This window comes from Bufo bufo, chromosome 3 (genome assembly GCF_905171765.1).
Source record: "Bufo bufo chromosome 3, aBufBuf1.1, whole genome shotgun sequence".
NCBI lineage: Eukaryota > Metazoa > Chordata > Amphibia > Anura > Bufonidae > Bufo > Bufo bufo.
In genome coordinates this window covers 613788243-613852165 of record NC_053391.1, presented here as the reverse complement: position 1 = coordinate 613852165, position 63923 = coordinate 613788243, and the positions used below count along the sequence as shown (strand labels likewise).

Below are 63923 nucleotides of genomic sequence, written 5' to 3'. Positions count from 1 at the left end.
CGAGTAAAAAAAGCTGATTCTGACTCCGCACTAAAATCCGCAGGTGTTCGCAGGGAAATCTGTGTTGGTCAATCCGCAATTGGTGCGTATTTACATGCAGATTTGGTGCGGATTTTCCGCATGTAGATTTTACTCTCCCCATTGAAGTGAATAGAGAAAATCAGGTCAGGAAAAATAAAATAAATTGACATGCTACGGATTTTAAAATCTGCACCGAAAAAATCTGCATTGTGTGCATGAGAATTTCAAATTGTCATAAAATACAATGTACCGCAGCACGGGCACGGCCAGTACACTTTCGTGTGCAAGAGGCCTAATTTTTATTTTGGAGTTGTCTTTGTTTTGTGCCTTATTTCTGATGTATTATTTTCTTGCACCTGAATTTGGCGCATAAGCAGTCTTATTTTTAGGCCTCATGCATATGACTGTTCCATTTCCGCAATTTGCGGAGCGGAACAGGCGGCCCATTGTAGAAATGCCTATTCTTGTCCACAAAACGGAAAAGAATAGGATGTTATATTTTTTTTGTGGGGCCACGGAACGGAGCAACAGATGCGGACAGCACACGGCGTGTTGTCCGCATCTTTTGCGGCCTCGTTGAAGTGAATGGGTCCGCATCCGAGCCGCAAATAACTGCAGCTCGCATGCAGAACAAAACAACGGTCGTGTGCATGAGCTCTTACTCTACTCCTGACCTTTTTTTTCCCTTCTGTTTTGAGGGGGAACTTTTTCCAGTCATTCGCACAATTTTTTCATGAGACAAGTCTTGGTGAATATGAAGATGATGCACACAACCGTTGGGTGTTTTGTGGTCTGCAAATACTGCATCCTCAAAACACGGATACCGGCCATGTGCATTCAGCATTTTGCGGAACGGAAGGGCCGGCCCCTAATAGAACAGTACTATCCTGATCCGTAATGCAGACAATAATAGGACATTTTTTTGTGTGGAACGGCCAGACATATACGGAGTCATTTCTGTTTTTTTTTGCAGCCCCAATGAAGTGAATGTTTCCACATACGCGCCGCAAAAAAAACCAGACACAGGAAAAAACACGTTTGTGTGCATGAGCCCTAAGGAATCATAAATTTCAGGCAATTTAACCCCTTAAGGACTCGGCCCTATTTCACCTTAAGGACTTGGCCATTTTTTGCAAATCTGACCAGTGTCACTTTAAGTGCTGATAACTTTAAAACGCTTTGACTTATCCAGGCCATTCTGAGATTGTTTTTTCGTCACATATTGTACTTCATGACACTGGTAAAATGAAGTAAAAAAAAAAAACATTTTTATTTATAAAAAAATACCAAATTTACCAAAAATTTGTAAAAAATTGCAAATTCCAAGTTTCAATTTCTCTACTTCTATAATACATAGTAATACCTCCAAAAATAGTTATTACTTTACATTCCCCATATGTCTACTTCATGTTTGGATCATTTTTGGAATGATATTTAATTTTTTGGGGATGTTACAAGGCTTAGAAGTTTAGAAGCAAATCTTGAAATTTTCAAAAACCCAATTTTTAGGGACCAGTTCAGGTCTGAAGTCACTTTGCGAGGTTTACATAATAGAAACCACCCAAAAATAACCCCATTCTATAAATTACACCCCTCAAGGTATTCAAAACTGATTTTACAAACTTTGTTAACCCTTTAGGTGTTCCACAAGAATTAATGGAAAATAGAGATACAAATTCAAAATTTCACTTTTTTTGGCAGATTTTCAATTTTAAAGGGCTTCTGTCACCCCCACTAAAGTGATTTTTTTTTTTGGGGCTAGTTAAATTAGTTATATAGCGATATATGAAAATATAATTGTGTTACTTACTTTGATCCAGCAGTTTATTCAAAAAACTAAGTTTTATCATATGCAAATTCGGTCTCTACCAGCAAGTAGGGCGGCTACTTGCTGGTAGCTGCTGCAGAAATCCGCCCCCTCCTCTTGTTGATTGACAGGGCCAGCCGGGATCTCCTCCTCCGGCCAGCCCTGTCGGCATTTCAAAAATCGCGCGCCTGTGTTGATTCGGCGCAGGCGCTCTGAGATGAGGAGGCTCGTCTCCTTAGAACTCCCTCAGTGCGCCTGCGCGATGACCGTCTTCTATTTCGGTGATGTCCATCGGCGCAGGCGCACTGAGGGAGTTCTGAGGAGACGAGCCTCCTCATCTCAGAGCGCCTGCGCCGAATCAACACAGGCGCGCGATTTTTTGAAATGCCGACAGGGCTGGCCGGAGGAGGAGATCCCGGCTGGCCCTGTCAATCAACAAGAGGAGGGGGGCGGATTTCTGCAGCAGCTACCAGCAAGTAGCCGCCCTACTTGCTGGTAGAGACCGAATTTGCATATGATAAAACTTCGTTTTTTTGAATAAACTGCTGGATCAATGTAAGTAACACAATTATATTTTCATATATCGCTATATAACTAATTTAACTAGCCCAAAAAAAAAATCACTTTAGTGGGGTGACAGAAGCCCTTTTAATAATTTTTTTCCAGTTACAAGCAAGGGTTAACAGCCAAACCAAACTCAATATTTATGGCCCTGATTCTGTAGTTTACAGAAACACCCCATATGTGGTCGTAAAACCGCTGTACGGGCACACACGGCAGGGCGCAGAAGGAAAGGAATGCCATACGGTTTTTGGAAGGCAGGTTTTGCTGGACTGGTTTTTTTGACACCATGTCCCATTTGAAGCCCCCCTAGAGTAGAAACTCCATAAAAGTGACCCCATCTAAGAAACTACACCCCTCAAGGTATTCACAGGGGGTATTTTACAAACGTCGTTAACCCTTTAGGTGTTCCACGAGAATTAATGGAAAATAGAGATACAATTTAAAAATTTCACTTTTTTGGCAGATTTTCCATTTTAATATTTTTTTTACTTTTACAAAGCAAGGGTTAACAGCCAAACAAAACAATATTTATGGCCCTGATTCTGTAGTTTACAGAAACACCCCATATGTGGTTGTAAACTACTGTACAGGCACACAGCAGGACGCAGAAGGAAAGGAATGCCATACGGTTTTTGGAAGGCAGATTTTGCTGGACTTGTTTTTTTGACACCATGTCCCATTTGAAGCCCCCCTGATGCACCCCTAGAGTAGAAACTCCAAAAAAGTGGCCTCATTTTAGAAACTACGGGATAGGGTGGCAGTATTGTTGGTACTAGTTTAGGGTACATATGATTTTTGGTTGCTCTATATTACACTTTTTGTGAGGCAAGATAACAAGAAATAGCTGTTTTGGCACCGTTTTTATTTTTTGTTATTTACAACATTTATCTGAGAGGTTAGATCATGTGATATTTTTATAGAGCCGGTCGATACGGACGCGGCGATAACTAATATGTATACTTTTTTTTATTTATGTAAGTTTTACACAATGATTTCATTTGTGAAGCAAAAAAAATCATGTTTTGGTGTTTCCATATTCTGAGAGCCATAGTTTTTTCAGTTTTTGGGCGATTATCTTAGGTAGGGTCTCATTTTTTGCGGGATGAGATGACGGTTTGATGGCACTATTTTGGGGTGCATATGACTTTTTGATCGCTTGCTATTACACTTTTTGTGATGTAAGGTGACAAAAAATGGTTTATTTAGCACAGTTTTTATTTTTTACGGTGTTCATCTCAGGGGTTAGGTCATGTGATATTTTTATAGAGCCGGTCGATACGAACGCGGCGATACCAAATATGTATACTTTTCTTTTATTTATGTAAGTTTTACACAATAACAGCTTTTTTAAAACAAAAAAAATTATGTTTTAGTGTCTCCATATTCTGAGCCATATTTTTTTTTATTTTTTGGGCGATTGTCTCAGGTAGGGGCTCATTTTTTTTCGGAATGAGGTGACGGTTAGATTGGTACTATTTTGGTGGGCAAACGCCTTTTTGATCGCTTGCTGTTGTACTTTTTGTGATGCAAGGTGACAAAAAAACGGTTTATTTAGCACAGTTTTTATTTTTCACGGTGTTCATCTGAGGGGTTAGGTCATGTGATATGTTTATAGAGCCGGTTGATACGGACGCGGCGATACCTAATATGTATACTTTCCCCCCCCCCCTATTTTTAACCAATTTTTTTTAACTTTATTTGGGGAAAATGACGTTTTTGTTTATTTTTACTTGAAACTTTTAATTTTTTGGGGGGGAAAACTTTATTTTTTCAACTTTTATTTTCACTTTTTTTTTGTCCCACTTTGGTACTTGAACTTTTGGGGGTCTAATCCTTTACAATGCATTCCAATACTTCTGTATTGGAATGCATTGGCTGTATGAGTAATACTGTGTATATTACTCATACAGCTTCCGGCCTGTGAGATCCAGGGGGCTGGATCTCACAGGCTCGTCTCTGGAAGGCAGCGCGATGCCTTCCTTAGGCATCGCGCTGCCTTCCATGCCATCGGATCCCCCCTACAGCCGCATGGGGACCCGATGGCACCGCTGCAAACCGCAGGTAAAGCCGCAAACCGCAGGTCTGAATTGACCTGCAATTTGCGGCGATCGCCGACACGGGGGGGTCACGGGACCCCCCCGCGCATTTAGCCAAGGTACCTGCTCAATGATTTGAGCAGGCACCGGGTCCCGATCACCGCCCGCCGGGCGGCGGTAATCGGAAATTCACATGACGTACCGGTACGTCATGGGTCCTTAAGGACTCGGGAACCATGCTGTACCAGGGTTTAAGGCAGGTGTTTAAAATACGCCAGTCTTTTTTTAATCTTAATAAAAGGTGAACTTAATAAATGTGCCCTATTGACTTCAATGGGTCAGTGGTCTGTATTTTGTGGACATATTTTATTTCTTTGCAAAACAGACATACAGATGTGGAAAGACTGAAATCTTTGTAATGGGCAGCACGGTGGGTCAGTGGTTATCACTGGTGCCTTGCAGCGTTGGGGTCCTAGGTACTGAATCTGACCAAGGACAACATCTGCATGGAGTTTGCATGTTTTCCCCGTGTTTGTGTGGGATTCCTCTGGGTACTCCGGTTTCCTCCCATACTCTAAAAACATACTGATAGGGACCTTACATTGTGAGCCCCATTGGGGCAGCGAGTTATAATGTCTGTAAAGCGCTACAGAATATAGCAGTGCTATATGAGTGTATAAAATACATAATGGGTGTCGCTAGAGAATCAGTCTTTAAATTTCCCTCTAGGGATTGGGTATGACAACAGTCCCACATTTGCAGAGACACTCCCACAAAATCAGGCTGTTCTGGGCCAAAAAAAAAAAAAATAGGCAGGGCTTGCATTAGTACTGCCTATAAGTTGGCATTACTAAGGCTGGATTTACACACCCCCAGTTTACTAACTGCAATGTTGGTAAGTATGGGTATAGACAGAATAGGGAGAAATGTAAACTTTATTGATGTATGAAGTGACTTATTCGATGCTGTGATTCAGAGGTTGGTAAACATCTGGGTCGTGGCAACCCTTTTTTTTTCTTTTCTGGAGAAAAAATACTAAATTTCTAAAAAATAAATAAAACCAGCCCTGTACCTCACATGGCTCCAGAGATCTCTCTATTCATTGCTAAGCTGGCAGCTTAGTGGGTGTGCACTTTTTCAGGGGTGTGTCCTTTTTGCTGCAGTTGGTTGCAGTTGAAGGATGGAACTAAGCATATATATCAACCTCAGTGATCAGAACAGAGACATTTATTTACATAGCGCCACCATATTCCGCAGCGCTTTACAAATTCATAGGGTTCATGTCCAAAACAAAAGTAACTGGCTAATATGCAACTGAAACACTAGGAGTCAGGGCCCTGCTCGCAAGAGCTTACAATCTATGAGTAGACAATTTATACATGTTTGATCCTTGCTGTCCTTTCTAGTATATAGGCCATGTGATACGTTATCCTCCCTAGTATATAGGCCATGTGATACATTATCCTCCCTAGTATATAGGCCATGTCCTTCGTTATCCTCCCTAGTATATAGGCCATGTGATACATTATCCTCCCTAGTATATAGGCCATGTCCTACGTTATCCTCCCTAGTATATAGGCCATGTCATACGTTATCCTCCCTAGTATATAGGCCATGTCATATGTTATAATCTGGAGAATTGTATATTTGTCTACATTTTCCTTTCTTGTCTTTTTATTACAAGTTGAAGAGGTCAAGAATCGTTGGCGGAGCTGTAGGGACCAATTTCGAAAAGAAATGAAGCAGCATGGGCGGAGTGGTTCCAGGCCCCCCCAAAAAAGGCCCTATATATTCAAAGAACAGCTGATGTTCCTCCATGACGTCACGGAGCTGCGTCCGTAAGTGAATTCTACACACTGACACTACATGTTTAGCGATGCACACTGTATGTAGACTATGTAGGTACGGTGATTGGTAAGAATAGTTAAATTTTAAATGTCATAGTTGCCGATAGAAACCATTCCGATTACTCCTTTCATGAGCAAAAGTAGGTGAACAACATGACAAGTGGATTATGAATTGTTGCTATGGGCAGCTATGACACTTCTAATTTACCCAATGTTGATAAATGACCCCCATATGTTGTTTGTTTGGGGTTTGTTTGCATTATTTAAATCAACGGGTGGCTTACGCATTCACTCCCGGGTCCCCTACAATATCGTGACTGTGAGTGTGAATGTGTCCCACCCTTAGACCCTCCTAACAGGGTTGGGTGTCTTTTGTATTTATATAATTTTTTATAAGCACCTTAACTAGGGAACTGTGGTTACCCACATTCTTTTTTGGTATCCCCCCAGGGTCTCGTGAGGGCAACATTAGTCCAAATTCGAGGACAGAGAGTCCCCACGATTAGGGGCTGTCCCTGGGCTGAGGAATAGAATAGGGAGAGCAAAGGGACAGATTTCCCACCTCCCTTTTTCCCTGGGTGCTTATTATTGGTCTGTACACATAAGACTGCACTGATAACTGTCTGTTTAAATTTGGGATGTCTATTCCCGTTTTTTAAAGTGATTGAAATAAAGATCATTAGTTTTAAGGGTTATTTTTGTGCTGGAGCATAGCTTTGGATTATTAACCCAGATATACGTGAGTATCTGCTAATTAGCTGGACTTGTTCATATGTAAGATGTAGTTTAGTTCATGTAGTACTATGTGATAAATGTATTTTGCTGATGATAGTAAGATGTGACATTAATATTTTGAATCCTAAAATAGTGTTCATATAGTAATGTAGTATGTTTTTTCTTTTTTTTTAGAATGGAGGACAACCTAGATGAGGAAGGGGAAGAGTCTGCCCCGCAGCTATCCAGTGCATGTGAGGAAGACACTACCTCTGAGGCTGCGCAGAGGGAGAGTTTGCCAGGACCCAGCACCTTAACATCCAGGCCCCCAGAGATCCCCCCCCCCCCCCTTTGCCTCTACCCAGCCGGCCCAAACGACGGGTGATGCCTCCTGCCGAAGGGCACATTAATGCTCAGGTTTTAGATTACTTATCTAGAGCCTGGCAGGAGGATCATCACGATATGTTTGCCCATTATATGCGCCAGCTGCCTCCAGAACTAGTGTTAAGAACAAGAACGGTTCTCAAAATCGTTCTGGAGGCAGCCACTCTCCCCCACGACCCTACAGAAATGTTTTCCGCCCTGGAAAATTTGCGCGTCCATGGGTACATGTTTGGCCCCCGGCCAATGCCCAATATCCAGCCCTCACAGGTCCCCCACAATTTAATCCTCCCAGGGATCAGTATGGCCCACCTATGCACCCATATGGGCCCCAGTATCAGGGGGAAGTGTCATATGACCAGCATGTTCCCTCCTCCTCTCAAGCTAGGCCATCCCAGTACTCTAGCCCCCCTCCCAACAGGGCCAAACAAGCTACCCTGGGCCTCAGTATCAGGTCCCCCCCTCGCCATATGGCCGTTATGTTAATTTATAAAACTTTTATGTTCTACTTATTTTATTGTATTTTATTAACAGGAAAAAAAATACAGTTGAGTTGACTATTTGATATGTTAATAAACATAGTTTTATTTTTATTGTTAGTTCCCTTTATTATATACAGTGCATAACGATCTTTATGTCGCACCAAAACATACACGACATTAATAATGACCCAAATCCAATGACTATTTTTACTTTTTACCTCTATCAATTATACACCTTAATATTAGTGTGGTTTTCACCAATATGCCAAAAATTAAAAACTGTATTTTAAATAAATACTTTTTTTATACATATATACATTACATGTTAGTAATAATATAATGTCCTTTAGGCCTCATGCACACGACCGTATTTTTTTGCGGTCCGCAAAACGGGGTTCCGTTTTCCCGTGATCCGTGACCGTTTTTTCGTCCGTGGGTCTTCCTTGATTTTTGGAGGATCCACGGACATGAAAAAAAAGTCGTTTTGGTGTCCGCCTGGCCGTGCGGAGCCAAACGGATCCGTCCTGAATTACAATGCAAGTCAATGGGGACGGATCCGTTTGACGTTGACACAATATGGTGCCATTTCAAACGGATCCGTCCCCATTGACTTTCAATGTAAAGTCTGGAGTCCCTTTTATACCATCGGATCGGAGTTTTCTCCAATCCGATGGTATATTTTAACTTGAAGCGTCCCCATCACCATGGGAACGCCTCTATGTTAGAATATTCTGTCGGATATGAGTTAGATCGTGAAACCTCATTTCCGACAGTATATTCTAACACAGAGGCGTTCCCATGGTGATGGGGACGCTTCTAGTTAGAATATACTACAAACTGTGTACATGACTGCCCCCTGCTGCCTAGCAGCATCCGATCTCTTACAGGGGGCCGTGATCAGCACAATTAACCCCTCAGGTGCCGCACCTGAAGGGGTTAATTGTACTATCATATCCCCCTGTAAGAGATCAGGGCTGCCAGGCAGCAGGGGGCAGACCCCCCCCCCCTCCCCAGTTTGAATATCATTGGTGGCCAGTGCGGCCCCTCCCCCCCTTTCTCCCTCTATTGTAATAATTCGTTGGTGGCACAGTGTGCGCCCCCCCGCCCCCCCCTTCCTCCCTCTATTGTAATAATTTGTTGGTGGCACAGTGTGCGCCCCCCCCTTCCTCCCTCTATTGTAATAAATCGTTGGTGGCACAGTGTGCCCCCCCCCCCCCCTTCCTCCCTCTATTGTAATAAATCGTTGGTGGCACAGTGTGCGACCCCCCCCCTTCCTCCCTCTATTGTAATAAATCGTTGGTGGCACAGTGTGCGCCCCCCATCGGCCCCCCTCCCTCTATAGCATTAACAACATCCCCCATCTCCCCCCCCCCCCCCCTTGGTGGCAGCGGGTTACTAGCAATAGTACAATAGTAAAAGAATTATACTTACCTGGGAGCTGCGATGTCTGCTTCCGGCCGGGAGCTCCTCCTACTGGTAAGTGACAGTTCATTTAGCAATGCGCCGCACAGACCTGTCACTTACCAGTAGGTGGAGCTCCCGGCCGGACACGAACATCGCAGCAGCCGGTAAGTATGAATCTTCTACTATTGTACTATTGCTAAGTAACCATGGCAACCAGGACTGTAGTAGCGTCCTGGTTGCCATGGTTACCGATCGGAGCCCTAGCGATTAAACTGGGACTCCGATCGGAACTCCGCTGCCACCAATGATGGGGGGGGGGAGATGGGAGGCCGCACACTGGCCACCAATGTTGTTAATGCTATAGAGGGAGGGGGGGCCGATGGGGGGCGCACACTGTGCCACCAACGAATTATTACAATAGAGGGAGGGGGGGGGGGGCGCACACTGTGCCACCAACGAATTACTACAATAGAGGGAGGGGGGGGCCGCACTGGCCACCAACCTATTATTACAATAGAGGGGGGGGGGCCGCACTGGCCACCAATGATATTCAAACTGGGGAGGGGGGGGGGAGGGTCTGCCCCCTGCTGCCTGGCAGCCCTGATCTCTTACAGGGGGCCGTGATCAGCACAATTAACCCCTTCAGGTGCCGCACCTGAAGGGGTTAATTGTGCTGATCACGGCCCCCTGTAAGAGATCGGGTGCTGCCAGGCAGCAGGGGGCAGTCTTGTACACAGTTTGTAGTGTATTCTAACTAGAAGCGTCCCCATCACCATGGGAACGCTTCTGTGTTAGAATATACTGTCGGTTCTGAGTTTTCACGAAGTGAAAACTCAGCTTTGAAAAAGCTTTTATGCAGACGGATCTTCGGATCCGTCTGTATAAAAACTAACCTACGGCCACGGACACGGATGCCAATCTTGTGTGCATCCGTGTTCTTTCACGGACCCATTGACTTGAATGGGTCCGTGAACCAGGTCCTATTTTTTTCACGGCCAGGAAACACGGATGCGGCTGCAAAACGGTGCATTTTCCGATTTTTCCACGGACCCATTGAAAGTCAATGGGTCCGCGAAAAAAACAGAAAACGGCACAACGGCCACGGGTGCACACAACGGTCGTGTGCATGAGGCCTTAAGCACACGATAGTCCAAACATTACAGTTGAAGTGTAAACGCTATGACACATGTAATGATATTTTTTATTATATGAGAATGAAACTTAATTAATGATGATGGGAAAACATGCATATATTTTAGGATACATTTTCCACTTGCAATGAATGAGGTAATAGTACATATTTCACATACTGTGTTATAAACATTATATGTAAGTAAAATATGTAAGCTCGTAACCCACGTCAAGGGTCCTCATTATCTTGTGAGTCCCCAACAAAAAAATAAAATAAAATAACCATCCAGGTTACAAAAAAATACTGGCAAACACAAACTTCCATGAGTCGAGCACTACTGCTGAAAAGGGAAGGAACCGATAGGGGACATAAAATATTCCAAAAATAATTGCCGCACTCTCAGTCCAGCAGATCTAGATCTTCCAAGTTGGAAAGTGTCTCTTCCTGATGGTGGACTGTAGACTTGGGCATCTTCATCAGGTGTCGACTCATAGGTGCGTATTTAGTTATGCAGCACTACACACGCTTTGATGACCACATTGATATTTTCTGGGGCCAGCTGGATGGGTGAAAGAAAAATCCCAAAGGCGCACTCCACAAACCTGGCCCAACTTAATCGATAATTAAAAGTGCGCCTCTTTGCATCCAAACCTTGCCTAGGAAAGGGACGCATGAGGTGGATAGAAAGGGCTAAACCCTCATCCCCCACAACCACATAAGGCGTTGGTGGGCCAGAGGAGCCTGGCTGTGGTATGTCCAGTTGGTTGGACTGAAGCCAGCGACCCATTCTGAAAGCCCGGAAGATGCGAGCATCTGCAGTACTTCCATAGGACCCAATATCTACAACTATAAACCCGTAATTTGTGTCAGCCAAGGCCAACAAAACTACAGTGAAAAACTGTTTATAATTATAGTATTGGGACCTTGAGTTTGGTGACTTCTTAACCCGTATGTGCTTCCCGTCAAGGGGCACCAATACAATTTGGGAATTGAGCCCTCCCTAGGAAGCCCTGGGCTATATCAAGCCACTGCTGCCTGGATGGATGTGGCAGCACTGAAGCCTTCAGTCTCAACCAAATGGCGGCCCATGTAGCCCGATGGACACCAGCAATTGTGGAGGTCCTCATTCTAAAATCAAAATGTAATGAAGAAAAAGAATTGCCCGTTGCCAGTTATCTGAAATGAAAAAAATAATAATTAATACACAAAATTGCTCAAGTTTTAAAAATCAACTACATTACTTTACATTATTTAATGGCGATGTGTCTGGCAAGTTGAAATTAAAATAGGCCATACTCCAAGATTGGGACTCAATACTTTATATTGATATATACTTTAGGCCTCATGCACACGACCGTTGTGTGTTTTGCGGTCCGCAAATTGCGGATCCGCAAAACACGGATGGCGTCCGTGTGCGTTCCGCAATTTGCGGAACTGCATGGACAGCCATTGATATAACTGCCTATTCTTGTCCGCAAAACAGACAAGAATAGGACAGGTTATATTTTTTGGGCGGACCACGGAACGGCGCAAGGGATGCGGACAGCACACGGAGTGCTGTCTGCATCTTTTGCGGCCCCATTGAAGTGAATGGGTCCGCATCCAAGCCCGGAGGCTGTGCATGAGGCCTTAAAGAAAAGAATAGCATTTAGCTAAATCAACTTTAACACCATTACCATATACACACAGGTGACTTATCCTCTTCATTACAGCCAGGATTAGAATAATTAACCCCCGTGGAACTTGAATCTGGTGTGACTAATCAATGACTTGGTAGTGCAACAAGTTACTTTAGACAAAGTGGCTGGCCCAAAAGCACACACAATTAGGCTTCATTCACATGTCCGCAATTCTGTTCCGCATTTTGCGGAACTGAATTGCATGCCCATTCATTTCTATGGGGCCGCACGATGTGCTGCCCGGATCAGCACTTCTGGGTCCGCAATTCCGATCCCGAAGAAAATAGAACGTGTCCTATTCTTGTCCGCAATTGCAGACAAGGTTAGGCATTTTCTATTAAGTGCCGGCGATGATGCAGTCTGCAAAATACGGAACGCACATTGCCAGAGTCCGTGTTTTGCGGATCCGTGGATCCGCAAAACACACACGGATGTGTGAATGGACCCTTAATGAATAAAAAAGAACTATATACAATAAATGTGTACTACTTTGAAGTACTTAGACATAAAACAGGTAAAGTTATGAAGACACAGGCCATAGACAAAACTGCTATGTATTGGCAAACAGTGGGTCATTCATGTATGTAAGTATGATAATATATAGTATTACCTTAAAGTAATAATAGGACGTTCTTCAGGTGACACACTCCGCCGCATGTTGGTGTCCTGGAAAGTCAAGGTAGGCCTCAACTCCCCCAACAGCCGATCAAACTTAGCTACCGACATGCGGCAATAATTAAAGAACTTCAGAGGGTGCGCATGGAGGTCAGAGTACAAACCATCAAATTGACCGTTGCTGGTCCACTGCGAAATTATAGTATGCACCCACATACGCTTCCTCCGTGGTTCCTCCTCAATCATTTCTGGCCGCTCTCCAAAACAGCGGAAGACCAGCCAGTGCAAGAAGACATGGTCAGCAGATGATACAGTGAAAGTGGAAATCCAATCACCAAAAGCAATAACGCAACGCAATCGCATAAAAAAATGACAGCACTCGCAAGCAAAATCGCACAATTTTCCCTGAATGCACCAGCAACGCATCCAGACCAAATCCGTGACGCCCGTGTGAAAGAGGCCTTAGGCATGGCGGATTAGCTCCGGATGCGTTCAGGGTGCGTTTAGTAAAACTCGCACCATTTTGCAATCAAGTTCAGTCAGTTTCTGCAATTGCGTTTAGTTGTTTAGTTTTTTCCACGCGAGTGCAATGCGTTTTGATGCGTTTTTCACGCTCGTGATAAAAAAAACTAAAAGGTAATCATCAGTGAAAAACGCATTGCATCCGCACTTACTTCCGTGCATGAAAAACTCAGAATATAGAACATGCTGCGATTTTCACGCAACGCAGAAGTGATGCGTGAAAAACAGCTCTCATGTACACAGACCCATTAAAATGAATGGGTCCGGGTTCAGTGCGGGCGCAATGCGTTCACGTCACACATTGCACCCGCGTGGAAAACTCGCTCGTGTGAAGGGGCCTTAGAAGTGGTGCTATAAAGATAGATTTCACTGAATAAAATACATTTTTAATAACATGCAATTACAAAAGTATTCAGATCTAGGTGCTGGTTTGAAAAATTAAGAATATTTTTCATTGGACAACGCCTTTAACCACCTCAGCCCCCATAGCTTAACCCTTTCATGACCAAGGGTCATTGATGCCCTAATGTCCAGGTCAAAATTTACAAATCTGACATGCGTCACTTTATGTGGTAATAACTTTGGAACACTTATTTATCCAAGCCATTCTGAGATTGTTTTCTCGTGACATATTGTACTTCATGATAGTCATATATTTGAGTCAATATATTTCACCTTTATTTATGAAAAAATCCAAAATGTACCCAAAATTTTGAAAAATTCACAATTTTCCAAATTTCAATTTCTCTGCCTCTAAAACAGAAAGTCATACCTAATAAAATATTTATTACTCAACATTTCCCATATGTCTACTTTATGTTGGCATCATTTTGGAAATGTCATTTTATTTTTTTAGGACGTTAGAAGGCTTAGAAGTTTAGAAGCAATTCTTAAAATATTTAAGAAAATTTCCAAAACCCACTTTATAAGGACCAGTTCAGGTCTGAAGTCACTTTGTGGGGCCTACATAGTGGATACCCCCATAAATGACCCCATTGCAGAAACTACACCCCTCAAGTTACTCAAAACTGATTTTACAAACTTTTTTAACCCTTTAGGTGTTCCACAAGATTTAAAGGAAAATGGAGATGAAATTTCTAAATTTCACATTTTTTGCAGATTTTCCATTTTATTGCATTTTTTTATTTAACACATTGAGGGTTAACAGCCAAACAAAACTCAATATTTATTACCCTGATTCCGCGGTTTACAGAAACACCCCACATGTGGTCGTAAACTGCTGTACGGGCACACGGCAGGGCGCAGAAGGAAAGGAATGCCATACGGTTTTTGGAAGGCAGATTTTGCTGGATTGGTTTTCTGAACGCCATATGTTTTTTATTTTTCTGCCGATCGTCTTGTGCAAGGGCTCGATTTTTTGCAGAAAGTGTTGAGGTTTTAATTGGTACCATTTTTGGGTACATAGGATTTTTTGATCATTCATTATTACACTTTATAGGGCAAGGTGACCAAAAAATTGGCTGTTTTGGAACAGCTTTCATTTATTTATTTTTACAGCGTTCATCTGAGGAGTTAGGTCATGTGATAGTTTTATAGAGAAGATCGTTACGGACGTGGCAATACCTAATATGTATACTTTTTCTTATTTATTTAAGTTTTACACAATAATAGCATTTCTGAAACCAAAAAAAAATGTTTTAGTGTCTCCATAGTCTGAGAGCCATAGCTTTTATATTTTTTGGGCGATTGTCCTAAATAGGGTATCATGTTTTGCGGGATGAGGTGACGGTTTAATTGGTACTATTTTGGGGGTCATAAGCCTTTTTTATCGCTTGCTGTTGCACTATTTGTGATGTAAGGTGACAAAAATAGCTTTTTTTGGGGGTCATAAGCCTTCTTTTTTTTTTTTAATAGTGTTTATCGGACTGGGTCTATCATGTGATATATTTATAGAGACGGTCGTTACGGACGCGGTGACACCTAATATGTGTATTTTATTTTTTGATTTTTTTTTATAGGAAAAGGCAATTTCTTTTTTTAATTTACATTTTTATTTATTTATTTATTTTTCATTTTTATTATTTTCACTTTCCTTTTTTATCAAGTCCCTCTTGGATCATGAAGATCCAATGGGGCTGATGGCTGTACTATACTTTGCAATGCTCTTGCATTGCAAAGTATAATACTATTAGATGCCCTGTAGGTGGCAGCACCGGATACCTTTGCCATGGCAACCGGACGCCTTTGCAAAGCGTCCGGTTGCCATGGCAACCATCGGGCGCTGCTATCAGCGCTGCAGCCCCGATGGTTCAGAGAGGGAGCTCCCTCCCTCTATTGACCCCATGAATGCTGCAACCGCGGCATCTATGGGGTTACAGCAGAGTGTCAGCATAGAGCTGACACTCGCTGCTGATGGCGGCGGCTCAGGAATGGAGCCGCCGCCATCACACACAGCGGGGGCACAGGATCGGGGGCAGCGCTGGATGGGGGGGGGTATTGGGGTACGGCGGCTAACCTTGAGGGTGAGGGAGGCTGGGGCAGGAGGGGCGGGGAGACAGCATGGGGCGGACCGCATCAGGGAGGGACTACATGAATATGGATCGGGCGGGGGAACTAGTACTTCATCAGGGGCAGGCGCGCACAGGGGGGTGTTGGAGGAGCACAGATCGGGGGGCACAGGAAGGGGGCACAGATTGGGGGCCACAGAGACACTACCTGATTTCAGGCTGTGATCTGCAGAGCGCAGATCAGAGCCTGAAACCGGCATTTTTTCCACTGCCGCGATCCGATTGGTTAGTCTGCACAGACTAACCAATCGGATCGATTGTCGGCAAGGGGCCACTCTGATTGGCCCCTTGCCGACATTACTGAACTGTATGCTGTCCGTGACAGCAGCAGGGCAGGGGCAGAAGCTTTAATCCAAGTGTAGTGTACGGGGACTGTAATGCCCGTCACTACAAAAGGGTCACTTGTGTGCTGTCCCCCCCCCCCCTTATTTATGGGGAAGTTGGTATAAGTCATCTTTATAAACTGTAATGTAATGTAATGCTATGTATTTCCCTGTTACTGTGAAACTTGCATGTACAGGCCTGCTAGGGGTGTCATTTCAGCTCTTAGTCACTAGAGGGAGCTAGGGAGCCCTAGTTTATATAAGGCCCAGTCAGGGAAAGGAAAGTGAGTCTAGAGTTGTAGTTGGAGACTAGACAATGTCTGAGTCAAGTCCGGGCCTGAAGCCTGCAGACCAGGAGAGGGTATTGCAGTCCCTGTAACCGGGTTCCAGATTCAAAGAGAAGGTTCCCCTCCTGAGTTCACCTATGCAGAAGCAGGAACACCTCAATTAAAGAGCCTGAGGAAGCTGAGAGAGAGACAGAGGCAAAGCTCAGAAAAGCAAGAGGTACTCAAGACAACAGAGGAGGTACTTGATAAAGATAAAACCAAGGATATACGCCAGAGCTAGGGTATTGGACCTTGGAGAAGAGTTTATATGTTCCAGGATCAGTCAGGAATAGAGTGCAAGCTGCCTGTACTACAAATCCTGTGTTTAACACTCTGAAGTCACCTTGCTATACATATATTGCCTGCATCAACTGTATTGAAAATCAACTGTCTGCAAAGGAACTGCGTTTCCGTTAATGTCCCTATATGATGACTACTAAAGTTTGAGTTCTGCTTTAACATCACATGGTTCCTCAGTTATTCCTGCTATCAGCAAACGGCGTGCCACCGTTTAATTGGCACTGGCGTCACAAACATTTCTCATCATCACCTGCCCTTGCAGAGAGTCAGCCGTCTCAGGTTAGTGTCTATTGCACTACAACACCCAGGAACATTTCTAAACCTAACTTGAGTACGCAGCACCTCTCTTTTGGCGTCACGAACAGGATTCGCACGCTTTCTAGTGCAAGAAGCGTGAACTTTGTGCCTTATACAGTTGCCCTGTGACCAAAGTGACAAATTGCCTGTTTATTTAAGATGGACTTTGTGGACTGAAAAACATACCCAAAGTGTGCCAAAAACCTCCAAAAAGCGCTGTACAGTGTTGCGCTATCAAGAGGAAGAAAATCGCCACATTGGAGTGTGGTTTTATGGACTTTTTATCATCCTGCTTGCTGTCAGTGAATAGACAGCGGATTTTGCTAAAGATGGTCGCTGAGACTACTGAAATAGCTGCTGCGTCATCTTCATCCCGAAAAAGCGGGAAAAGTTGGCGCCCTTCTGATGAAAAAGCGGGAAGGAGTTCAAGGTCAGGCGCCACTGCTTATCTGGACATTTGCATGTCTGCCAGCATGGACTCCGCCTTCCCCATACTGGAATACCTGGGGGGCGGCCTCCCAGTGCAATGGGAGGATCTGGCTGATCTTATTGGCGCCACCCTGTCGCTCTCCAGAGAAGGATCGAGCATGTTGGAGACTGAGCACCGCTTTGCTGCAACGTCCGCGCCTGAAATACCAACAATGAATGATATTGGTGCAGAGCCAGAAGAGGCTCCACCGGCCTACTCTCCGGGACCGGAGAAACCCGCCTGCCCGCCACGGGAGAAAGAACCGGAGCCCTGCTATGGCTCCTGGAGAGACTTCTTTCAGCCCTCTTTCAAGTGGTCTTCACTAATGGCAGAGATCCGGGAGGCCGCTATAAAGCGGAATACAAAGACCAAAATCTATTATGAGGAACTGACCAAGACTATCCATGAACGACACACCAACACCCAACCCCGCCTGGAAAGGAGAAAGGGGTTGGTGGTGTCCTTTGACAAAGCCCGTGGCTACGGGTTCATACAAGATTACCTGACTGGCAGAGACCTATATGTTAATAGAAGATCTGTCAAGAGAGACTACCTCCCTTCCTATCAGCACAGCCTCCGCGAGGGAGAGGAAGTGGAGTTCACCCCTGCCGAGAGCCTGAGAGGCCCTTATGCAACTGCTGTGACCCGTCCCAAGCGAGAACCTGAGGATTGGGAGGCAGAAGAAGAAGACTACTCTGGCTGCGAGCGGGAACCGGAACGCTCTCCAGAGCCAGCCCATCACGCCTTCCAGGAGAGGAGCTCCTTCATTGGGCCTAACGTCTTCTGGCAGCCAACCGTGTTGGAAAAATGGGTGAGCCCCTATCCTTCCCCCGAGCTGCCTCGTCGGGAGAAGACCATACAAGATATGGAAAACTTAAAAGGACTTCGCAATACCTTTGAGAACATCCGGAGGGTCGGAGACCCGATGCATCACCAGGACCTGCAGAGGCCGAGTCCGCGCCATCGTTGACTGTACCTGCGCCGGCGGCGCCAGCAGATGACAGCGACTCTGACACGGAGAGCATCGGTGAACAGATTGTCCGGCTAGAGGAGAAGTTGCGGGAGCTGCGCAAGATCGCGACCGCCAGGATCCAGACGCCGCCAAAGAAGGACGAGGTAAGGGTGCCTGTCACCACCCGTAAACCACCGTCTGCTAATGTTGCTCCGTCAAGGCCCCAAGGAAGACCCGTTATTCCTGTGAGTTGCTACACCGAGCCCACCGGACCGCTTGCGGCGGCGGTACCAACTGTCTTACATCCCACAATTATCATGCCGGGACCAGTACGGTCCACCCAAGGGTTTACCCCTAGGCCCATGGGGCCAATACCTATTAGGGGCCCCTTTACCTTGCAGCTGCCCCCTAACACCGTTATGTGGGCCCATCCTCCTGTAGAGGACTACTACAGGCCGTATTTGCCAGCAGAGCCGGGTAATGACGATATACCCCTGTGAATCGGCCTGCTAGGCCTTTGATTTATTTCACCAAAGAATGATGTTATTAACCCTTCCAGGACAGGAGTCCTATGTTTCCTGGTCGTTTGTTGCTGCTGCCAGTTCATCCACGGCTCAGTGGTAGGTGTTAACCACTGAAATCACAAGGTCAACAAAGCCAAGTTTGTTTCCAGGATCTCCTGCCTGCTTTTGCTATCCCACGCCAAGTTGTGCCTGTTCCTTTGTTGCACCTTTTACCCTTAACCCCCTTTTCAGGTTGATCAGGGGTATTACAGCACTTGTTTTATATTGTGCAACTTGATACTAAGGAACCGTGCCCGGAGACAGACTCAAAAGAACCTGAGCCTCTGAGATTCTTACTCTTTTTAAAGTGAATGTGCCCAGAGATGGACTCCACCGCACGAGAGCCTCTGTGATTTAATAGGAAAATAAGCTGGGTACGGACTCATGTTTGTTCTTTGAGCCTCCAAGAACTTTTATACTGTTTTATCTATTTTGCTGTTCTATTATGGACTTATTCATTGTCATGGACTATCCTGGTTATAATGTTACGCTGTGCCAGGTCAGCGCCCCAGTTCCATTCACTATCCTGAGAAGAAGAGAACGACGCCCGTTGTCACCAACCTTCACCTTTGCCAATTGGACCTGATATGAATGTAAATGCAGATGAATTACATATATGTATGCCTGCATGTCTCTTTTTCTGTTTCAGGTAGAGATTCCAGTTGGGCGAGCCCTGATGGAGTACGAGGTCGTACTCAGCTTAAAGCAGTGGGGTATGTAGTGTACGGGGACTGTAATGCCCGTCACTACAAAAGGGTCACTTGTGTGCTGTCGTCCCCCCCTTATTTATGGGGAAGTTGGTATAAGTCATCTTTATAAACTGTAATGTAATGTAATGCTATGTATTTCCCTGTTACTGTGAAACTTGCATGTACAGGCCTGCTAGGGGTGTCATTTCAGCTCTTAGTCACTAGAGGGAGCTAGGGAGCCCTAGTTTATATAAGGCCCAGTCAGGGAAAGGAAAGTGAGTCTAGAGTTGTAGTTGGAGACTAGACAATGTCTGAGTCAAGTCCGGGCCTGAAGCCTGCAGACCAGGAGAGGGTATTGCAGTCCCTGTAACCGGGTTCCAGATTCAAAGAGAAGGTTCCCCTCCTGAGTTCACCTATGCAGAAGCAGGAACACCTCAATTAAAGAGCCTGAGGAAGCTGAGAGAGAGACAGAGGCAAAGCTCAGAAAAGCAAGAGGTACTCAAGACAACAGAGGAGGTACTTGATAAAGATAAAACCAAGGATATACGCCAGAGCTAGGGTATTGGACCTTGGAGAAGAGTTTATATGTTCCAGGATCAGTCAGGAATAGAGTGCAAGCTGCCTGTACTACAAATCCTGTGTTTAACACTCTGAAGTCACCTTGCTATACATATATTGCCTGCATCAACTGTATTGAAAATCAACTGTCTGCAAAGGAACTGCGTTTCCGTTAATGTCCCTATATGATGACTACTAAAGTTTGAGTTCTGCTTTAACATCACATGGTTCCTCAGTTATTCCTGCTATCAGCAAACGGCGTGCCACCGTTTAATTGGCACTGGCGTCACAAACATTTCTCATCATCACCTGCCCTTGCAGAGAGTCAGCCGTCTCAGGTTAGTGTCTATTGCACTACAACACCCAGGAACATTTCTAAACCTAACTTGAGTACGCAGCACAAGCGCTTTGCAGCGCTTGGATTAAAGAACTGTCTTGACGTTTATAGACGTGATAGCTGCACGGGGCATGTGCAGCTATCACGTATATATACAGATTGCAGTCGGGAAAGGGTTAAACACCCTTACTGACCAGGCCACTTTTTACACTTCTGCACTACACTACTTTCACCGTTTATTACTCGGTCATGCAAGTTACCACCTAAATGAATTTTACCTCCTTTTCTTCTCACTAATAGAGCTTTCATTTGGTGGTATTTCATTGCTGCTGACATTTTTACTTTTTTTGTTATTAATCGAAATTTAACTATTTTTTGCAAAAAAATGACATTTTTCACTTTCAGTTGTAAAATTTTGCAAAAAAAACGACATCCATATATAAATTTTTCTCAAAATTTATTGTTCTACATGTCTTTGATAAAAAAAAAATGTTTGGGTAAAAAAAATTGGTTTGGGTAAAAGTTACAGCGTTTACAAACTATGGTACAAAAATGTGAATTTCCGCTTTTTGAAGCAGCTCTGACTTTCTGAGCACCTGTCATGTTTCCTGAGGTTCTACAATGCCAGACAGTACAAACACCCCACAAATGACCCCCTTTTGGAAAGTAGACACCCTAAGGTATTCGCTGATGGGCATAGTGAGTTCATAGAACTTTTTATTTTTTTTCACAAGTTATCGGAAAATTATGACTTTTTTTTTTTTTCTTACAAAGCCTCATATTCCACTAACTTGTGACAAAAAATAAAAACTTCCATGAACTCACTATGCCCATCACAAAATACCTTGGGGTGTCTTCTTTCCAAAATGGGGTCACTTGTGGGGTAGTTATACTGCCCTGGCATTTTAGGGGCCCAAATGCGTGCAAAGTAGTTTGAAATCAAAATGTGTAAAAAATGGCCGGTGAAATCCGAAAGGTGCTCTTTGGAATGTGGGCCCCTTTGCCCACCTAGGCTGCAAGAAAGTGTCACACATGTGGTATTGCCGTACTCAGGAGAAGTTGGGCAATGTTTTTTGGGGTTTCATTTTACATATACCCATGCTGGGTGAGAGAAATATCTCGGTCAAATGCCAACTTTGTATAAAAAAATGGAAAAAGTTGTCTTTTGCCAAGATATTTCTCTCACCCAGCATGGGTATATGTAAAAAGACACCCCAAAACACATTGCCCAACTTCTCCTGAGTACGGTGATACCAGATGTGTGACACTTTTTTGCAGCCTAGGTGGGCAAAGAGGCCCACATTCCAAAGAGCACCTTTCGGATTTCACCCGCCATTTTTTACAGATTTTGATTTCAAACCACTTCTCACGCTTTAGGGCCCCTAAAATGCCAGGGCAGTATAAATACCCCACAAGTGACCCCATTTTGGAAACAAGACACCCCAAGGTATTTCGTGATGGGCATAGTAAGTTTTAATTTTTTGTCACAAGTTTCTTTCCGGTAACTCGGGACAAAAATTTCAATCTTTCATGGACTCAATATGCCCCTCACGGAATACCTTGGGGTGTCTTCTTTCCGAAATGGGGTCACATGTGGGGTATTTATACTGCCCTGGCATTTTAGGGGCCCTAAAGCGTGAGAAGAAGTCTGGAATATAAATGTCTAAAAAATTTTATGCATTTGGATTCCGTGAGGAGTATGGTGAGTTCATGTGAGATTTTATTTTTTGACACAAGTTAGTGGAATATGAGACTTTGTAAGAAAAAAAAAAATTGAAAATTTCCGCTAACTTGGGCCAAAAAAATGTCTGAATGGAGCCTTACAGGGGGGTGATCAATGACAGGGGGGTGATCAGGGAGTCTATATGGGGTGATCACCCCCCTGTCATTGATCACCCCCCTGTCATTGATCACCCCCCTGTAAGGCTCCATTCAGACGTCCGTATGTTTTTTACAGATCCACGGATCCATGGATCGGATCCGCAAAACACATACGGACGTCTGAATGGAGCCTTACAGGGGGGTGATCAATCACAGGGGGGTGATCAGGGAGTCTATATGGGGGGATCACCCCCCTGTAAGGCTCCATTCAGACGTCCGTATGTTTTTTACAGATCCACGGATACATGGATCGGATCCGCAAAACACATACGGACGTCTGAATGGAGCCTTACAGGGGGGTGATCAATGACAGGGGGGTGATCAATGACAGGGGGGTGATCAGGGAGTCTATATGGGGTGATCACCCCCCTGTCATTGATCACCCCCCTGTAAGGCTCCATTCAGACGTCCGTATGTGTTTTGCGGATCCGATCCATGTACCCGTGGATCCGTAAAAAAACATACGGATTTCTGAATAGAGCCTTACAAGGGGGTGATCAATGACAGGGGGGTGATCAGGGAGTCTATATGGGGTGATCAGGGGGTTAATAAGTGACGGGGGGGTGTAGTGTAGTGGTGTTTGGTGCTACTTATTACTGAGCTGCCTGTGTCCTCTGGTGGTCGATCCAAACAAAAGGGACCACCAGAGGACCAGGTAGCAGGTATATTAGACGCTGTTATGGGTTAAAAAAATTGCATCTCCAGCCTGCCAGCGAACGATCGCCGCTGACAGGCTGGAGATCCACTCGCTTACCTTCCAATCCTGTGAACACGCGCGCCTGTGTGCGCGCGTTCACAGGAAATCTCGCGTGATGACGCATATATGCGTGACTGTGCGCTCAGCTGCCGCCTCCGGAACGCGATCCTGCGTTAGGCGGTCCGGAGGCGGTGAAAAAGGACCTGTCAGCACAACATGCAGTGCAATCTGCAGGCAGCATGTTACAGAGCAGGAGAAGTTGAGCAGATTGATATATAGTTTTGTGGAAAAAGATTCTGTAAAAAACCTGTAATTTAGCTTTTTCTGTCTTTGACCATCTTAGCTTAGGACCAACCCCCAACTCAGTACACAGGGGAGGTGTTATCAGTAACTGACTGTGACCAAGGCTCCATTCACACGTCTGCAAAATGGGTCCGCATTTTGCGTAACGAGTGCGGACACATTCATTTTCAATGGGGCCGCAAAAGATCCGCATCCGCACTTCCGTTCCGTGGGCCCCGCAAAAAAGTAGAACATGTCCTATTCTTGTCCGCAGCCATGGACAAGAAAAGGCATTTCTATCATAGTGCAGGCCATGTGCGGTCCACAAAATCTGGTGTCCGTGTTTTGCGGATCCGCAATTTGCGGACCGCAAAACAGTTGAGGATGTGAGAATGGACCCTAACTGTGTAGGGCTCATGCACACGACCGTATGTATGTTGCGGTCCGCAAATAACAAAAAATAAGGATGACGTCCGCGTGCATTATGTATTTTCTGGAACGGAACAGCTGGTCCCTAATAGAACAGTCCTATCCTTGTCCATAATGCGGACAATAATAGGAGATGTTCTGTTTTTTTTGTGGAACGGAAATATGGACATACGGAACAGGAATGCACACGGAGTAACTTCCGTTTTTTTTGCGGACCCATTGAAATGAATGATTTTGCATACGGTCCGCAAAAAAAAACAACGGAACAGACAAGGAAAGAAAATAAGTTTGTGTGCAAGAGCCCTTATACAGAGAATGCTATCAGTCACTGGTAATACCACCTCGTGTACTGGTCTTAATCAAGAAAAGGCAAAGATATAAATGTAAAAATTGCAACTTTTACAGAATCTTTTCTCACAAACCTATATATAAGGCTCCATTCACACGTCCGCAAAATGGGTCCGCATCCGTTCCGCAATTTTGCGGAACGGGTGCGGACCCATTCATTCTCTATGGGGACGGAATGGATGCGGACAGCACACAGTGTGCTGTCCGCATCCGCATTTGCGGAGCGCGGCCCCGATCTTTGGGTCCGCAGCTCCGCAAAAAGATAGAGCATGTCCTATTCTTGTCCGCAGCTGCGGACAAGAATAGGCATTTCTATAGTGGTGCCGGGCAGGTGTGTTGCGGGTCCGCAACACAGCACGGACGTGTGAATGCAGCCTAATTCTGCTCAGCTCCTCCTGCTCTATAAATTAAAGAGAAAAAGGTACATTTCTCTGTGGCTAAAGGTCCCTATACACTGAACAATTTAGCAGCCGATTGTCAGGAAGGAAGCGTTCCTTACCGACAGTCGCCTGCTCATCAGTGAAGGAGACCTCTGCCTTTACATGGAACGATCTCCTCCACAATAAGTGATCGCTAATGATATTGCTTGTCCCCATACATAATCATTGTTTGACGACAGCAGAGTATGTTTAGACGGCACAATCTGCTGGCGGCAAATGATGATTTCGGTGTCTGCCTCGAACGGACACAGGACAGGAAGTGAGTTTCGTCTCTATTCATTCCTATGAGACTAACATTGAGGCTCCCGTAGGAATACATAGAGACACTGGCTTCCTGTCCAGATATGACATAAGATGCTGTGTTATTTGGAAAGTCAGAGTGCTGGTTACATGACACAGCTGAGGATCAGAAGGGAGGTTATAACTTACAAATACAGTTACCAGTAAGAAGACTACCTTTCCTTCACTACAGTTTACATCATGTACCTTTCTAACAGGTCAGAGAATAAAAAAATGTTGTGAAAGTGCTTCTTTAAAGGGGTTATTCAACCCCTAAAATACTTCCCCATATACCAGGGGCCCTCATAGAGGTTGTACTTACCTGGCTCCCCGACACCCGCGTGGCTTCTGGCACCCGCACGACCGGGGGAGGGAGCCAATAGCAGGCTACAACGGGAACGAGCCTCTCTAGCATCACCGAAGCGAAGTACAACCTCTGTTAGGGGCTTGGGGGCATATGGGGAGGCATTTTAGGGGTTGGATAACCCCCTTAGGGCTCATGCACACGAACGTATTTTCTTTCCGTGTCCGTTCCGTTTTTATTGCAGCCCGTATACGGAACCATTAATTTCAATGGGTCGGCAAAAATAAAAGAAGTTACTCCGTGTGCATTCCGTTTCCGTATTTACGTTCCGCAAAAAAATAGAACATGTCCTATTATTGTCCGCATTACGGACAAGGATAGTACTGTTCTATTAGGGGCCAGCTGTTCAGCTACGCAAAATACGGAATGCACTTGGACGTCATCCGTATTTTTTGTGGATCCGTTTTTTGTGGACCCCAAAATACATACGTTTGTGTGCATGAGGCCTTAAGCATTTTTGTAGCCAAGCACACATTGAAGAACACATGGAAGCTGTCATATTAAAAGTCAATTTTAAATCACCAAGACCCAGAAGAATTTAGGACACTGTCTGACACACTGACCCCAGGACTGAATTTGTCACAAGGATTTATGGCACATTACAAGATCTAAAGAGTCTTCTATAGAGATAGTGAGGGCACCAGGTCTCTGAGATAACATGAACTTACAGACAATAAAGAGTTCACACTTATCTGTAAGCTAATTTAAGGCTCTATTACACAGCCCACTGTGGCAGACGATTGTCAGGAGGGAAACGTTCCTATTACATGCAGTGATCCCCTCCGCAGCATGGGGAGGAGTGATCGCTATGCCATCGCTCATCCCCCTGCTGTATAGTGGTTTGCCAGCGGCAGATCGTGATTAGACACCACGATTTGCCGCCTGAAAATGATAATTTTTTTACATCTCAAAAGATTTTGGTTGCACATGAATGAGCGTTACCAATTTGCATACCTCCTAACAGTCCCGGATCCAGCAGGACAGTCCTGGTACGAAGGAACTACAGTATGTCCCGCTTTCTGGCAGCCATCCCTGCTTCCGTAGAAAGCAGAGACAGTTGCCTGTGCATGATCATGAAGCAAAGAGCAGTCATCGGCTCCATGCTTCATTATTCCTCTCCCCTGCTGGCTCTCCACATCTCTGGTCTGTGCCGGGGGCGGGGACGGCTGGCAGTCAGCCTCAGCTCCTCCTCCTCCACAGACCAGAGCAGCCAATGTCCTGATGCTGTTGCTAGCAACTGGACATAGTACTGGGGGCACAGCTGTGCATATTACTGGGGGCACATAACTGGACATATTACTGGGGGCACAGCTGCGTATATTACTAGGTGCACAGAAGGACATATTATTGAGGCACATCTGGGCATATTACGGGGGTCACATAACTGGACATACTACTGGGGGCACATAACTGGACATACTACTGGGGGTACAGCTGGGCATATTACTGGGGGCACAGCTGGGCATAATAATGGGGCACATTTGGGCATATTACTGGGGGCATATAACAGGGCATATTACTGGGGGCACATAATTGGGGTTGTTCCTGGGGGCATATAACAGGGCATATTACTGGGAGCACATAACTGGGCATATTACTGGGGGCACAGCTGGGCATTATTCTGTGAGGGGGTACAATGTGGGCATAAAAACTGTTTGTGGCATGAAGGGGGAATAATTACTATGTGGGGGCATTAAGAGGACTGGTTGGGATTAGGCGCATAGTTCTGTTTTGGGCGCAGTTAGAGGCATGGCCTGGTGCAGAAAAAATGTGATCAGTGATTTTGAGCCAAAACCAGGTGCGGCTCTAAACACAGAACAGGTGCAGATCTCTCCCTCATACCTTATGTCTGTGGAGGCTCCAATCCTAGTTTTGGCTCACAATCACTGATGGAAATCACTGACCAAAACACTGACGTGTCAATGAGGCTTTACAGAGCAAGGGGAAAGGCTCTGCTTCGGAGCTGTGACTGCAGAGACACCTGCGCAGACGCCACTCCAAAGCAAAGCCTTTGCCCTTGCTCTGCTAATCAGAGCAGCAGCGCAGGCCGGAAATAATCAGGGCCAGTCTAAATTTCCAGCCCTGTCAATCTGGAGGCAGGTGTGTATTTCTTCAATGGAGGGACAGCCCCCCCCCCCAGGTGAAGAAGTCCTGCTGATGAGATGAATAGATTAGTTAGAATTAATTCACTCATCTTTAGGCCTCTTTCACACGACTGTATGGCTTTTTCAGTGTTTTGCGGTCCGTTTTTTTTTTCACAGATCCGTTGTTCCGTTTTTTTGTTTCCGTTGTGTTTTCGTTTCTGTTCCGTTTTTCTGTTCCATTTTTCAGTATGGCATATACAGTATACAGTAATTACATAGAAAAAATTGGGCTGGACATAAAATTTTCAATAGATGGATTTGCAAAAACGGAACGGATACGGAAGACATACGGATGCATTTCCGTATGTGTTCCGTTTTTTTTGCGGACCTATTAACTTGAATAGAGCCACGGAACGTGATTTGCAGGCAATAATAGGACATGTTCTATCTTTCAACGGAAAAATGGAAATACGGAAACGGAATGCATACGGAGTACATTCAGTTTTTTTTGCGGAACCATTGAAATGAATGATTCCATATATGGTCCGTATACAGAACGCAAAAAACAGCCCGTAAACGGGAAAAAAAAAATGGTCGTGTGAAAGAGGTCTTAGTCAGTTTCATGGGAGCATTAAATATAAGTGAACTAATGAGGACCCCCCAAGCTGGTCAGACCACCAAATGTGTTGTGGGGAGAGGCAAAACTGTTTTAAGATAATTATATAGCTGTCTAGTAAGAAAATATTTTGGTTGGGGGCGGTCGTGATCAGTGATGGCCAGTTCGCCGTGTACGCCCGCGAACACATGCGTGCTGCCATCTTAACTCACAAGTCCGGCGAGGCACAGGTAAGCCCTTACCTGTGCCTGCGCTGCGAGACGGTCTGAAATCAAATGCGGTCACCGGGAGAAGGCAGTTCCGAGAACAGCCGCCGGGGGCCTTCATCGGGCTGTTCTCGGAACTGCCTGCTCCCGGTGACCGCATTTGATTTCAGACCGGCTCGCGGCACAGGCACAGGTAAGGGCTTACCTGTGCCTCGCCGGACTTGTGAGTTAAGATGGCAGCACGCATGTGTTCGCGGGCGAACACGGCGAACTGGTCATCACTGGTCGTGATATTTATTCTGAAAAGAGGAAAGAAAAAGAAGCCGCTATCAAGAAAATCTGTGGGTTGAGAAGCCTGATTCACTTCAACCATTGAAACAGCTGTGGTTGAAGAGAGATGTCCACATTTTTCTTTTTGGGGGACACCTGATCACAGCTTTATTATCTAAAAATGGTAATATTCCTCAATCCTGGACACCAAAGTCTCAAGTGTTTACTGTAATCTGAAGTCCATACAGCTGTATATCCTTTTAAAAATTAGATGTGCCTTGTAATGTGGAAGTGTTCAGCGCCTGACCTCAGCTTGTATTTTCATTATAAAGCAGATTCCTGTGTCATCGTTCTCATACTTTGTGAACACACCCTGGGTGTTGCCATATAGCAATCAAAACTATTACACACATCTTGTTTTCATCATTACAGCTATTTTTATGTATATGCAAATCAGCATATTAATCATAATGCAAAAATTAACTTTATAGATGTACGGTATTGTCATAGCTACATACTATGGCTGAAAAAAAGACAAGTTCAACAAATGGATGGTAGAAGATGTGGATTAAAGGGGTTTTCCATGTGTTTAAGGGCTCATTCACACGACCGTTGCCCCTCCGTTGCCGTATTGCGGCCCGCATACGGCGGGTCTGCAATACACGGGGCACCGGCCATGTGCATTCCATGTCACGGATGCGGACCCATTCACTTGAATGGGTCCGCAAATCCGGAGATGCGGTGCGGAACGGAAGCAAGGAACGGTACCCCACAGAAGCACTACAAAGTGCTTCCTGGGGTTCTGTTCCGTGCCTACGCACCGCAAAAAGATAGAACTTGCTCTATCTTCTTGCGGAGCGGAACAGACGGATCGCGGACCCATTCAAGTGAAAGGGTCCGCGATCCGCATGCAGCTGGCCCACAGTCGGTGCCCATGTATTGCGGACCGCAATTTGCGGTCCACAGCACGGGCACGGAGGGGCAACGGTCGTGTGAACAACCCCTTATACTGATGACCTATCCTCAGTATGTGATCGGTGGAGGTCCAGCTCCCGGAAACCCCGCTGATCAGCTGTTTGAAGAGGCTGTGACACTTTGGTGAGTGCCGTGGCCTCCTCATGGCTTACCAAGCCTTCCATTTGATAGCAGCTGTGCTTGGTATTGCAGATCAGTGGCATTCACTTGAATAGGACTGAGCTGCACCTTGGCCATGTGACCGATGAATGGGACGTCATTGACCTAGAAAGAGGTTGCGGTGCTCAACAAAGCGCTGCTGCCTCTTCAAACAGCTGATCGGCAGGGGTCCCGGGTGTCAGACCCCCACCGATCAGATACTGCTGACCTATCCTGTCTACATGATAAATGCCATTTGCTGAAGTGAGACAACCCCTTTAATGTTAATCTTCTAAGCCATCAACGGCTCATGCTGTGACCAGCACTGAGCTAAATGCACACAATCAGGATTGCGTGAGGAAAATACGCACCGTAGGTCATGTACATTGTATTCTATGAGAATTTGAAATTCTCATGCACACGATGCAGATTTTGACCTATGGTGTGGATTATAAAATCCACAGCATGTCAATTTATTTTATTTTTCCTGTCCAGATTTTCTCCATTAACTTCAATGGGGACAGTAAAATCCGCATGCGGAAAATACACACCAAATTCGCATGCAAATCCGCACCAATTGATACTTATTGACCGCATAGATTTCCCTGCGAACACCTGCAGATTTCAGTGCGGATTGTCCGCACATAAATCCTGAACGTGTGAATTTACCCGTAGGCCTCATGCACACGGCCGTGTACTGCGGCCGAGAGCGGTCCATGGTAACACGGCCTGGATTCCTGTTGAGAGCAGGAGCGCACGGCGTCATTGGTTGCTATGACGCCGTGCGCTTCATGCCGCCTCTGCACTACAGTAATACACACTATACGAGTGTATTACTGTACAGCAGCGGCGGCATGAAGCGCACGGCGTCATAGCAACCAATGACGCCGTGCGCTCCTGCTCTCAACAGGAATCCAGGCCGTGTTACCACGGACCGCTCTCGGCCGCGGAACACGTCCGTGTGCATGAGGCCTTATTGTGTAAATGCCTGGAGATTGAACCTCTTATCCTCCAGATGCAAGGAGCGCCCCTTATCTTTTGAAGGGATTTTACATAGGACAGATTTTCACAGTATTTTTGTAGGAGCCATTAATTTATGCTTGTTTGTCGGCTGATCTCAATGGGTTTGACGCTGGTCTTAATAAAGCCCTTAGCCGGCAGTGGTTCCACCAAAGTTATGAAGAGGCGCCGGCCTCTCTAGAACTATGGCACATCCAACGCCAGTTCTAAATGGAAGACCGCTTCCTTGCTGTCTTACATTTAGACCTTCTTCTACGCCTGAAACAGGCATATAAAATGGTAAATGAGACGGCCTGCTGGCCCATTCCCTACCCCGCCCATGCCACGTCCACTTATTTAGACCTGGCGTGAGCGGGGAGAAGTTGCAGATTGAGATGCAACTAGCTGTTGCGCCGCAATTTGCACCTGAAATTTCAGAATGATAAATGACCCCAAGTCCCCCAGTTCTACTGGCCTTAGAAGCATCTGACTGGCATTGCATGCTGTTATGTAGTCTATGATCTACAAACACACCCAGATCTTTCTCAATAACTCACTCCCCTTGTGTCCCAAGCTCTCCCGGCCAATCATGCATATTTATAGCAGTCAGGTGAAAAAGCACATGGCTTATTTTTTGTGCATGGCCAGGTTAATGTATATAGAGAGAGAGTAATCAGACCCCTAGACACTACACTATTGCCTTAATTATATTTTTCATGTTTCGTTTGATTTACAAGGCTAAATGTATTGATTACACTCCCTTAGAGATCAGGAAAGAGCCAGCGTCCCTTTCTCTTAATTCCTTTAGTTGGAGTATTATGCGCAAGTTCCAGGGCCGGATTAAGAGCATCATGGGCCTGGTGCTGAGGATTTTGCTGGGCCTTTTTATGGAACTGCACTCAGTGTCTTAATTACATATATATTTTATCGATACCATTAAAGTATTTTGTTCCTGCAACTACCCCTTCATTTGGCGTCTATCTTGGCAACATGGAGGGGGACCACGGGAGGGGGACCCTGAGGGTGGGGGCACCCTCAGGGCACTATAGTGTCAGGAAAACCGCTTTGTTTTCCTGACACCATAGTGATCATTTAACATGACTATGAAGATTACTGTTTTCTAGCTGCTGTGGACTATGGACAACAGCAGCTAGAAACAGTAATTTTCATAGAGCTGTGTTATGATTTATGGACACAGCACTCAGCATGCTTAGCCAGTCAGATAGAAGGCTGGCTAAGCATGCTGAGAGCTGTGTCTAAATAACATAACACATTAAAGGGATTCTGTCACCAGGTTTCACCCCTGTCAGCTAAAAATATGCTGATGTTCAGGGCGTCTTCACGATTCCTAATGTGGGCTTATAAATGTCATCTGTGGGCTTATTTAGCTAAAAAACAGCTTTTACTAACCTGTCAGTCAAACAAATAGCCCAAGGGGATGTTAATGGATGCAAGGTGCCGGCCGCACCCGCCGCTGTTCGTGCCCAGCGCCGCCTTTCCGGACTTCTGCGCCGCCTCCTAATCCTCTGTGACACCTCTCGCTCTCCCTCTCTCCCCCCTCCTCCTGCTGTAAGATCTCGCGCATACAGGAGTTGAGCGAAGTGCCGGCACATGTGCACTTCACTGTAAGAAGCCAAATGGAGAAGTCCGCACCGGTGCATCAGGCAGAGCCCTGTGCGCAAACGCGAGATCTTACAGCAGAAGGAGGGGGGAGGGAGGGAGAGCGAGAGGCGGCACAGAGGATTAGGAGGCGGCGCAGAAGTCCGGAAAGGCGGCGCTGGGCACGAACGGCGGCGGGTGCGGCCGGCACCTTGCATCCATTAACATCCCCTTGGGCACCTTATTTGTTTGACTGACAGGTTAGTAATAGCTGTTTTTTTAGCTAAATAAGCCCACAGATGACATTTATAAGCCCACATTAGGAATCGTCAAGAACATCAGCATATTTTTAGCTGACAGGGGTCAAACCTGGTGACAGAATCCCTTTAAAGAAATTACTGTTTCTAGCTGCTGTGGACTAGCAGCTAGAAACAGTAATTTATTTATGTGTTATGTTATTTAGACTGAGCTCTCAGCATGCTTAGCCAGTCAGTAATTTTCATAGTGCTGTTATGATTTATGGACACAGCTCTCAGCATGCTTAGCCAGCCTTCTATCTGGCTGTGCTTCTTGAGAGTCACAGTCCACAGGCTCAGAAACAGCCTGTGGACTGTGACTCTCAAGATGCACAGCCAGATAGAAGGCTGGCTAAGCATGCTGAGAGCTGTGTCCATAAATCATAACAGCACTATGATTGCCCTCCCTTCCAACTGCATGATACCTGCTCCAGAAGCTCCTGCTGTCTCGCGGGCTGGTGTGGCTGAGCGCTGTGGGCCGTGTGCTGGTCGAAACTGCTGAGCAGGTTGTACACAGCGCAGCGTGCAGGAGGGATAACCGCGGGCGCACTGAGGTCATATCCGGCAGGCCGCGGCATTACAGGAACAGCACCAGCTGCTCTGACGTCCTGCCGCAGGATATCCTGTGACGTATATCCGGTGGCAGGACGTCAGAGCAGCTGGTGCTGTTCCTGTAATGCCGCGGCCCGCCGGATATGACCTCAGTGCGCCCGCGGTTATCCCTCCTGCACGCTGCGCTGTGTACAATAGTGATGGGAAGTTCAGATCTTTCAGATGAATCGGTTTCAGATGAATTGTTGAGCTGACTCACAAGTGAACCGAAGACTCTAGGTGCCGGTGCGCATGCGCAGATGCTATCCATTCGATTCACTTGCTGCTGCTGACTCAGTCGGCTCTTCAGCTCTCTAATGAGTGAGTCAGGATCAGGAAGAGTGACGCCTGACAGGAGGACTCAGGAGCTGTCACTGTGGTGTGCATTGTTGTCTGTTGTGCATTGTTACCCACAGTGACAACAGTCTGACACTGACAGTAGTACAACCAACCAAGTGAAGTGAAATGTGAATGCACAGGGAAAACTATGTGCTGAATTGATAACAGTATTACAGTAACACAGTCACTGGCTGATAATAAAATAGTCCCCACAGTCCCCACTTAACGGAATCCATAAAGGAGATGTGAACCCACCCTTAGTTATATAGCTACTGAACGAGATGCCTTTAACATATAGATCTCCTGAGAAGCCAATTCGATCCTAAAGGGTTAATTCAACCTGTAATCTAAACTCTGTGTCATCTGTCACTTCTCTTATCTCTCTGCTCCTGTCCCTTAATCTTATCACTGCTGCAACAAAAGCATCAGCCGAGAGCCTCAGTGTAACCTGTTCTAGACTCTGACAGCCTCAGTGTAACCTGTTCTAGACTCTGACTCACGGCTCTTTTCTCAAAGAATCGAATGAGTCACTAACTAATCGGATCTTTAGATTCTTTTAACTTGTGACTCATTCGATTCATTTCTATTCTTAGGCTCCCTGTACTACTCAGACGACTCAGAGCTGCTAGTGCTTGCCTTGCCTCAGCTCTGATTGGTTGGTGGGCGGGGAGGGGAGGGGCTGGCAGAAGCAGCTTCCACTCTAGGATCATATTACGCTCCTCCCGAGTCCCGCCCTCAGGCTCCTCCCTGCTGCCAGCGTGAGGTGAGCGTCTCTGCATTGTCTGTGCTCTATGTGACAGCTGACAACAGAGGACTTTTAGCGCGGGCCGCTCCCGACGGCCTTTTGGCTGGCGGATGGGCCTATTTTATGGTAGGGGCCCCTACGTTAATCCGGCCCTGTGAGTAAAGGCCTAGCCAGTGGCCACAATACAGTCTGTGTGGGCCTGACACACACGGGCTTGCAACTGTGATTATATCACAGAAAAAGATTAAATAGATTTTTTTTTTATCTGCGAGGTATTTGTGAGTGAGTGACACCCTGTAACGGTATGAGTGGAGGCCTAGCCACTAGCCAGTGGCCACAATACAGTCTGTGTGCACACATTAATATAATACTGGGGAGGGAGGGAGGGGGGCCGCACTGGCCACCAATGAATATAATACTGGGAAGGGAGGGAGGGGGGGCCGCACTGGCCACCAATGAATATAATACTGGAGAGGGGGGTCTGGCCCCTGCTGCTTGGCAGCACCTGATCTCTTACAGGGGGCTATGATACGCACAATTAACCCCTCAGGTGCGGCACCTGAGGGGTTAATTGTGCGGATTACAGCCCCCTGTAAGAGATCGGGTGCTGCCAGGCAGCAGGGGGCAGTTATTACACAGTTCTCAGCATATTCTAACTTGAAGGGACCATCACTATGGGAACGCCTCTGGGTTAGAATATACTGTCGGATCTGAGTTTCACGATCTAACTCAAATCCGATGGTATATTCTAACATAGAGGCGTTGCCATGGTGATGGGGACGCTTCAAGTTAAAATATACCATCGGATTGGAGAAAACTCCGATCCGATGGTATATTAATTGGGACTCCTGACTTTACATTGAAAGTCAATGGGGGACGGATCCGTTTGCAATTGCACCACAGGGATCTCAAGTCTCCTGGACGTTCAGGGAGTCTCCCGCTATTAGATAGCGGCTCCCTGACACCCGCATGTGAAAGCGGCTCCCTGACACCCACATGTGAAACAATATATCCCAGAAAGGTTTACTGATAGCAGAGATAAGAGAAGTGACAGGACACAGAGTTTAGATTACAGGTTGCATTAACCCTTTAGGGTCAAATTGGCTTCTCAAGGAGATATATATGTTAAAGGCATCTCTTCTTCTGTCTCATTCAGTAGCTATATAACTATTGAGAGAGATGTATTTTTCTTTAACACATTTAACCCTCCATTTTAATTATATTATTTACCCCAGTGTTAAATTCACACCCCCTGGATGCTTGTTTTTTCCTACAGTGGGGTAGAAAATTACACACAGGGTTTTAAAGAATAAACTTCCTGACTCAGACAGTGGCGTAACTATCAGGGAAGCAGCTGCTTCGGGGCCCGAGCTCAGAAGGGGCCCCGGAGCAGTCACTGTACTTCGTCACCCCGGGCCCCTGTCAGAGCAGCTGACTTCTCCTGCACTTGCACCTCTGACCTGACATCAGTGACATTACTCCGCCTCTCCCCCTCCTCAGTTCTTATGATGGACACTGACCAGCAACAGGACGGCCCCGATGTGGGTGGAGCTATAATTGCCCGCCCCCTTTTCTACCCACGATTCCTGCAGCCTGAACCTTCCATGCTGCCCAGCATGCTGAACATCAGTTGGATTGCCACAACTGCACCAGTGATGTGAGTGGCAGGGGAACTACTGCGGTTATATTCAGCTTTCCCAGACTGTGCACATGTGACATGCAGTATAGTAGGAAAGCTGGGTGAATTATATCATGAAATGTCATCCAGCTTCCCTGCTATCCTGCATGGCACAAGTGCAGAGGCATTGGAGTATGGGGGAGAGGCACAGCAGGAAAGCTGGGTGTCTATATATGTGTGCGTCCATGTATGTGGTGACTGTGTGTATGAGTGCGCCCCTGTATGTGAAGAATATGTGTATGAGTGCGTCCATGTATGTGGAGAGTGTGTGTATGAGTGCGTTCATGTATGTGGAGAGTGTGTGTATGAGTGCGTCCATGTATATGTGGTGACTGTGTGTATGAGTGCGTTCATGTATATGTGGAGAGTGTGTGTATGACTGCGTCCATGTATGTGGAGAGTGTGTATGAGTGCGTCCATGTATGTGGAGAGTGTGTGTACGAGTGCGTCCATGTATGTGGAGAGTGTGTGTATGAGTGCGTTCATGTATATGTGGAGAGTGTGTGTATGAGTGCGTCCATGTATGTGGAGAGTGTGTGTATGAGTGCGTTCATGTATATGTGGAGAGTGTGTGTATGAGTGCGTTCATGTATGTGGAGAGTGTGTGTATGAGTGCATCCATGTATGTGGAGAGTGTGTGTATGAGTGCGTCCATGTATGTGGAGAGTGTGTGTATGAGTGCGTTCATGTATATGTGGAGAGTGTGTGTATGAGTGCGTTCATGTATGTGGAGAGTGTGTGTATGAGTGCGTTCATGTATGTGTGGAGAGTGTGTGTATGAGTGCGTTCATGTATGTGGAGAGTGTGTGTATGACTGCGTCCATGTATGTGGAGAGTGTGTGTATGAGTGCGTTCATGTATGTGTGGAGAGTGTGTGTATGAGTGCGTTCATGTATAAGTGGAGAGTGTGTGTATGAGTGCATCCATGTATGTGGAGAGTGTGTGTATGAGTGCGTCCATGTATGTGGAGAGTGTGTGTATGAGTACGTTCATGTATATGTGGAGAGTGTGTGTATGAGTGCGTTCATGTATGTGTGGAGAGTGTGTGTATGAGTGCGTTCATGTATGTGGAGAGTGTGTGTATGAGTACGTTCATGTATATGTGGAGAGTGTGTGTATGAGTGCGTTCATGTATAAGTGGAGAGTGTGTGTATGAGTGCATCCATGTATGTGGAGAGTGTGTGTATGAGTGCGTCCATGTATGTGGAGAGTGTGTGTATGAGTACGTTCATGTATATGTGGAGAGTGTGTGTATGAGTGCGTTCATGTATGTGTGGAGAGTGTGTGTATGAGTGCGTTCATGTATGTGGAGAGTGTGTGTATGAGTACGTTCATGTATATGTGGAGAGTGTGTGTATGAGTGCGTTCATGTATGTGTGGAGAGTGTGTGTATGAGTGCGTTCATGTATGTGGAGAGTGTGTGTATGAGTGCGTTCATGTATGTGTGGAGAGTGTGTGTATGAGTGCATCCATGTATATGTGGAGAGTGTGTGTATGAGTGCATCCATGTATGTGGAGAGTGTGTGTATGAGTGCGTCCATGTATGTGGAGAGTGTGTGTATGAGTGCGTCCATGTATATGTGGAGAGTGTGTGTATGAGTGCGTCCATGTATATGTGGAGAGTGTGTGTATGAGTGCGTCCATGTACTCTACTACTGAGCTGCGCCTAGGCCAGGTGACCGATAAATATGACGTCACTGGCCCAGGTGAGGGTGTGTCACTGGACGCTTTCCCACTGTCCAATCAGTGCTCTCAGGGTCAGACTGTAGGGACACACCACTTTTGCAAGATAAATGGTAACACCCAGTTGACAATTTAATCATGAGAAGAACAGCACAACATAAAGTTATAAATGCTCCAGAATTGTTATTTTATGGGGAATATGTGCGGGGCATGAACCAGCAATAGAAGAAAGCTCCGTTTTGACTTGAGCTCTGGGTCCCCCTCTCTATAAGGTGCACCCTATTTTCAGAGGTTTTATAAATATGACTTTTAACAATAATTTTACCCATTTTCTTCCAAATTGTTTAAAGGAGTATTCGAATTAGAATATGTTATCCCTTATCCCCTGGAAAGTAAATAACTGGTAGATTGGTGGCAGTCTGCCCACTTAGACTGCAACCAGTCACAATGATGAGGGACCCACACCCCCAATTTTAAAAGAGCACTGGTTGAGTCTGCGCACCACCACTCTGTGCATTCTGTAGCAGAATACAACATCACTATCTCTAACAATCACATAGATTTGAGGTGGAGTTGTAGTGCATATGCTCGACCAACACTCCATTCAAACAAGGGGACAGAAGTCCTAGTGATAGCTGGATAAGAGATAAATTATCCCAAGCAGAATGCCCTTTTAATGAATCACTTTTATTATACTCATAAAATTTGAAAAACTCTAGACATATATGGCTTTAGGAAAATCTAACCCTGCCATTACCACCTTCATCGTTTTCCTTCCAGAGCTTGGTCTGATCACCCCTATGAAGTTCCCCGGTCTTTATTGGGTAACATTAGTTACAATACATTCCCTACAATAAAGAGGCTCGGACACATTGTTAGCTACCTCATGTATTGACTCATTTATTAACAGGCCAGTGGTTTTGAAATGGCCCTGATGATGGTGAACCCCCAACTCATCCTTCAACACTCAGGGGAGGAAAAACCCCCTAGTGGGGGAAACCTCCAGGGAACCATGGCTGAAGGACTGCCCTTCCCTTGGGCAAGGGGGTAAAAGCCATCATTTGAGATGAGGTAGCTATGGAAAGTCCGGGTAATTGTCACATCCAGTATTTGGAAATTCTGCTAGATGTTGAATCCAGAAAATCCGGTAAATGTCAAATCCAGTATTAGGAAAGTTCGGTAAAATGTCACATCCAGTATTGAGGACAGAGACCAAGCCTGGAATCTGCCTCTTGATCCAGAAGATTCAAGTCCAGCAATGTCATGATGGTTTCAGTTGTCTTGGTGCTCCACCCCTTGGATCTTATTGGGGTTTTCAGGGTCCTGGGTCTTTTCTCTCAGGCCAATGGAGACACCTTCTCGGGACAACGTTAAAGACAAACGCTGAGAAAAAAGAAGAAAGACCATTAATTATAAAACAGCTCTATATAATATATGACTTCTCTGAAATGTTTCTGGAGCACATTAGACCTTTACACAGCATCTACTCACCTGGAAATCTGTATAGTTCATTAGTTGGTATATTATCAGGCCAACAAATCCAGTCCACTCGGCCACCATGCCTGTCCTGGTGTAGATCTGCAGAAGACAGAATAGAGCATTAGTGCCTGGCGGTACTCACCAGGGACTCTATATGGAGTGAGATGGGAAGATGGAGGTGAGATAGGAGCTTTTATATTACTGTTACACAGGATAGATGTAGATTATACAAGACGGTGAAGAGTTGCATGAACTCACCTCATCACATCGGCCAGTACATAGCTGGAAGAAGCTGATGGTCATACACACAGAAACTGGAAGGACGTGTTAAGGACAAGTAACAGAATTAATTATATTATTATAGTGTTTCCTATACTGTGATGTCTGATCTGTGCTACAATGGGGTCGGAGGAAGCGAATAATCTCCTAGTTGCCAATAGTCCCACATTTGCCAAAACTTTCCCGAATATTCAGAGACAATGTCTCTGTAAATTTGGGTTGTCCTGGGCCAAAAATGCTTGGGGCCTAGTTAACTCCACCAATGAGTGATAGTGACCTGATCATTTAAAGGAGGGGCGGGGGTCTTGGCTAAATTGACCCAAATTTACAAACAGCAGCAATGATGGTAAGTACATATGTGTAAGTGTATCCAGCAAACAACATGGCACTGTACCAGTCAGCTATAAGAGGATACAGGTCAGCAGGGCCACAATGGGCACCAAGGTTGATGCCAATCTAATGTGGCATAGGCGGCGACTGCTGAAGGATTTCTTGTACAGGCATATAGCTTGACCTAGGTTGTAAACGGCACAAAAGAAAAATGCCGGTCCTGCGCCGATCCTGTGGACTGTAGGACTGATCCTCATCTAGAACAAAAGCAGAGAAATAAATGTCATCAATATGGACATCCTGAAGATCTGAGAATACAGAACAGCAGAGGCCGCAGGTGGTGTAATTATACAGGGGCAGTAATACATAAGAATAGTCACCAGGGCGCGTCATTATATTTATACACATCTCTTGACTTTAAGCGATGTCCCCTCTGTATTACTAGTCCTGAGACATCTGTATATAAACTTACCGAAACTATGGCGGTCACAACGGTTCCAATGCAGCCCATCCATGCAACGACATAGAGGATTCTCTGACAGATGATATGTCGCCTCTCTGATTGTTCAGACCGGATGATCATGAACCGGTACATGATGCAAGCGTTGCCAGCTCCTGAAATAGACAATACATGGGATCAGCCGGGAACGTCCATAGACACTTGTAATAACCTCCAGGATTCAATGATGATTATAATCTCCAGTGATGGCCGCCGCTCAGCAGTGAATAGTGCTTAGGGAGATAACGTCATCACTGAGCGCTGGAGCCGCTGATCTCCTCATGATATCTCTCTAAATCCACTTACCTAGAAAGGCAGACATTAAGAAGACCACTGTAAAGACCACCGATTCGGGGTATTTTCGTCCCGTGTCACTGAGAAAGAAAGCAAAATATTGGGTGTTATTAGGACACAAACGGCAGGATTGTGTCATGTCTTCTAATAGCAGAGGAGACTTTATTTCCTTCCATTATAATCATCCTCCGTAATATTATCTAATGTCCAGACACAAATAGAAGACAAACAACAATGGGGACAATATGGTGCCGTCGCCCATAGCAACCAGTCAGATTGCAACTGTTATTTGTCAGAGGCCCTTTGTAAAAGGAAATCAGGAACTGAATGGGCAATTGCATCATATTTCACACCCCATCCCCATACTATCACTTGCCCCACTATATAGCCATTACTTCCCCAGTACAACCAGTGGTAAAACCCATTAACACAATAATCATCATTCATTTATTCACTATTATTATTTTTTTCTCCTTCAGTTTTCTGGAAAAGTATAAAATTTTTGAGTAGGAGGCATTTTGTAGAAAATGTAAGACTTTTTGCATTTTTAAGCCATGCTTGCAAGTTTCCCAAAAAAGTGGGTGTGTTCTAAACAGGCTCAGCAGGAGGGGGTGGGGCCTCTGCAGACTGGCAAATTTGCTTATAAATTATGCCTGTCATAGTTGGTGCAGTTTTGATTTTTTTGGTGCATGGAGGTCAGAGATACTCCTAATTTATGAAGAGGCCTGTGCATCTCACTCTAGAGCAGATTAGATGAAGGCCGGTGCATGAAACCTCAGTCTTCACAGACCCCCCGCACAATGGGATGTTTTCTCTACTAACAGTTATGAGATGTAGCTTATTAATAATCCACTAATAATAATAATCATAACATTCCAGGAATAAACTGATAATACGGTAATAACAGTAATGATACTACAGAGGAATCCCGCCCTGTCCCCTCTTACCTAATGTAAGGATATTTTACATGGCCTGGGATGACAGTCAAGGCAATCAGGGCAAAGAGGCCCGATAGCGTCCATATAACCCAGAGGAAAGGCAAGAATGCCAAACCCCGGATCTCCATGGCGCAAAGTAAATGACTCGCTAAGCGAAAACAAGGATTTGCTGAGCAAAAGCACAAGCCTATCTGTCTCTCTCTATATCCAGAGATATTCTGTCCGAGATAATGTCAGGCAGTGGTTTTTCAAGGCTCAGAACTCGGTGATGTCACTAGCTTCTGTGACATCATCACACCTGCCGCAATCTGATTGGTCCTTGCTAGAATCTGTAATTTCATTGGTTCTCCCCTCATGTGTGATTTCATACTTGAATCTGATTGGTCCTCAGTAGCTTCTGTGGTGTCATCAGTGCTCCTATCTCCACACATGCCTGTATTTGATTGGTCCCCAGTATTTTAAATCTTCATATAGCTATTGCTGAGATGTTTTCAGCTCTTCAAGTCCTTTGGACAAAAAAAATTCTACGTTATACACGTGTCACCGTATCACAACAAAATGAGTAAAGTTGGGTGATGTACCCTGCTCCCATGTCAGCCCCTCTGCTTAATATAGGGAATGAAGGCGCCATGAAAGGTGTCTCTATTCTGCTGATAATGCCATTAGGGAAAATGTTACTGCTCGCTGCTCTGGTCTCCTATCCAAATTATTCCTTCATGATGCAATTCCTAAATAAGTGGAGCGTCCCTTTAATGTAGTTGTCTCACACTGGGCGCCATATAATTTTTGCACGATATGTTGGAATAGCCATATATTTGGCTACCATTCAAATGTATGTCCAATGATACATATTGTTTCAATGTACAGTAAGTCGTATGCAACGTGCCGCCCCCCAAGGCCGATCGTGTCGTAGATTTATAGGAATTGCCGAGCAGTTTGGTGTGGCCTTAATAGTTTCTGTGTGTGTCACGGTGATCCTATTTGGATGCTGTCGTTCTCCAGGGTTAGGCTCCAATACAATAAAAGGGAGATTTGTAGTAGGTGGAGAATAAGAGGAGTCCAGACTTGATGAAAGTTCAAGAGCTTTACTTGAATAAACTTGTATCCAGACAATATTCGGCCTTTCTCTTTGTTTCAGCAGGTTTTGGGGTAAACTGGCAGGCAAACTTGGATACCTTGCTCTATCTTTCTCTGCTGTGCTAGACTGGCTTTCGTCTGGTAGCTGGACTTTAGGATTGTTCTGGTACCTTTTGAGGGGGGTGCCTGTGACTGTTGACCCCCTCGTGATACTGTGTCTTTATCTGTAAGGAGTCAGGGTGCTCTATGAGCTACATTCCTTGGGAGACTCCTGCTGCAGGAGGGGCGGCCATTCCCCTCACTGCACCATCTTGACTCGTCTGCTTCCAACACTAGACTCCACTTACTCTAACTTTCTGCAACCCCTCCCTTGGTATGAAACAGGACCAGCCCACCTCTGCCCAAAAGCGGGGAGAATGGAATGGTAAGTTCCATTCTATCTAAATATCTCTCTCTGCCAGGTGCACTGCCACCTGCTGGCGATCCAGGCACAATACATGAATATAACAGTTTCATAGCAATATTATGAATGCACAATGTAAGAGGACCTGGAATAAAAACACAGATGACATTATTGGTTAGCCATTAGAGACATTAGCAGTGTGAAGTAATATTAGTGCCTGTTGTGGGGTACTACACATACTCTATGCTTTATTAATATAACAAGCTCTTAAAGGGCATCTCTCAGCAGTTTTTTACCGATGAAACTGTCTGACCTGTTAAATGTGCGCTTAGCAACTGAAGGCATCTGTGTTGGTCCCATGTTCATATGTTCCTGCATGGCATGCATGAAAAATGATGTTTTAATATATGCAAATGAGCCTCTAGAAGCAACGGGGACGTTGATGTTACACCTAGAGGCTCTGCGCTCTCAGTACCACCCCAGTACTAAAAACATTAATGGTGCAGTTCACCCCCCCAACCCCCCCCCCCACAGTATTAAATCATTGGTGGCAGTGACCACAGTATTAAATCATTGGTGGTGCAGTGGCAGTTTCGATCGGAGCCCCAACAGTGTAATCATGGAGCTCCTATCGGTTACCATTGCAGCCAGGACAGTGCTGAAGCCCTGGCTGCCATGGTAAGCTCCCTTCTGCTGTGTGTACTATGTACAGGGCAGCAGGGAGAGTGTGAGATCCTATTCACCCTAATAGCAGAAATAAAGCCAAAGAATTCGCTCCTCTCTTTGTGCCTTCTAGAAAGTATTAAAATGTTTACTGTGTGCCACCTACAGAGTAACAGTGCTTCTTATTCCCCCCTAGACACAGGGCCGGACTGGCCTGCCGGGATACCGGGAAATTTCCCGCTAGGCCGGCAGGCCTGAGTGCCGCAAGGCCGCAGCCCTGGTGACAAGTGGGGGCGGCAGGGCACAGCAGCAGGAGATGAGCACTTCCATTGTGGAAGTATCGCCGTCCTCAGGACGGCGATACAGATGCCTGTGCTGCGGCAGGGGAGGGAGAGGTGTGTCCCCTCCTGTTCCTCTGATAGGCAGCCGGCCTAGTGCTGGCAGCCTATCAGAGGCCGGTGCAGGCGGCGCGATGACGTCGTCACGCTGCCTGAGCCGTATAGCGAGGGACACAGGCCGGAAGAGGCCTGCATCGCATCGCTGGAGGTAAGTATAAGTGTTGTTGTTTTTTTTATATAGGTACAATACTGGCACATGATAAGGGGGGACTACTGGGCTGGCACATGATAAGGGGGGACTACTGGGCTGGCACATGATAAGGGGGGACTACTGGGCTGGCACATGATAAGAGGGGACTACTGGGCTGGCACATGATTAGGGGGGGACTACTGGACTGGGACATGATAAGGGGGGACTACTGGGCTGCCACATGATAAGGGGGACTACTGGGCTGGCACATGATAAGGGGGGACTACTGGGCTGGCACATAATAAGGGGGGGACTACTGGGCTGGCACATGATAAGGGGGACTACTGGGCTGGCACATGATAAGGGGGCTACTGGCACATAAGGGGGACTACTGGCACATGATGGGGGGCTACTGGCACATGATAAGGGGGGCTACTGGCACATGATAAGGGGGGCTACTGGCACATGATAAGGGGGACTGCTAGCACATGATACGGGGGACTACTGGCACATGATAAAGGGGGCTACTGGCACATGATAAAGGGGGCTACTGGCACATGATATGGGGGCTACTGGCACATGATATGGGGGCTACTGGCACATAATATGGGGGCTACTGGCACATGATAAGGGGGCTACTGGCACATGATAAGGGGGCTACTGGCACATGATAAGGGGCAGCTACTGGCACATAAGGGGCGGCTACTGGCACATAAGGGGGACTACTGGCACATAAGGGGGACTACTGGCACATAAGGGGGGGCTACTGGCACATAAGGGGCGGCTACTGGCACATAAGGGGAACTACTGGCACATAAGGGGGACTACTGGAACATGATAAGGGGGCTACTGGCACATAAGGATGACTACTGGCACATGATGGGGGGACTACTGGCACATGATGGGGGGACTACTGGCACATGATAAGGGGGGGCTACTGGCACATGATGGGGGGCTACTGGCACATGATAAGGGGGGCTACTGGCACATAATAAGGGGGGCTATTGGCACATGATAAGGGGGCTATTGGCACATAAGGGGGGCTACTGGCACATAAAGGGCAGCTACTGGCACATAAGGGGCGACTACTGGCACATAAGGGGTGGCTACTGGCACATGATATGGGGGGCACTCTGGCTACTGGCACATGGTGGTGGAGGGCTCTTATTACTGGCACATGATTGGGGGCATCTATGGGGGCACATCTTACTGGCACTCGCAACCATTCATTTGTCACCTTCTGTTGCTAACATGACAAAGGGAAGAAAGAGACCGGAGACGTGATCCTAATGATCCAATTTTGGACACCTAGAAGTGTTTGGAAGTTGACAGTCTACATTTGCTGTACCTCTACATACATTACTGCATGGAGCGACTTTCCTGATTGCCCCTACATTGGGTGGAGGGAATGTTATGTGCATCCTCTGTATTATTAGGATTGGCTGCATCTTCGACTCCACCGTTCACATATTCTGATAAAAAGCACTACCTAGGCTCTATGTTATGTATATTACATTTAAAAAATATGAAATATATGTGCTAGGACATGTTTAAGGAAATTTGAATAGAGCATAGAGGCACTGCATCACACTTTGGCACGATAGGAATCATGGATGTTGTCACATGGTGCCTTTCGGCTGGGATTTTCATACATGGTCCATTCGCCATTCGTTAGGTGTAATAGCTATAGGTCTAATAAATGCTCTGTTGTTCTTTTTTTCTTCATCAGGGGCTCCAAAATGAAAGTGGATTGTTATCTCCAAAAAGCCCCACAGACCTTTTCTGTGTGTTGACTGTGTTTACAGGAGAATGGCTCTGTGTGCAGGTCTATGGCTTGCTCTTTTTTCATACCCTGCTGGCGGGATCTTGGCTGGGACAAGTGGGACAGCAGCTTCCCTGAAGATGTTGTGAGGTTTGTAAGGAAATACCAACTGGAGGAAATCAAGCCCGACTTGTGGAAGCCCAAGGTAAGCCACAAGCTCATTAAGCCAAGGACTTGATGGAGTTTATTCCATGACTCTCTGCTGCCACTGTAGAGACTGTATGGACTAATTTGGTGTCTGGCAGGTTAACCAACTGTCAGACGGACTTGTCTTGGATGGCTGTTCAAAGGTCTAAGGCCTCTTTCACACGGGCGTTGCGGGAAAATGTGCGGGTGCGTTGCGGGAACACCCGCGTTTTTTCCGCGTGAGTGCAAAACATTGTAATGTATTTTGCACTCGCGTGAGAAAAATCGCGCGTGTTTGGTACCCAAACCCGAACTTCTTCACAGAAGTTCGGGCTTGGGATCGGTGTTCTGTAAATAGTATTATTTTCCCTTATAACATGGTTATAAGGGAAAATAATAGCATTCTGAATACAGAATGCATAGTAAAACATCGCTGGAGGGGTTAAAAAAAAAATAAAAAAATTTTAACTCACCTTAGTCCACTTGTTCGCGGCCCGGCATCTCCTTCTGGCTTCATCTGATCTCTGTGCAGCAACAGGACCTGTGGTGACGTCATTCCGGTCATCACATGGTATGTCACATGATCTTTTACCATGGTGATTCACCATGGTAAAAGATCATGTGACGTACCATGTGATGACCGGAGTGACGTCATCAAAGGTCCTTGACCTATAATTAATGCTCACCACAGGTCCTATTCAGTAAAGGGGACAGAAGTGATACCGGGCTACGCGATCAAGTGGATTAAGGTGAGTTAAATGATTTTTTATTTTTTTTTAACCCCTCCAGCGCTGTTTTACTATGCAGTCTGTATTCAGAATGCTATTATTTTCCCTTATAACCATGTTATAAGGGAAAATAATAATGATTGGGTCTCCATCCCGATCGTCTCCTAGCAACCATGCGTGAAAATCGCACCGCATCCGCACTTGCTTGCGGATGCTTGCGATTTTCACGCAACCCCATTCATCTCTATGGGGCTTGCGTTATGTGAAAAACGCACAAAGAGGAGCATGCTGCGATTTTCACGCAACGCACAAGTGATGCGTGAAAATCACCGCTCATGTGAACAGCCCCATAGAAATGAATGGGTCAGGATTCCGTGCGGATGCAATGCGTTCACCTCCCGCAACACATCCGCGCGGAAAACTCGCTCGTGTGAAAGGGGCCTAACATCTGAGGTCATTCTCACATGCTTACAATCTGTTTTCAGCCGAGTACTGCCAAAGGTTACCTTTTTTTTTTTTTATCGCCCATTTACACAGGGTCTGTTCGGTGTCCTGGAACATGAACTCGAAAACTCTATATCCGGCCTATCAACTTTACAGACTGTTTTGCAGGGATCACACTGTTCAGGGCATACTGGAGACTTGGTGCCTTATGAACTGTTTCTAAAGGCTGCCACACACGTTCAATAGCTGTCAGCCAAACGATTGTTCAGCCGACGGCTATTTGTCCCGACTCCCTCACAACGACCTCAAACACGTCTGCATTCAGTTCAGCCGAAGGGAAATGTGTATTTAATGGGAAGAGGGGATAAAGCAGCTGCCAGACACTTCTGGTGGTGGCTTAGGGTACTTTCACACTAGCGTTTTTCTTTTCCGGCGCTGAGTTCCGTCCTAGGGGCTCAAATCCGGAAAATAACTTATCAGTTTTATCCCCATGCAATCTGAATGGAGAGCAATCCGTTCAGGATGCATCAGGATGTCTTCAGTTCAGGCTTTTTTACTGGTCAGGCTTTTTAGAAAACCATAGCATGTTGTATTTTTACCTCCGGGCAAAAATCCGGAACACTTTGCACTTTTGCATGTTAAACCCGAAAAATGTGAAAAAAAGTGAAAAGTCTATAAATGGCGGATCTGTTTTTTCCAATGCATTTTTTCATTGTGATCAGAATCCTGATCAGGATTCAAATGTAATCTGTTTTCACACGTTTTTTGGGATCCGGCGGGCAGTTCCGGTGACGGAATTGCCTGCCTGATTCAAACAACGCTAGTGTGAAAGTACCCTTAAGGTACTTTCACACTTGTGTTTTTCTTTTCCGGCATAGAGTTCCGTCCTAGGGGCTCTATACCGAAAAAGAACTGATCAGTTTTATCCCCATGCATTCTGAATGAAGAGTAATCCATTCAGGACGCATCAGGATGTCTTCAGTTCAGTCTTTTTGACTGATCAGGCAAAAGATAAAACCGCAGCATGCTACGGTTCTATCTCTGGCCCAAAAAACTGAAGACTTGCCTGAAAGCCGGATCCGGCATTTTTTTCCATGCATGCGCAGACCGGTAAAATTGTGGGAAAAAAAATCAAAACGGACAGACGGATCCGTTCTTCCAATGCATTTTTAAGACGGATCAGGATCCTGATTCGTCTTAAAATGCAATCAGTTGGCATACGTTTTGCCGGATTCCTCTACCGCAAGTGTGAAAGTAGCCTTATCTCCATTACAACAAAAGGAGAAGACAAAAATATAAATTTTGTTCCATCCTTCTCTCCCCAGACATCATCTGTCAGGGGAGAGTCGACAGCTCCCCATACACATTATGCTGCCGGTTGAACCCGCTGAGAACGGCACGGACAACAATAGTCTGCATATTGATGAAGAAGAGGAATGACCCTCATATTCCCTCTGTCCCCTTTATGTGTAAATGCAAATAAATGAAGTGAATGGAGCATGCTGGGAGTTGTAGTTTCGTAGCGAGGTTGCTGATTCCAGAAATACCTTTTTTTTTTTTTTTTTACAATATATTGCCCATTTTGAATAACGTGCCTTCACTGTGAAGTCCCAGCATCGGACAGATGATTGCCTGATCCAATGACCTAATGTGTTATGAAATTCCAGTCTGATGAGTGCTGCCCTATTTACCCTCCCTTCACGTTTTAGTGATGAATCTTTCGGAGCACACGTCCGTCCCTCTTATTTACTCCCCTAACCAGTTTTGTTAGCTTGCTTTATTTACACTGCACCTTGATGATAAAACAGAATATAATTATCTGAGCTGAGTAACAGCCGAATGCTAACCCTGTGTCATTGTGATGTACAGAGACCAGGCAGCAACACTTGGACTTCAGCGATCTTCAGCCTCCAACACTATGGTGATATATGGTAAGGAAATAGAATTACTGTACCTGCTATTCGCCAACGAACCTTTCCTATCTATGTATAGCTGAGTATAGAGCCTGTTCACATCACGCTACTGCTCTCAGTTTGATGGTATACCGCAAACAGAAGACTGCGATTTATCCTATAGTGGTGTATATCTGCCATAAGGTTCTTACATTTAGAACTGGCGCCTCTTCATAACTTCGGCGGAACCATCACAGCGGTTTATTAAGACCAGCAGTACATGCTAAGCGTACACCACTAACATAAAGTGAACACACCCTTATTATAGGGCAGTGTTTGTTTAGAGATACCATCTATGGCCCTCTGTATGGATCTGGTTTTGTTGAATGAAATTAGCCCTCTAGTAAAAGTCATTATAAAGCGTATTGTATTCTGTTGGAAAAAGTTCCATGTCCAAAGAATGTTGATCGCTCTCCTTCTGAGTGTAAAGTTCCAATCCCGGACCCTTCTTTTCAATGCTCAGGTTGTTCCACCTTGTAGCCAATCGGTTCCCAGAGGCTGGTGCACTCACGTACACCTGCACCCTAGAGGGAAGTATTAGTACAAGTAGTGAAGTTCCACCAGGTAATCTCGCAAACAACAGGTTTATTCTACTTACAAAAAGTCTTAAAATCTCAGTCATAAAAACAAGTCTCTTTTCATCACAAATCCACCCGACCCGGGTTTCGCCAGTCTAGCTTCTTCAGGGGCGATGATATCCTGCCTCACAGGTGCAGTATTTATTGAGCCACGATCCCTCCCAAGGGCTGCCCATTCATATACATATATCTTTTTTCTCCTTTTGGATGTTCACATAATACAATTAATATACACAATTCCCAAAGCCCATTCAGGCTAACGGTGTTCTAATGTAAAATAACACAATAACAACAATGAACAGAGCATACAATACAAAAACATTACCCTCCCTCTATTTTCATTCATAAATAAGGGGTTGCCGGCGCTTGAACCACATGACTCTCCTCGAGCCAATAGCAGTCCACTATTTTCGCTTCATTCATAGTCGAGCATCCAAGGACAGCGGCAATACACCACCCACACCTCCAGCATCACCAAATGACGTGACACTGCAGGGAAGACTGCTGCTAACCTACATGGATCCACAAATTTTACACTCAGAAGGCAGCGCGATCAACATTCTTTGGACATTTTAACTGTGAAGCGATTTATTCTCACGTCGCTTGGTGGATCTGCAGCGCCGATAAGTACACCACTAAAATTGGAGACTGTTTTCTTTTTACTGGAAAAAGTTCCATGACTTCACAGCCCTTTACATGGGACGACACAGCAAGCACAATCTGGTGCCGATCATTTTTGTGACCGCATGAATGATCTATTGTAATAGGTGGTAATTTGTGGCACATTTACAACGTCAGATAATCGCTAACGAGCGTTCCTATGAACGCTCGTTAGCGATTATCTGCGGGATTCTCGGCCCGTGTAAAGGGTCTTTTAAGCGTTGGTGTTCACATCAGCATTGTTAACTCAGGCAGTCTGTACCGAAGGAGGAACAGACTGCTGGAGTTCACTGTATTTGGCATAGAGGGATACCACTGTGCACCGCCAGATCTCCATTCACTATAATAGGATCCGGACGCTTTTTGGCATAAATGTCGGCTTTTGGCTGGATAAAAAATGCTGTGTTTAGTCTTTTTCGTCCAGCCGAAAGCCAGCATATATGTCGGATACAGTGACCGGAGTTTACATTGCAGATATGAACCTGTCTTAAGGCTCATTTAGGGTACTTTCACACTAGTGTTTTTACTGAATCCGGCAGGGTCCAGCAAAAACGCTTCCGTTACTGATAATACAACCATCTGCATCAGTTATGAACGGATCCGGTTGTATTACCTTTAACATAGCCAAGACGGATCCGTCATGAACTCCATTGAAAGTCAATAGGGGACAGATCCGTTTTCTATTGTGTCAGATGGATCCATCATGACCCACAATGCAAGTCAATGGGGACGGATCCGTCTTGCTCCGCATCCCATGACGGATAGAAAACCGCAGCATGCTGCGGATTGCTCTCCGGTAGGAGAACGCAACCAAACAGAACAGAATGCATTTTGGAGCACTCCGTTCTGTTCAGTTACATTTTGTCCCCATTGACAATGAATGTAGACAAAACGGAAGCGTTTTTGTCCTGGTATTGAAACCCTATGACGGATCTCAATACTGGAAAATAGAAACACTAGTGTGAAAGTAGCCTTAGACAAGTAGATAATCATTACGATTTGAACGCTAGTGATTCCTAGTGGACAATAATCGTGTAATTTGAATGTTCATAGGGACTGAATGATTTTACTAAAATCGCTTGTTTGGCGCTCGTGAAATCGTTGATGGGAACAATTAAATTATCGTTTGTCGTTAATGAATTTTGGTAATGTATATGTGCATCGACCTTTTGCCGATAGACACGGATGACTGGACCTGTTTGAACACAGTCAACGATCATCGTTTAAGTGAGTATGTGATCGAATATGAAGAAATTTGCACATGTAAATGCTTGTCGTTATCATTGACGTTGTGTCGGTAGGTCACTTGTGTCGTCAGTCGTCTGCCCTGAACTATGAACCATTAAGCAGTGTGACCCTCTCAGGGTGTCCTTTGTGTGGCATACATCTTTCAGTCTTCAACATTTGTTGGCAAATCCAGTATGTTTATAGTAAGCCATATGAGATCATGAGCAAATCTCAACACTGTTAGCCGGATCAGCCAACAAATACCTAAAGACTATGGCCAGCTTTCCTCTAACATCTACATTTACAGTTCAATATCCATGTAACCCATTGATAAAACGTAAATACAAATGAATATTAGTTTATTTGGTCCGAAATATAACCGCTGAATCAGCATTCGTGACAAGGGCATGTTGCAGTAGAATAGCAATGATGCGTGAAGTCCCGTGTTCTCCAAACTCATGACTTGTGTGAAATACAGCAACTTCCTCGTGAATTTGCAGCGACAGATAAGATAACCCAGGTTCCTGTAATATATTATTATGCAAGATGTAAATGCACAGCCTGCCTACTAAAGAGGAGCATCCTAATCTGGCTGTGTGAGAGGACTAAGGACACCCAACGTCTCAGGTTACACAATGCAAGAGTGGACCACATGCTGAGATGTTGGAATAAAGTCAGGCTTCTCTCATTTCTCTTGTCATTTACATCCAGCAGCTGAGGACTGAGAAGACACCGTGGATATGCCTGGACCAGCACTAGTGAGAGATGTGCTCAGTCACCAAACCCAGGCTTTCACCACACTGATCACGCTTCTGGAGGAGAGGGGTATAAGGTGCAACAACATCTACCTTGTGGAGGGGGCATCAGGCAGTAGCCTGTGCTACACCAGACCCCCTGCTAGACTGACTGACCTGGAGCTGGACTTAGAGGGGTCAGATACTGCATCAATCTCTTCTACTAGATCACTTACACTGGCACAAAAGGCTTCACGGAATCGTCTTTCCAGAGTCGCGCGGTCTACTCTGTCACTTCTAGTGGTGGAAGAAAACATTCTGGACCACTTGCCTTTGGACCATCAATTTTCTATGCAGCTCAAAGTAAGTACAGATCACTCGTGGTACAAAGGAGGGGGGGGGGGAGGGATATCACTGCTCATCTGGAAAACATCTTTATGATATTTTCTGTTTTGGTTCTTAGAGGGGGGTCCATATGGGGAACCCTCTTTTACAGCACTTTAAGAGAACCACTTTAATATTGTGCATAGCTTGCTTTAAAGAAAGCTTTGCCTTATAGCTTCTTTGCAGAAATGGTTGAGGTACTACGTGCAGGACCCCAGAATTGGGGACTTGCAAATTGTTACTTAATGTTATTTGACGTATTGTATAACCCATAACTTTGTATGGATCCGTACGGGTGTAATAATCCTGACTCTGCCCCTGTAGGAAGCTAGGAGTTGGACTTAGATCCTCTCTTTGTTCAGTCAGTCAGTTTGTAGCTGAGGAAGGGAGAGAAGCTACATGTGCTCACTCCTCAGAGAGCAATTCAGTATAGATAAGGATAGCACTCCTACTGCATAGGTGGTGGGTGCACGTCTCCTGGGAAAGAGGTCAGCTTCCCATAATCACCGGACAATCCAAAAAGAAGGAAGCCGGTGTTTATTCCAAATGCAACGTTTCGGCTGAAGCATGCTTGACAAAGGCTCTTCAACCGTAACGTTGCATCTGGAATAAACACCAGCATCAAATAGGTTGTACTGTCTCCATTTTGCTCTTCCTTCAGCCCAGAGAGAAAACCACAGTATTTCAGAGAGAAAAAGAAAGAACTAGTGGAGTTTGTCAGGAAGGTATTCAATGCTTAAGGCCTCTTGCACACGAACGTTTTATTTTTCCGTTTCCGTTCAATTTTTTTTTTTATTTTTTTTTCAAAAACATTTTTTATTAGTTCACAAGACAAGCAAGTACATAGTCATAGCAGGTAAAGATCAGACATCGCGTCAAGCGAACATTTTCAATACAATATTGTTTTTCAGAAAAGCCATAACATAGCCTTTCAGTAATATATAACATAAACATAGCTGTCTCCATGGGATACACCATCATCACAAGTCCCAGTTTAAATAACCTTGACCGGTAAGGCCTCTTTCACACTTGCGTTGTCCGGATCCGGCGTGTACTCCACTTGCTGGAATTACACGCCGGATCCGGAAAAACGCAAGTGTACTGAAAGCATTTGAAGACGGATCGTCTTCAAAATGCTTTCAGTGTTACTATGGCAGCCAGGACGCTATTAAAGTCCTGGTTGCCATAGTAGGAGCAGGGGAGCGGTATACTTACAGTCCGCGCGGCTCCCGGGGCGCTCCAGAATGACGTCAGAGCGCCCCATGCGCATGGATGACGTGCCATGTGATCACATCATCCATGCGCGTGGAGCGCCCTGACGTCACTCTGGAGCGCCCGGGGAGCCACACGGACGGTAAGTATGCTGCTCCCCGCTACACTTTACCATGGCTGACAGGACTTTAGCGTCCCGGCAGCCATGGTAACCATTCAGAAAAAGTTAAACGTCGGATCCGGCAATGCGCCGAAACGACGTTTAGCTTAAGGCCGGATCCGGATCAATGCCTTTCAATGGGCATTAATTCCGGATCCGGCCTTACGGCAAGTCTTCAGGATTTTTGGCCGGAGCAAAAAGCGCAGCATGCTGCGGTATTTTCTCCGGCCAAAAAACGTTCCGTTCCGGAACTGAAGACATCCTGATGCATCCTGAACGGATTTCACTCCATTCAAATTACATTAGGATAAAACTGATCAGGATTCTTCCGGCATAGAGCCCCGACGACGGAACTCTATGCCGGAAGAAAAGAACGCAGGTGTGAAAGAGCCCTAAGACATAAAAGTATGTTTTATATAATTGTTTTTGCGTTCTGTATACGGACCGTATACGGAACCATTCATTTCAATGGATCCGCAAAAAAAAAAGAAGGTACTCCGTATGCCTTCCGTTTCCGTTTTTCCATTCCGTTCAAAGATAGAACATGTCCTATTATTGTCCGCATAACGAACAAGGATAGTACTGTTCTATCAGGGGCCAGCTGTTCCGTTCCGCAAAAATCGGAATGCACACGGACGTCATCCGTATTTTTTGCGGGTCTGTTTTTTGCAGACCGCAAAAAACTGAAAAATCCATGCGGTCGTGTGCAAGAGGCCTAAGTGTGCAATCACACATCTGTGGACCACATACTGCGAATCCGCAAAATACGGACACCAGCCATGTGCACCCTGCATCGCAGTGCGGACCCTTTGACTTCAGTGGGTTCGCGATCTGCATGTTGCAGCGAGAGATAGGACAAGACCTATCTTTTGCTATGCAGCCGCATGGACCTGAGCGCTTGAGTGTTTTTCTTGCCCCATATTTTCTGCATGTGCTTTATGTAGAAAGAGACCAGCTGTGAGCTGTACAGTAGTTATCATGACTATCACTATGTACTAAATCTAAATCTATGCACCTACATACGGGTTGTGCGGACTCAACCCCCCACATTTTTCTTTGTAGTATATATTGGAGGTATGGCGATCTCCTTTGAGTCATGCACACCTGACCAGTCAATCTGTCCTGGAGGCTGGTTTTAAAGTCAGTATAAAACTGAGTCTGCTTATATAGAACCTACCATTAGCCATCTGGCTCCAGGAGAAGTATATGGTGGGCTCAGCATGCATGTTGGTACTTGCATCCCTGGATCCGATGAAAGCTGTAATGGCACCGGACGGGGTTAAAAGCAGAGTGTGCTTGGCTTGCATGCTGACCTGCATTCCCTGGACTTTGTGTGGCTGTCATGGCCCATAAACAGGTAGGAAACAGTGTTAGGGACCACTCAAATGAGACGACCTTGACACGGTCAGTGGCTTATAACGCTTTGGCCAAAATGTACACCAATGTCTCATCCAGCATGGAGGCAGGGCAGAGTGCTGGATGTAGTGTGCGATCACATTTGCATTTTCCGTTTAAGTCTAAATCTTGTCACTGTGCATACAAAAACTTTGATAGGTTTAATCATTTACAAAGACTTGTGTCAGAATTGAAAGTATAGTGGTTGCAGTTTGTAACCGTCTGCCTAATCAGTCTATGGAAATCTTATCTAATCAGACTATTGTCAGTGTTTTTGTTGGTGACAGAAGACAGTGGCTTGTATAGATAACATACAGTATGTTAAAGGGGTTGTGCCAGGAAAAATATTCTATAGTTTTCAAAATAGCACCTGGATCTGAATACTTTTGTAATTGCATTTAATTAAAAATTAAGCATAGCCACTGAGTTATTCAATAAAATATTTCTGTATAGCGCTGCTTGCTGTTTGTTCTTTTTCTAATTTCTTTGTCCAGCTCACTGAGATGGTCGCACATGCTCAGTTTCATCCTTCAACTGCCTCCTGAGCTGTGATAGGCAGAGCTGAGACACGCCCCCTTAGCTGCAGCAGAAAAGACACTCCCCTTGAGCTGTCAGTTTGATATAAATTCAGCAGAGCAATGAATAGGGAGATCTTTGGATCCATGTGAGGTACAGGGCTGGTTCTAGCTTTGCTAGAAAGAGATTTTCATGTACTAAAGGATGTCTGATTTTCATTTTTTTAATTAGTCATGGCATAACCCCTTTAAGCTGTTATCATATTATACTGTAGATCCAATGAAGTAAAAGCTGCCCATGTATATTAGATAGTAGTCGGTGACCCTATTGTATATAGGGCAGTCTATCACACAGATACACAGACTGTAAGTGTCTTTAAGGGTCCATTCACATGTTTTTGCGGAAGCGTGGACCGGAAGTTTGGGGCCACAGAACTGAAGTGCGGATGTTTTCCGGCCCCAAGTGCGCATCTTTTCCGGCCCCATTGAAAATGAACGGATCCGGACCATTCAACAGACGTCTGAATGGAGCCTTAGAGGTTGTGTGCCCCTAAACGTGGGAAAAAAAGGAAGACCTGTCCGCAGTCCTGCTGCTGCTACATTCCCGGCTGCTTCCGATCCCCATAGGACTAAGAAGCGGCTTTCTCTCATTACCGCTGCGGCCAGTTACAGGCCTCAGTTGTCCCAGAGGCTTAAACAGTACATTACTGCTGTGACGTAGCGTTCAAGCCGATGTGACCGCTAAGGCCTGTGATTAGCCACAGCAGTAACGGAACCCAGCTTCTTCCTGGTCCTATGCAGACTGGAAGCAGTCAGGAACAGAGTAGATGAGTCTTCCTTCCGTTTTTTCATGTTCAGGGGCACAGGTCCAGATCAAGGAGGTTTTTGGCTCCAAGTCCAGACAACTCCTATAACAGAGAGAGTGCGTATGCCAGGTCACTTCCCCAGCAGAAAAGATGACGGGGCATCTCCAATCTCAGGATCAGTGGGGCTCTCACCCATTAGACCCTCACTAATCATACTTTAATCGCATGTCTAATGCCATGAATTTTTTGTGGGAAAATAAACTCTTTAAAATCTATATATTACAAGAAGCCACAGACAACTCTGTCCAAACAAGGTGAGAAATTACCGTACCTCCTCCCTACTAGTTTTCTGCACATCAGCGCTGTCACTCATGCACTGTGCATGGAGCTGGTCATCAGCACCCTGGACCACCACAGATCATGGAGCATACACGGTTGGCGGTACCAGGGAGAAAAGCTGATCTGATTTCCCTGCTTTTTGGCATTTGGCAGAGCATCGGCGTCTGTCGCCAGAATACAGGAGTGTCTCATGGCCTATGGCACATCAGACACAGGCTTCCTAAAATAGCCCATGTCTGTTAATGGCCTACAGGCAATATTTGGGGAATGTGATTTCCCTGTGGCTCCTACCTCTATTGTCATATTGCTGCAGATCATAAATGAGAATAGTATGAATTGTAATTTCTCTGCTTATGAAGAAGCTATGATGAGGTTATGATAAATTGTGAACCATCCCTTTAAATTATATATGTGATTTGTGTTCCCCCCCCAGGACAGTATAGAGTTCAGAAACATCTGCACACATATGGCTCTCCAGACGGACGACCGGAGGTTTGATCAAGATCTGAATTTAGCTCAGAAATGCTTATCCACGATAATCACCAATATGACCTGGGATATAACCAATAAGAATTGTGATTTCTGTGAAACCGTCCAGGAGCAGCTAAAACTCATACTACAGAAGCTCCATGAGGACTAGCAAGAGATGCCAGCGTCCTGTGGAGGACAGATGTCTGTGTACTGCAGAGGGCATGTTATAGATTAATTTATTGACTATTATATTCACTACAATATGCCTTGCTCTTCTAACAAAGCTGTGACATGGCCTGGACATGGTCCGACCATTGATATAACCTTTATTGGGGACTGGATATTTCGCCTGCCATTGGCCATTGGGCTGACATGGACTTGGTGTCACACAACAAGTTATCTTCTCCTGGTTGTCAGATGATCTGTTTGTAAGGAGAAGTATGTGTATTATTTATATAGTGCTATATGCAATTTTAAAATAAATTTTTATTCTGACAAATTAACGACAACAGATTATGAAGCTGGTATTTCACAGTGAAGGTTCAACTTTGAAGAACGTTTAATAGTAGAGCCACATTGTGGCTGTGAATTTACCCTATGGGCTCTTACACATGGGACATAGCATCCGGACTGAATCCTGACCCATTAATTTCACTGGGTCTGTGTGTGCTCACTTTTCCAACCAGCTGCTCCATCCATTTCAGGAGGGCTCCACAGGGTACGGGGCTCCCGTTCTCGGGATCTGTGGGGGTCCCGGTGGTAGGACCCCACTGATCGGATATTTATCCCCTATCCTGTGGATAAGGGATAACTTGTTATAACCGTTATATTCCTTTAACTAAATAAGGGAGAAGATATAAAGCTGCATGAGTCATTCACCAGCTGATATCTGTAGTGCTTCTGAGTGCATTTGGTGTGGTGGAGAGTGTTAGATGAAAGGATCTGAGGAATAATGTTGGAGAGGGGGATGGAGAAGAGGTAGATTAGGGGATGTGATAGGCCACACTAAAAAAAAGGATAGGTAAGTGCCTAAAACTATAGGAGTTGGGCCTTAGGGCTCATTCAGACGACCATATATATTTTGCGGTCTGCAAATTGTGGATCTGCACAACACGTATACTGGCCACGTGTGGTCTACATTTTGTGGAACGGAGCGGCAAGCCCTATGATAGGAATTCCTATTCGTGTCCACAATTGCAAACAAGAATAGGAAATTTTTTATTTTTTTTGCAGGGCCATAGAACAGAAGTACGGATGCGGACGGCCGAAGGTTATATTAACACGACCGTGAAAAAATGTCTGTTAAAAACGGGAAAACGGTCTGTTTTTAACGGAGGCTTTTCTGAGAAACAGACGTTAAATACGGTCCCATTCAATTGTATGAAGGCTGTTGGTCAGTGAAAATGGAGAAGATAGAAAATGCTCTATTTTTTGACGTCCGTTATTCACTGGCAGTAAAAAACTGCCGTGCGAATAACCTCATAGACTGCCATTGTTCTTAATACAGATGTGTGACAGCCAATAAAAAAAACATCTGTCACACGTCTGTCGTGTGAATGTAGACTCGGGGAGTGAGAGGTTTGGATTGTGGAGGATGTTAGTCGTAAACCATTTACAGAATGGAGATCTATGGAGGAGAGCTTTGTGTGTGAGAAGTCTCAATTGAATTCTATAATGTTTGAAAAGTAATAAAGCACCCATAGAGAAGCATTGGGCTTAGGTTTACCTCTGTATTCCTCCGATTTTATCCAGAGGCATACAGAACTTATGTTTCTGCTGATTTCCTAGTGAACTTGGCAAAAACAATATTGTTAGGCTCCACTGAATTATGTATTAGGCCTCCTGCACATGACCGTATCCGTTTTACAGTCTGCAAATCGCGGATCCGCAAAATATGGATGCAGTCCATGTGAATCCCCACTGTAAAAAAAACCTCTTCTTGTCCGCAAAATGGCGGCGCAGGCGCGTGACGTCAGTGAGTGAGCGCCGCCCGCACTGCCTGTTACCGGAGCTGAGAGTAAGGTACCCTAGTAAAGAGATGAGCGATGATTAAAGTTACGGATTACAGTTTATAAATGTACTGTACTGTGAGCGTCGGGGAGGGGGTCTGTGGATGGCACTGTTTAAGGGGGGGGGGAATCTGTGGATGGCACTGTTTAGGGGGGGGATCTGTGGATGGCACTGTTTAGGGGAGGGGGATCTGTGGATGGCACTGTTTAGGGGGGGGATCTGTGGATGGCACTGTTTAGGGGGGGATCTGTGGATGGCACTGTTTAGGGGGGAAATCTGTGGATGGCACATATAGCATAAGATGCTATATAGTGTCATCCACAGATCCCCCCCCCCCCCTAAACAGTGCCATCCACAGATCCCAGTCAGTTCCCTGGACTGGAGAAGATAGTCTTGAAGACAGGGAGGGCTGGGCATTTAGGGGTAGTCTTATACAGTGATTATAGCCCAAACCCTATATTTTAAATGGAAAAGTTGGGGGTCGTCTTATACGCCCAGTCGTCTTATACGCCGGCATATACGGTAAGTGCAGGGAGATCCCTGGGCGCCGCTCTACATGTCTGTATAGTTAGTTTAGGTTTTTTAATCTAGTGAAAGGTCCTCTTTAGTATATACTGAGACCCAGATAAATTTTCCTTGGTAGATTTAGTAATAGGTATTTCACCTTTAGTAAGGGCATTATAAGGTCAGGCACGGGGACAGAGTGCTCCTACCATCCAGGTGCATCTCTGGGCTGAGGATAGCTCGAGGGATATTTAGGGACAGATATTAGGGATCCATACCTATTGCCCCATTCTTCTGTCCATTAGTAATTGCCGTCTACCAGGTCTAGAACAGCTCTATTCTGTGTTTGTCCATGTGTTTATTGGTCCCCTGTAAGGGATTCATATTTAATGATCTTTAATAAAAGTTACGTTTTTGGTAGTTGTTTTCAGTGATAGTGTGTAAGTGACCTTACATCCCTGCAATATGCCCTACACAACCCCCTACTTATATGACAATGTCTGGACTCATGAAAGGTCCTCTTTAAGTCATCTATTGTTTCACACATCAGCCGCATGCTGGGATTTCCTTATAGTCAGGAAAAGAATTGTTAAGCAAATAAAACAGGCAAAAAACAGAGAACTCGTTTACATTTTATATGGTTCCTTTGTATATCACTTGAGTTTTTTTTTTTTTTGCTTTTGTTTAGAAAATAGGTGTCTGTATGTGACATGTTAAATTGCCCCAAACAACTTCTTTCCAGGTTATGGCCGCTTTCAGACGAGCATATTTGCAATGCGTATATAGTCCGGATTTAATGTACCAGAATCCGATGCTAATGTTAATGAATGGAGCTATTGATACGGGCGTATAATTTCCGTCAGTATTTGTAATCCGCAGCATGTTCGAGTTTTGTGCTGATTATTTTCCAAATACCCACATTACAGTCCGTGCAGTGCATAAATAATGAAGGTAGGAAGAAATACGCATGCAAATCCTGTAGCAATCCCGGTGACAATACTGATGGTATATTATCAGCCAGAATACTGACGGATTTCAATACGCCCGTCTGAAAGCGGCCTATCTCTCTTCTCATTAGGGCATTTTACACAGGTTGATAGAGCGGACAATGATTGGGACGGAGGGTTATGGCCAGTCATTGCCTGCTCATTATCTGCATTTATATAAAGCAATGATCATCGATGTACGATCCTCATCCTCATGCAGCTTCCAAAATAAATTATGATTTTTGGTGCAGCCTGAACAATGCAATCAACCGGCATAACAGCGTTTGTCAGGCGATAGGTGGCAAAGATAGGCTACTTTCACATCTGTGTTTATGCTGGATCCGTCATGGATCAGCAAAAACGCTTCCGTTATACAACCGGCTGCATCCGTTATCAACGGATCTGGCTGTATTATCTCTAATATGACCAAGACGGATCCGGTATTAAAACCATTGTAAGTCAATGGGCACTGGATCCGTTTTCATTTGTGTTCGAGAAAACCTCTTGCTCCGTATCCCATGACGCACTCATAAACACTGCTTTCAGCGCTTTTGTGTGCGACATGGGAACGCAACCAAATGGAATGAATGGGAACAAAACTGAAGCGTTTTCCTCCTATGACAGATCTCAACACATGGGCCAATTTTTGGGAAAGAGCATTCATATGAATGTTCGTTATCGATAACTGGGCGGATCATCTGCAGGTGAGTTTTTGAGGAAGCTCAGTAGCAATTTTCTACTACACGTGGGCAATGAACATTTGTTGTAACTCTGAATCAATGTTGGTTAATATGCATATTTCCACTTGTCATCTTGACTAAATCTGGGCATTTGGAGAGAAAACACCAGAATAGAACTTATATTATATCTATAAATGACAAAACAATGGGTCAGTAGGGCAACAAAATACAAACGACATGTCAAGATCTACCTTGCAATAAATACCAGAAAACAGCAGAAAACATTACGCATAATAAGAAAAATATTAAAAGCATAAATTGATCAGAGGAAGGCGCTGAAATTAAAAGCTTCCTTCAATCCCATTGGTACCATTAACCTTAGAGTGGTCATCCATTTACATTCTTTTTGGGACCCATTCTTGTTCTCCTCCTCAATTATCTAGATGCCAAACCAATACATATTTTGTCACATGGACAAATAAGACCCCAGATAAATTACATCTGACATGATAAAGGGTTATTCATCATGTCCAGGGACATAATTACTACAGTAGCAGTAGTGGCTGCTACAGGGCCCCATGATGTCAAGGGGACCAGCCTAGCCCAACACATAATGGGGGTCATTTACTAGCATCCTCAACAGTTACCTTTTACTTAAAGGAGTTGTCCGGGTTCAGAGCTGAACCCGGACATCCCTCCATTTTCACCCCGGCAGCCCCCCTGACTTGAGCATCGGAGCAGTTCATGCTCAAATGCTCTCCTTTGCCCTGCGCTAAATCGCAAACATTTTTAGAGATCCGGTGACGTACCGGAGCTCTCCATGGGGCTGACAGGAAGCCCAGTGAAGTCACCGGCACTGATGGTCGGGATTTAGCGCTGCCCTAGCAAGTAAAACGGCTAGGGCAGCGCTAAAGCCTGCCCATCAGAGCCGGTGACGTCACCGAACACACTGCCGGGCGGAAGCTTCTGCCCGGCAGTGTGTTATGATAAACAAAAGAGCCCGTGCCCTGCGCGATTTAGCACAGGGCAAGGGAGCACATCGGAGCATGAGATGCTACAATGCTAGCCTCAGGGGGGCTGCCTGAGTGAAAATAAGGGTATGTCTAGGTTCAGCTCTGAACCTGGACAACCCCTTTAAAGGGGTATTCCCATCACATACAATGGGGGCATATCGCTAGGACCCGCACCTACAAGGAGAACGGAGCGGGAGAGCTGTGGCTGGAGGACCCTGGGTTTCCCGGGGTCTGTCCACCACTAAGCACTGCTCCCCACTGTTCCCATACAAGTGAATGGGAGCGCACTACACACGTGCGACCCCTGCTCCCATTCATTTCTATGGGGCAGATGAAAATAGCCGAGCCAGTGCTCGGCTATTTTCGGTGGCCCCATTGAAATGAATGGAGGGCGGCTGCTCATGCGCAGTGTGCTCTCCATTAATTTCCCTGCTCCGCTCTTATTGTAGGTGCGGGTCCCAGAGGTGGGACAATGGGGGCATATCCTAGCGTTATACCCCCATTTTATGTGACGGCAAAACCCCTTTAAGCAAGGTGTGTCCCTGTAACTTTTCTGCACCTTTTGTGCAGCAACAGGAACTTCCTCCAGTTGTTGGGTTGTAGAGGAGAGGAGAAGCCTCAGGGCACTCTGCAGAGAGACAGCAGGTTAGGTCAGGACCTGGAAGCTGTCCCTGCAGTCCTGTGTCCCACTTCTCATCAGGATCTCTGCAGCTGCTTATCAGCTGATCTTTTATCTATGCTTCTGACCTGCACTGCTGGGATGGGACTATGTAATTGAATCTGGCAGCAGAGAAGACTGCCTACATGAGACATCTGTCATAGAAGATACGCAAGAGTGTGTATAAGTGCATATCTGTGTGCCAGTGGTGTACATAGAGAAGTAAGGGCCCCATAGCAAGAATCAAACCAGGTCCCCCACACCGGACAGAAGGGTTACTGCCTAAACCCTTTTCAGTGACCCTTGGGCCATTTTTTGTTGTTTCTTTAGAGCAGGTATGCTCAACCTGCGGCCCTCCAGCTGTTGCAAAACTACAACTCCCAGCCTGCCCGAACAGCCTACAGCTATCAGCCTACAGCAGGGCATTGTGGGAGTTGTAGTTTTACAACAGCTGGAGGGCCGCAGGTTGAGCATCCCTGCTTTAGAGGGTAGAGTCCTGACCAAGAGGAGATGATCCCAAGTGGACTCCCTCTTGTCCTGGGCC

General features: G+C 45.5%; 1 protein-coding gene and 1 long non-coding RNA gene across 5 annotated transcripts; one reads left to right on the top strand and one right to left on the bottom strand.

Moving 5' to 3' along the window:
* Positions 1–6214: 6214 nt before the first annotated feature.
* Positions 6215–59460, top strand: DLEU7 (deleted in lymphocytic leukemia 7). 4 transcript variants are annotated; one of them, XM_040426037.1, is made up of 4 exons: positions 6215–6266; positions 48965–49026; positions 52224–52609; positions 57491–59460. In XM_040426037.1, the coding sequence occupies exons 3-4, from the start codon at positions 52253–52255 to the stop codon at positions 57695–57697; spliced, it is 564 nt and encodes a 187-aa protein (XP_040281971.1). In that variant the 5' UTR covers positions 6215–6266; positions 48965–49026; positions 52224–52252; the 3' UTR covers positions 57698–59460. The 4 variants fall into 4 exon arrangements, with proteins under 4 accessions (XP_040281971.1, XP_040281969.1, XP_040281972.1 ...); XM_040426035.1 differs by lacking the exon at positions 6215–6266 and having other exon boundaries at positions 48924–49026; XM_040426038.1 differs by lacking the exon at positions 6215–6266 and having other exon boundaries at positions 48948–49026; positions 52227–52609.
* On the bottom strand, positions 38796–39811 carry LOC120996247. Its single transcript, XR_005777747.1, has 4 exons — positions 39659–39811; positions 39223–39278; positions 38977–39063; positions 38796–38868 (listed from the first exon to the last, which is right to left on the bottom strand). It is a non-coding gene; the product is annotated as an uncharacterized LOC120996247 (long non-coding RNA).
* Positions 59461–63923: the final 4463 nt, after the last annotated feature.

Excerpts from the sequence above, each read along its gene's own strand:
- DLEU7 (XM_040426037.1), top strand. The coding sequence starts at position 52,253 with ATGCCTGGACCAGCACTAGTGAGAGATGTGCTCAGTCACCAAACCCAG. Across the intron at positions 52,610-57,490 it reads AATTTTCTATGCAGCTCAAA|GACAGTATAGAGTTCAGAAA; the intron begins GTAAGTACAGAT and ends TTCCCCCCCCAG.